This window comes from Halichoerus grypus, chromosome 10 (assembly GCF_964656455.1).
Source record: "Halichoerus grypus chromosome 10, mHalGry1.hap1.1, whole genome shotgun sequence".
In the NCBI taxonomy this organism is placed as follows: Eukaryota; Metazoa; Chordata; class Mammalia; order Carnivora; family Phocidae; genus Halichoerus; species Halichoerus grypus.
In genome coordinates, this window is record NC_135721.1 from 86,807,701 (window position 1) to 86,879,221 (window position 71,521).

The 71,521-nt window shown below is 47.3% G+C and overlaps 1 protein-coding gene and 1 long non-coding RNA gene across 4 annotated transcripts; one reads left to right on the forward strand and one right to left on the reverse strand.

Moving 5' to 3' along the window:
* Window positions 1-15,262: 15,262 nt before the first annotated feature.
* IL1R2 (interleukin 1 receptor type 2) lies at window positions 15,263-48,401 on the reverse strand. 2 transcript variants are annotated; one of them, XM_036087780.2, is made up of 10 exons: window positions 48,247-48,395; window positions 33,639-33,748; window positions 32,480-32,607; window positions 31,448-31,712; window positions 26,004-26,184; window positions 23,440-23,614; window positions 21,266-21,328; window positions 19,278-19,413; window positions 17,425-17,567; window positions 15,263-15,456 (listed from the first exon to the last, which is right to left on the reverse strand). In XM_036087780.2, exons 3-10 carry the CDS (start codon window positions 32,544-32,546, stop codon window positions 15,317-15,319), a joined length of 1,170 nt encoding a protein of 389 aa, XP_035943673.1. In that variant the 5' UTR covers window positions 32,547-32,607; window positions 33,639-33,748; window positions 48,247-48,395; the 3' UTR covers window positions 15,263-15,316. The 2 variants fall into 2 exon arrangements, with proteins under 2 accessions (XP_035943673.1, XP_035943672.1); XM_036087779.2 differs by lacking the exon at window positions 33,639-33,748 and having other exon boundaries at window positions 48,247-48,401.
* On the forward strand, window positions 41,170-53,563 carry LOC118532903 (uncharacterized). 2 transcript variants are annotated; one of them, XR_004915932.2, is made up of 3 exons: window positions 41,170-41,434; window positions 44,607-44,787; window positions 52,922-53,563. It is a non-coding gene; the product is annotated as an uncharacterized LOC118532903 (long non-coding RNA). The 2 variants fall into 2 exon arrangements; XR_013441911.1 differs by lacking the exon at window positions 52,922-53,563 and having other exon boundaries at window positions 44,607-48,148.
* Window positions 53,564-71,521: the final 17,958 nt, after the last annotated feature.

Genomic DNA, 71,521 nt, shown 5'->3' on the forward strand with positions numbered 1-71,521 from the left:
AGCAGGTGATCCCCATAAATCACCCTTTGCATGTTTTTTCCTTACTTCCTGCTTCCCTCTTTGGGCTCCCTCCCTCTTGTTTCCTGGAATCACCTCCCCCATAAACTATCTTCATCCAAGTCTTCCTCCTAGAATTCACCTTCAGGGGAGCCAAAACTAAGGGAATTCTCACTTTGTAGGGTTGTTCTAGCATCACATAAGCTCAGAACATGAGCAATATCTGGCTGGCAAATAGTTGTCCCAATCCTTGCTTATTCTCTACCTTTCTCGGATGTCAGGACCACTCACCCTTCCCCTGAACATGGCCAGCCCTTTCCAGACCTGCTCTCTGCTCAGCCTTCCCTACCTCCACTTGGTGAGACCCCACTCACCCCTATGCATCCAGCTCCGACCTCCCTGAGCCGATGACACCTCCCAGCAGCACACCTCTCTCCTTCCTGCACCTTCCAGTCTTGCACTTTCTCACACTCATTACATTGTCTTTGCTGGTCTTCTTCATGAGACAGCTTTCACAGGGCAGTGGACAAGTCTGTTTTTGCTAGCTAAGGAAGGAAAACAATATTTGTTGAGTGAATGAATAAATGAATGGGTGAACTAAATGTTCTTTCTTCTGTGACACATGCACTATCCTCATCCTCTTCCCACTAGCCTTCTACCAACCTGCACACACAACCACCCTGCAAGTCATTCCCCTTCTACACTCCCACAGCACACTGGCGTGATGTGCATTTACCATGCTCTTCTCCGTAGTAAAAATGAGTGGGGTTTGCTTATTTCCTTCCTCCCTCCCTCCCTTCCTTCCTTCCTTCCTTCTTTCCTTCCTTCTTATTTTTTTCTTCCTATTTTTCCTTCCTTTTCTTTCTTTCTTTTTCTTTTTCTTTTCTTTTCTTTTCTTTTTTCTTTCTTTCATTCCTTCATTCCTTCCTTCCTTCTTCCTACCTTCCTTTTGCGAGAGTCTCATCATAACAGCCTGAACCATGTGCTCATAGGAACCTCAGACGTGTTGGTTTCAGTCACACCTGGATCTCCCCTGCATGAGCTCCCTGGGATTACTGCACTGCGTGTTGAGGCTAACATTCAGCCTTACACCAAGATCCACCCTCTTGCAAATCAAGGAGAACTGGCTGCCCCTCCAAAATAATATTCTTACTGGGGAAAGGAGCTGCCCCAAAGGAAGGGAGGTTGGGCATGGGATCCAGGTGTGGGCATAGCTGCTGAGGGCTGACAGCAAAGGGACATGCTGCACTGCCACACCAGCCCTCTGCCAATCCGGCCCACAGAAATGTGTTGCCAGGATCCTAGGAAACTGGGGCTGTAAACGGTGAGAAAAGAAAGCCTGCTCACAGGCTGTACTGTACAGTAGGAAACTGAATGCACGAGGCTGGGCTATGGCTTTCCCAGACTCCCATGGGGTCGAGAGAGCCCACAGGACAGTTTTGTTCTAGGAGATGTAGCAAAAGCCTGCAGAGAGCTCAGGAAAGAGTTTCCAGATGAAGGTAAAGACAGAACAGAAGTCCCCCTTCTCCTTCTCCCCGCCTTGAATGTAGGCACTATGGCTGGCACTCCAACAGTCATCTTGTGACCATGAGAAAAAGTCAAAAATTCAAGAGTCACTGATCCTGACATCTTCAAGCTACCAAACCTCTATACTTCCAATAATGTGAGAAAAAATAAACACAAATTTTTGTTCAGATCACTCTCTATTGGTTTTTCCATTACTTGCAGCCAAATGCATCCCAACTGATACTGATCTAGACTAGAGAAGACTCTTAGTTGCCACTGTGGCACCCTCACCAGTGGCACCCCCAAGCTGGCGTGGCCTGGAGAAGCAGTTGCAGTTTATGAAATGTCATGCCCGCTCTCGTTCCATGAGCTCCTGGAAAGCAAGGAAATGCTGCAGAAACCATCACCAAGCACAGCATCTCACTCATGCCAGTTATTTAATAGATTTTTGTTTGTTTACCTAATTTGCTTCTAAGCAGGAGAAAACAGAGATTCTTCTTTGGGCTACTGCAGAACAATTGTAATTTAAGAAATATTGGAGTCAGTGCTGTCAGTGAGCATGGGGAGGTCAAGAGGCTCATGGTCCCCTAAATTCCCCCAAATCACCTCACTCCACCACCACATGCTCTGGATTAAGGGGTTGGTGGAATGGAGAAAGGGATACTGAGGGCAACCTCTTCATAAATTTTCTCCCCTGGAAGATTGTAATTTCAAGTGCATTACAGGAATTTTTTTTAAAGATGGTGGGAGTCAGAAGGGGGTGGTGGGCAGGTGGGCAATGATATGCTAAAACAAAAAGCCCTGCTCATGAGATATCATCAGAGTCCTTTCTCTCCAGGAGGTTTCTGAAATCAACCTGGGCTTAGGACTTTGAAGATAAGTCTTCTGAATTTCCTCAGGATGAACACTGCTGAGTAAAAGCTGATTCAAAAAGACATGGCAGACTCAAGTGTTTACCAAGAAAAGTGTACTCAGCACTTGACATAACTCCCGAAGGACTTTATCCTAAAAATATTTTTATTAGAGTCTGAAATAATTTAATCACAGGCTTCTATTAGTCAGAGCTCAACAAGCACCCTGTGCCCAGACTCTCAGACATTTAAACAGGAAACTCTCTAAGTCCAAAGAACAGAAAACATTCTGAACCATGCCAGTGAGTCGGAAAGTGACCCTCCCTGCTCAGATCAAGCTGTCAGCCTCCCCGGCTCCATTGTTGGAAGATAATGTTAAATCTAAATCTCGAAGCCAGGGTGGGACAGTTCTTTTCACAGTGGGATAAAGGAGTTGGCTCAAGACTGAAGACACAGCATCAGATCTTCGAGAAGGAGAACTCTCTGACTGTAGGAGGGAGTGATTCCTGGAATAGGACTCCAATCTTCTCCTTTGGTTACAGAGAAAACCCTCCTTGTTCTCCTCAGAACATCTCACCTCCCATGAACACCAAGAAGCCAGCACGGTTTGTTCATTCATTCATCTGATATCTTGGACATTGGGAAATCTGTAGACCTCTGCCTTCCAAATAATATTTGTAAGGATGGATTCCTCTGGGGCATCCAGGTACACAGCTGGGTAGATAAATGGGCCCTTAGGGGAAGGCCAGTATAGACACTCCAGGAGTAGGTGGTGAGCTTCCTGGATGGACATGGAGGTGGAGGTCAGGGACTCTGTTTTCCTTGTCTGTGTATGCTCAGAACCTTACCAATGTCCTCTGTTCATTCATTCACCGGGTATCTACTGGGGGCTTCACGTGTGCTCTGTCAGGTAATGCTCGCTGAACATAAGACACTGGACAAAGCCAGAGGGTGTAGGGTAGAGACCCTACCCTCAAGGAGCCTATGATCCACTAGAAAAGACAGACAAGGACACAGGCAACTTCAATGCTCTAGAAGACCAAGTTTAGGGACTAAGAATGTGACATCTGGAGCTAGATAACAGGGTTCAAACCCTGCCACTACCCCTTTCTCCCCTTGTAACTGAGGCAAGCTGCTCAAGCCTCAGTTTCCCCCTACATCAAGTAGGGGTATTATTACTAGCTGTCTCATAGGTTTGGGACAATGGATGAGATAGTTTCTGAAAAATTATTTAGATAAAGCCTGGCCTGTTGGATCAATATACGACAACTATCCCAACAGTGAGGGCTTCCTGGTGCCCTGGGGGCACATAAGAGAGATGTCTTTGCCAGGTTTGGGGGGTTGGGAAAGGCTTCCCAGGAAAGACCTGAACAGGAAGGAGGAGTCAGCCCAACTGAACACAATGGGAAGTTTTCCAGACCGGGTAACAGCACATGCCAAGTGTCCGGGACCAGAGACAACAGACCTGAGCAGAAACGAGAGTGGTTCAGTATGGCCGGCCCTGGGCGAGGAGACTGGGAGGGCCTGGCAGGAGGTGAAGGGTCCATCTGTTCACTCGATAAATATTTGAAGTTGCAAACACAGCAGTGAAGAGATACAACCAAGGCCCTCTTGAAGCTTACATTCTAATAAAAGGAGACAGAAGCAGACAAAATAAATGAGATAAGTAAGCCGACTGAGGAAAGCCTCTCAATTTGGACTCCAGCATGCGGCCAATAGGCAGTCATTAAAAAGTTTGAAACGGAGCAGTTACACCATCATGTTTGGGCTTCAGAAAGATGACTCTAGGGGCACCTGGGTGGCTCAATGGGTTAAGCGTCTGATTTCAGCTCAGCTCTTGATATTGGGGTCCTGGGATCGAGCCCCACCTTGGGCTCTGCACTCCATGGGGAGTCTGTTTCCCGCTCTTGCTCTTTCCCCCACTCGTGCTCTCTCTCTCAAATAAATAAGTCAAATCTATCTTTAAGAAAGAAAAGAAAGAAGAAAGAAGAAGAAGAAAGAAAGAAAGAAAGAAAGAAAGAAGAAAGAAAGAAAGAAGAAAGAAAGAAAGAAAGAAAGAAAGAAAGAAAGAAAGAAAGAAAGAAAGAAAGAAAGAAAGAAAGAAAGAAAGAGAGAGACTCTGCTCTGTGGGAGGTGGGCTGCAGCAAGAGGCCAGCCTGGAGGCAGGGGATCATGTCCCACCTTTGAGACTGTGAAGCTGGGCCAAGTGTAAGCCCAGGATGGGACTGCGACCTGAGGAAACTGTGAGGCTGTGGCCCATGTGAAAGTTCCACAGGTGCACATCCCTGCCAAGGCCCCTCGCCCCACACCCCTCCAGAGCCCCCTTGTGGCCAGTCTCTCCGCAGCGGGTTCAGAGTCCCAGGAGAGAATCTGATTGGCTCAGGGGTCTCCTCTGTGTCATGCAGTCCCCCTGGGGCATCTCAGGGCCTGCCCCGTCCTGAGCGGCCTCCTCAGGGCCCTTGCACCTGCCTACTGCGTGCCTTTTGCTCTGTGACCCTTTGAGGGCTGCTTTGGAGAGACAAAGACAAAGTCAAACCCTGAACTTGCTCTCAAATTACTCACGGCCTCATAAGGGAAAAAAGCGAAAAATGTGATTAACAGCATAGAAAGTTGAAAGCACTAAATGCTATAATAAAGGCCCACATAGGATTCAGGACTGGAAGGGATGATGAGTCCTGTGTTTGGTTCGGCTTTGTGGTGGAGGCAGCATTGGGACAGAGCTCTAAGAGGAGAGTAGGGTTTGGAGAGGAAGAAAGTGCATGGGCAAAGCCAGTCGCAGGAAAGCCGATGGTAAATGGGCAAGCTCTTCCTCTGGCCCTGTCCTTTCGGTGCAGAAGCCATTCATCCGTCCATCCATCCAACCATCCATCCATGCAACAAGCACTGATTGATCACCTACTGAGTACCAGACCGGAAGGACCATCCTCGCTTCTGAATGTCTCTTGAACAATTGCTGGACATTTTTTTTTCTTACAAGGGTGAGGCCACATCACACAGGAAACAAAGGCTTGGACAACAGCCTTAGAAAGGCTCCGTCCTGCTCTCTGGATCTGGCCTCCGAGAAGAGACCCCAGGGGTACTCGAACTTTTGACCACAGCCCAGCGACTCTGCCTGTTCTTTCTTCCAGGAAAGAAATTCTTGATAATGAAGAGTCAGACAGGAACAACAAAAGTTGTGGTCCAGTTGCCAGAAATAACCAAGAATTGCTTATTTTTAGGAGGCAATACTGGGTCCCCACTCCTGATCCTTCCTTCATCAGGACCCTCTTGGACCCTGGTCCCCTCCATGCCACCCCGAGGAAGGAGGGGCGAGGGACCCTCCCGTGAGTTTCAGAGAGGAGCCAAGTGTGCCTTGCTCTGTCACGTGCTTCTGTTCCACCTTTACGGGCCAGGCTATCCACAACTCCTGCCAGGCTCCTCCATGTCCTAAATTCTCCCAGGACTGAGTGTCGGAGCCTGTAGCTCAAGCATTCAGAATCAGGAAGCTCCTCTGCCACATATCTACAACGTGCCCCCAGCGCCGGCTCTGTCCGTGATATGGGTAGTGTTCGGTTCCCTCTTCTGCCTACTCTTCCATCCTTCCTCTGAATTGGTTCAGGATGCAGCTGGGGAAAGTAGAAGTGATAAAAAGCGGGATTTGTGGGTAAAATACACACCATGATGGAAACACCCGATGGCAACATCTGATGGCCGGCTCTTCCCTTGGAGGCTTATGGCAGCCTACATAGGACCATGTGGCTGCAGAGCTTCTTCTGCGGAGGGCGGTGGGCCACTGCCAATCCATGTTACGCTTTGCCGCATGGAACCTTCCCTTGGCAACCATTGCAGCTCACAGGTGATTGGTTTGCTTGCTTGCTTGGTAGCCTATGGTTTCATATTGAGGCTGTTTGAAGGAAGACGGGGGCTGAGCAGGGAGGCAGGCCCTGTAGTGACCAAAGCCAAGCCAGAGGCCTTTGGAGACAGAGCCGTACAGCGACCTTGAACTACATTAACTACAAGCGCGTGTGGTGTGATTCCAGGCAAAGCTGAATGAAACTGGAGTGAGCCTCTTCAGTAGGGGCGGCACTGCATCTAAACTGCAAGGCCGCTGAGTTCCCACACTGCTCGTGGGCACCAAGACGTCTAGCCCCGCAAGGTCAGGCCCGGTCCTGAGTTGGCGGAGCCAGATCACACGGCCCAGCTTCCATCTCCGCTGGGGCCAAGGACGGTACTGTGGAGGGACACATTCTACATTCATGTGCCTTGTTCATAACCTAAGAATCTTAAAATGGTCAAAGAATTGCTGAGCAAGTTTCCATGTGACATGATTCTTGCTAGATGGGGTTGCAAGAATTGTTTGTTGAAGGAACATGGCGGAAACTCTACTTCGGGGAGTTTATTAGGACAGTAACAAAGGAAGGCAGAGCACAGACGAGGCAGAGTAAAGAGGCCATTAGGACAGCGGTATTGCATCCGGCCTGCGGTAGATGCTGAACCGGTAGGTAGCATAGAGTGGGATCATCCAGCTTGAGAGAAAAGGTGAGCAGGGGGCTCTGGGAAACCCAAACTTACGGATTTCATAGCTCTTACATAGAAGAGCCAAATGAGACAAAAATCTAGAAAAATGTGCCAGGATGAATGAATGAATGGATGAATCCTGGTCTGGAAGGCAGAGGAAGTTAGAGGCTTTGACTAGACCCACAGGCACTAGAAGACGAAAAAGGCCACCCCAGGAACCAGCTGCAGGACATGGGGACTGCCAGCACCCCGATCACTTCCAGCAGAATCCGTGGAGGCGGGGCCCGACGTCTGCCGCTTTGCTTCAGTCCCTCCCCATGATCCCAGTATGCAGCCAAGGCTGGGACCCTCCCACTTAGCTGGGGCACACACACTCGGAGCCTATCTCTCCACCTCAGAAACTTATTTATGTGGCAGAAATGCTACAAAGGGTCTTGATCATTCAAAAGCTGAGGGAAAACCAAGAACTGAGTTGCACGTAGTGGGAGGATCATCCTCAGGGGACCCCCCCTTCCCGGGGCACAGGCAGGGTCTGCAATCTGCTGAGGGTGATTCTGCAGCTGAAGTGGGGCTGGGAGAGACTCCTGCCCTTGGGAAAGGTGCAGAGGCCTAGAAAGTTCCACAGCAGGAGGCCATGGTCACCGGTGCTCTGGCCCAGGCCTGCACGTGCCTGATGACAACACACCAGGGAAGCTCTGTCACCAGGCAGAGCCTGAAACCCAGGACTCGCCAGGAAAGACTCCATAAGAAGTTCTGAGTGGGGAACCAGTTTGGAAAGAAAGGCACCAAGAAAGACGCGGAGCCTGGGAGAGGGGCTCCCCCTGGAGACATATACATCACTCAAGAAAATATCAGGGATTCAGTTGCTGAGAGAAGATGCAGAGGTGGAATTTTCCAGATAAGGTCACTGTGGTGCTGTGACTAAGGCCTGTGGGGGTAGTTGGCCCAACAGAGTCAACATTCTTGGGTCAAAGATCCTAGATAAACCACAGCATGCCTCTCCGTCACCCCAGGGCACCGCCCCGAGCCTCTCCTCCATCATTTCCAGGGAGTTCCCTGGGATGCCGATGCTGCCAGGCTGGGGTCCACACTCCGAGAACCAGCGGCCTGCACCAGCATTTGTCTGCCCTTCTCCCCAGCACCCCTGGGGCTGCTGTGGTCACTCGGACACCCGGTGCCAGGTGGGAGCAACAGTGGCCTGCGAAATCTGCTCCAGAGGCCAGGGGACAGCTTATCCTAAAATTCGGTGTGAGTGGAGTCAGGGCTGTGCTAATATTGTATTAACACCTGGGACTTTTTAAAGGGGACACGTGAGAGGCCAATGCGATGTGCAAGGCCCAGGAGCCACACCCTTCCTGCAGAAGACAGACCAGACTGCCCAGGCTTTAAGCCCCTCTCCCTGGACAGAGGAACCTTCCTGCTGGGACCCAGAGGGGCGGGATCGGGGAGGAGGAAACTCAGACTGCAATCTCAGCGTTTTTGAGGTTTGGTTTCTTTACCCTCAACTTTACAAGCGCAAATTTAATCTTTGAAATTTTGATGTCTCCTTAGGAACGTGATAATGAAAAAAGAATTGAAAATCAAAGTCGGGCTACGGAAAATTGTTTTACAACCTTTTACTGCTAATGCTTGCCTGGTTTAACGTGACTGCTTTTTTGGCTTGGCTGTGCTTAATAAAGGATATTTGATATTCTTGCAAAAAATAAAATAAAATCGGGAGCATATCTACTTGGTTGGCTCTTTACTTTTGGCCATTTATTTCCTCGCAGAACTGCTGGTGAGCTGTGACGTGAAGCTGGAAATAAGTGTGCTAACCACGCGTTTCTGACACCCAGGCTTTGCTGGCCCTCCCCAGGCTAGCCAATTCCTGGAGCGCACTTTTCAAATGCAAACCAACCAATACAGATCCGCACCCCAAGCACCTCTTTATTCAGTCTCTCTCACACTCGGGGCCACCACCCACCTGCCCTAAGCGAGGCACCAGTGAAAGAAATTATTCAATGAAATTAGTCAAACTAGCCAATCCGAAGCCAGCTCCCCCTGTCTTGTCCATCTTCCACAGAAACAGCAATAAAGGCCATGCTTTCCCCTCACCCCCTCTGCCTCCTGATCCAGCCTGGTGCTTCCCCATGTGGCTCTGCGTGGCGTGGGGTGTCCCCTTCTTCTGGGATCTGTAACAAACTATCTCTTCAATGACAATCATTTCCAAATCTGTTGGCCTCACCATACCTGAATAATAATAAAACCGATATTTTAGGAGCACCTGGGTGGCTCAGTTGCTTAAGCATCCGACTCTTAGTTTCGGCTTAGGTCCTGATCTCAGAGTTGTGGGATCGAGCCCCGCATCAGTCTCCATGCTCAGAGCAGAGTCTGCCTGAGATTCTCTCCCTCTCCCTCTACCCCTCCCCCTACAATAAATCAGTCAATTAAGATAATAATAATAATAATAAAACCTACATTTTAAAACAATTTGGGACAGGAAATCTAATTCACACACGTTCCTAATCATTTCTGAACCTTCTGGGGGCTAAATCTACATTGCCCACCATCAGGCCAGAAAGATCAGAGAAAGTTCACTTCTATTTCCTGGACAAACAGCGTCCAAAAGGTCACGCGGGACTGTGTGGGTGGGCTGCTCAGCCCCACCCTGTGGACACAGGCCGGTTGGAGTCCCATAGGACAAGAGAACCAAAACCTGGGGAATGCTGTAGGGAAGAGGGACACTTGGGTCCCATGCCTGGTGCTTCCTTCCCTGCGTAGGAACCCCCACTAGAATCACTCTTGTCCCCTCACGGATTCCAGATGTGGCTTCAGTGAGTTTGGAGAGGAACCGGACACCTGGATCTCAGCTCTTCTCGATGGCCAGGTTGCCCCCAGGAAAGCGAACACATGCTCTGCTCCCTCTTTCTGTATGCTTACAAAGCACTCAGCACGGCGTGGGGTCAGTGGTTCTGCGGCTGTGCTGAGTCCTGGCAGTCAGCGCTAGGAAAGCCTCCGTGGCTGCCCCGCTAAGCCACACGGTGATGTAATATTGAAACTGAGCCTCCGTGTCCTCACCTCCGAAATGTGGGTTACAGCATTTGCCTTGCCGATTTTTTTGAGGATTAAATTGTGTAGAACGTATAAAATCTTGCACATTGTAAATGGTTGAATGCTGGTTTCCTCTTCTTCAATCTTGCTTTTTTTTCTCCCTCATCTAAGGCTTTCCCTGCCTCGGTCCTCGCAGCTGGCTGAGCCGCTCCTGGCCCCCTGTGGCTTACTCCTGGGCCTTCCCTCCGGGGCCTAGTAACTGCAGACAGGCTGTTTCTGAAGAACCAGGGGCAGCACCTCTAGAAGTTTGTTGGCAGGAGACTTTGTTTTGCTTTGCTTCATCCGAACAAGGAGGAAGTGGTTTCTGCTGGCACGCCAGGGAGGAGGAGGGCATCCTCCTTGGCCGAGCCCTGTGGGAGACGGGCTGCAGGCCCGCAGCACCACTGTGGTTGTCTGGCCGGCCACGTGAGCCACGAAGGGGGAGCTTCTGCAAATGCTCAGGGAGGCTTCTGGTACTGCCGCAGACAGAGGCTGCCGCCCAGCGTGGCCACTGCCCTGCTCGTCCTCTGGACACCCTGGGACACTGCCCTCTGCGGGAGGCCAGACACAGCAATGAGGAGCCCTCGAGGGACGACACGGTCGGCAGATGCCCACGGTGGGGGGGACAAGAACAGGAAAACAACCACAAAACACGAGGCCCATTTAGAGTGTCCAAGTGAGCTATTGGCAGGAGTCATGGAAATAACCAGTGAGAATTTGGGAGTCGGGGCAGGAGCTGGGAAACTCGGAAGAGTCGTGCTGGGTGGGATCACGTTTGTTCACACAGGCGGGCGAGTCCTGGAAAAACCCAAGTAACACACAATTTCTCTGCTCAGCCAGCAGACATTTCTGCAGTGTCTACCTGGTGGTGAGGCCCCGTGCAGGTGCCAGGGATGCTTCTGTCCCTGGAAGGTCCTACGGTAGATATACGATCCTACCCCCTCCGTAAAGCCCCTACACATCCCCCTAGCACAGGAAATCCTGGAGACATCAAATTTAACTTTAGTGCATAAATTATTATTGGTGCCTGGTCCTGGTGTCCACTGCCATCCTCAGTCAGTTCTTGGGGAAGTGGTACTTAGTGACGTAGGGCTTGCTTCCCTACAGGGAGCGCCTGGAAGTGTGAGGCTGTCCGATGCTGGTTACTGCCCTATCCCCCTGATTTTGTAGGGGGAGCTGAGAAAATTCCATTTCAGGAAGTTCGACCAATGGAATGAGCATAAAATAAATGAAGACATCAAGAAAAACACCTTGTTTCTTTTGTTTGTTTAGTTTGGACTCAGAATTAAGCAGAATCCTTAGTTCAAGACACACACTCTTCATTGGTCCATGAGTGACCTGTTTCTTAATCTGTTTGATAATAAACAGTAATAATCCGTGACTCAATGGGAGATCTAGAACTTGATGAAACTGACATCTTTCTAACCCATCCCAGCCCGGGTCCCCCAGCTGTCACCCATTGTGTTCACTCTCCCAAACCTTGGGTTGCTCATCCTCTTGCTTTTTTAAAACACAGACAATTGTAAACCTTTAAAATCATATAGGGCCTGGTAACTGCAGATACATACATCTCCAAATATAGTTAAAATATAGTTTTATCACATATGTGCTCTTAAATATAAATATATATAAAAATATGTATGTATGCAGGTATGCAGAGAGATTTTAGTTTCAGTTGTTCCTCACTTTCACTAAAAAGGGATGGTGCTATAAATAGATGTTTCTGGGACTTATCTTTTTTCCAGATTTTTATTTATTTATTTGAGAGAGACAGAGAGAACAGAGGGAGAGTGGGAGGGAGAAGCAGACTCCCGCAGAGCAGGGAGCCCGATGTGGGGCTCCATCTCAGGACCCTGTGATCATGACCCAAGCTGATGGCAGCCTCTCAACAGACTGAGCCACCCAGGCGCCCCAATGAGACTTATTTTTTACTTAATAATATATTTCTGAGGTGCATCCATTTTGCTGTGTATAGCTATATTTTATTCATTTTCACCACTATAGAAGATTCCACTGTGCTATTACACCTCAGCTTATGGACTCATTCTCTTGTCTAGTGGGTATTTGGTTATTTCTATACTGTTGGTTTTTTCCTCTGTATTATGGAAATTTCTAGACATATGCAAAAAGAGAGAGGATTGTATAAGGAGCCGCCATGCACCCATCACTGACTGGTGTTAACAATTGTCAAAACCCGGTCAGTCAATCGCATTTCATCCATACTCATGCCCCCCTCCCCCGCCCAGTACTGGACCATTCTGACGCAAATCTCAACTATCATCCGTAACTATTTCTGGAAGTCAGTTAGAAATACAACCACTCTTCTTTCAAAACGTAACACAATCCCAATATCATACTTACACCTCGCTATTATCATAAATCTGGTGTCCAAAATTCCCTGGTTGTCTCCTGTTCTTTCTAAGAGCAAGACACCCCCCTCCCTCGTGAACGGCGGATGGAGGAAGTACGTAGATGGTGCAGGCAAGGTGGGGATCTCCAAACTTGTTGGCAGCTCTCTTCTGGCTGCAGTCAGCTTCTTTTCTGGGCCACTGCTGGAGCTGCCAGAACCTGAGGGCAGGAAACTCCGGGGAGCCCTGGAGGAGGGGCCCCAGGAAGGAAGAGGACGAGAGCCGCACGGCGCCCCAGCCTGAGGATCCAGAACGGGCAGAAGCACCCAGAGCAGCCCTCTGCTTGCATCTCAAACCTTGTGTCCACTTCGTTCACGGTCAAAGTTCCGAATTCGAGGCCAAAAGGCCTCTGCCTGCTCCTTCTCATTTCCTTCTGCTTCCTTCCATGCTTACAGGCAAGGAAGGAAAGAGAAGAGAACAGCAGGGAAACACAAAAGTCAGGCTCGAAAACTGCCTGTAAATGTCCTTGGTCTAAACCGGCGGTCAGCGCGCTTTCCCTGTACAGCGCCAGATAACAAACAGTCCGGACTGTTTGCGACGCCACCGCCTTCAGAGAGCAAAAGGAGCCTTAGGTGATCCATGAACAAAACGACTGTGTGCTCACAAAACTTGATCTACAGAAACAAAGGGCAGGCTGCATTTGGCCAGAAGGCTGCAGTTTGTCCACCTTTGGCCTAAACAGTACAACTATTTTGTTCCTGTCTATACATATACTCCTATGTTTTTGATTATTAAATATAGCACTCTAGGATAGTTCCTGTTCTTAGCCCTATTTTCAGATCAGAAGACTGACACACAGCCTGGCTAAAGGCCTCGACTAGGATCAGAGAGTGAATTGAACCCAAGAAGTTTGTCTTCAAAACCCTTGAGTTTTTCCCCTTTTTTTAGCTACCAACGAATTTTAATACTGTCTTAACCATATAAATTGCATAAACGCTATTCAATTTTTCCTTAACGTTACAAATATTTCAGTCTTGCATTCTTGATTAATTATAGCTTACAATTGATGCATAATTGTTCATCATCAGGGTAATAAGTTTCACTGAAATATTTCATACATCTATTTATCTTCTATTGTTGAATTAGTCTAAGATGAATTCCCAGGAGCAGCATTCCCGGGCATCTCTAGGACCAGGGAGCAGTGTGCTGGGGAAGGAGGCCTGTGGTATTTGCCAGTTTCTATGGTGTCAATACTCCCACGACGGTGGATTTTAAGCTTCTAACATGACATCACTGAACAGAGCTGGGAAGAGATGCCACACTTGGCTCTTGCAAGGAGCAAGCAGCACCCAGCACCCCCCTGGCTTGATACAAATTGCCTTTCTACTTCCCAGTACCAAGTTATAAATGGAATTACAGGATGTGGGAGTTATTATCTGGAAATGACCTTGATGTTGCCTTTTAAAACTGGATAGTGTGTGAGGGCCTGGGTATCTCAATGTTGTTTTAATTTATATCTCTATTACTGAAACAGATCATTTTTCCATGGTCCCCTTATGTGTGTTTCTTCCACAAATTCCCTATTCATGTTCCCCCATCCATGAGGGGTAGGATGCCTTTCTTTAAGTCCTCAATAACTCTATATGCTGTCATTATTAATTCCTTGAGCTCGCCTGACATAATTTCCTTTATGTTCTGCTTTTATTCTTTTGTTATGCAGGAATTGTAATATAATCAAGCCTGTCCACCTGTACTCTGGTGATTCTTTTATTGGTAGTGAATGCAAGAAAATCCATCCTATTTTCATCTAGTCCACAAACATGTATTAAACGTTCAGTATGTGGCAGGCATGATTCCAGGTATTAGGGATACAGCCGTGACCAAAATAACATCTCTGTCCTCGTGCCATTCCCGTGGGGAAAACTGAAAATAAACAAGTACATATGTAATGGAAGGTCTGGTGGTGATAAGATCTATAACAACACAAAGCAGAGGGAGAAACAGAGAAGGATGGAAAGAGGTGCCATTCAGAAGTGCCTCTGGGAAGGTCACTTGAACAAAGAGTTGAACTCAAGTGAAGGAGTGAGTCACGCTAATTTTTCTGCAATCTGATTTTTTAAAATTGAATTTATTAAGTTAACTTTAAGGGATTGGGGGGGGGAGAGGGGAATGGGTATATGACAAAAAAGAGGTTCTGATTATTTTTTTTTCCAATGTATATGCAATTATCCCAATACCTTTCCGTCCTCCTTATTTTCAGAAGCTTTGTTATAAAGCTGAGTCTATTTCTCAGTTCACTAAAATGTCTTAACATGTATCTTTCTCACAGTCTACTTTAATTGCTATTTTTTGGCACTTCTTTTTGAAAAAATTCACCAATTTTTGCTGATGCTCTTTCTTTAGTATTTCTGAATCCCTATTTCTAGTCTCAAAATGAAATTCCATCTTCCCCAAAAGGCAACCGACATCTTCTCTTTGTATCTATTAACACCTTCCACGGAATAGGGCCAACATAGCTTTTTAATACATTTTTTTTTTTTAAGATTTTATTTATTTATTGGAGACAGAGAGAATGAGAGAGAGCGAGTACATGAGAGGGGGGAGGGTCAGAGGGAGAAGCAGACTCCCTGCCGAGCAGGGAGCCCAATGTGGGACTCGATCCAGGGACTCCGGGATCATGACCTGAGCCGAAGGCAGTCGCTTAACCAACTGAGCCACCCAGGCGCCCTTTAATACATTTTTGTTAAATGATGAATGAATGAACTATAAAACTCTTTAGATGTTTTCGACTCCACCTCACTCTTCTAAATAGGTCACAGGTGTCCAAGAGCTACTCTCCCACCCACATGCACGCTTGCTCCTGTCATTCAGTTTCAGAATAAACATCCCATTCATACTTCAGTCCTTTACCATAAACACAGCAGCTCGTTAAACCAACGGAGGAAGAGCAGAATCCTCACAAAGGCCAAATCACTTCCATAAAAAAGGATACCGTTTATCTCTTAATCGTTTTATTGTCTTTATTTTACTTGAGTAAGATTGAAAATCTTAATGGCCAGTCTTTAATGTGGTCAAACCATGTGCTTTTCCAGTTCTGTGTTTACACCGTCTGCGCATCCATATTCCCACCAAAACCAAGCAGACCAGGGAGAGGGGGGCCAGCACGGTCCCCCAGGAGAATGTGGTAGCTGTAGGAAGAACAGAGTCACGTTATGGGTGGAAGGAACATTCTCTCACTGCCAAGCAGGACAGTGCAGTGCGTGTTTATAGAGAAGACAGGAACCGGAGTTCATTTTTTCTAATAATTATGCACTGATTTTTCAGAAAGCATGCCCCTCGCATCAGATCAAGGATATTTGAGAAGGACATCTGCGGTATTAGGGAAACAAGCAAGGTAGAACGAACATCCATCAGAGAGAAAGAGCAGAGTGGGGCGAGGTGGCGAGGGTCTCTGTTCCACCTGTTGAATAGCGTGCAATAAGACATTATCTGTTCAAATCTCAACCAGCCAACTGGGACATGGCCAAGGTCCAGCGTGTCCTCTTCCAATGAGCGTGCATGTCAGGAGGATGATATAAACTAACACAGGACGAGAAAACCAACTTTGAATAAAGGAGCTTTAGGTGTCAAGATTATTGCTTGGACCCAGCTATTTTATATTCTACTCCTTTGCATCTGTGTGTCACGAGAATGTGGAAAGAGAGTACGAATAAAGACGTAACAAGCAAACACAAGAACATGAGTGTTCCTGGACTCACTGATGATGAGGCCAGAGTTCCACATTTTAAAGCTACTATTTATCATCGTCTAGGCCTCCGGGAATCAACACAACCTCAGACTATTTCTCCAGATGATTCTTCTACCTTAACATCCCACAAGGCTTAGAAATGTGTCAAGCTTTAATTTGCTGAGCAGCCATCCGGACGCACCTCTCCATGCTGAGGACAGGCTTTTAGCTGTGCCCTCGGCCATGAGTCACGGCCAACCCAGCAAAGGACATGCCGGGAGACAGCTCATGTTATAGAAGTGTTTAAAGGTTCCCAGCTCCGGGCCCGGACAAACCACAGGTTCCTTTGGGTCACAATCTGAACCCCAGAAGTGGGCCCTGCTTTCTGTGGGACCCTTCCTTTCCAAGTCTGGACAACTACTGACTCTTTCATGGGAATGATCTAAAGCATCAGCCTTTGCATATATGTCCTAGGACAGTGGTTCTCAAACTTGAATAGGAAAGGAGCCTGCTAAATTACCATCTTTGGCCTTACCCTGGAAGAATCTGGGTAGATCTGGGGTGAGCCCAGGGCTCTGTGTTTTCAACTAGTGGCCCAAGTGGGAGATGCTGACGGTGCTCAGACCACAACTGGAGAAAAGTTGTATGTGTCATGCTCTGACCGAGGCTTAACCAAATCCTCAGCTTTTCAATTACAAGTACGTCTGCAGCTGCTTTCCCAGCAAACACAGAGAATGTGGAGCAATTCGTTGGATTGTTACAGACTGCCCAGAAGGCATAAGAAGACTGCCACTGGCAATCACTTTGGCTTCTGCCTTGTCCCCTCTGGCTGTCAACGGCCTCTGCATTACCTGCGTTTCGCTGTCCCGCTCCGCGCTTAAACGCTGGGAAGAAATCAGTTTGGTCCAAATGATAGCATGGGTTTCTCTTTTCTTCTTAAATGGGCACTGGGTTGATCTGACTAGAGTCTTGTGCTTTATTTCCTGGGGACTGATGACTTCAACCCTAAAGCTGCCCTGAGCCCTGCAGATCTGCCAGTCCCCAGCTCTTGGAGAAGGGAGTTCCTCAGTTTCGGGCTAAAGACCACCCCATCCTCCTCAAGGTGTCAGGAGAAAACAGCTAGTCCTGCGGATCAAGGGGCAGAACCACACGAGGACACAGGGTTTTTTTAAGTTTATCGCAGAACCGCCTTATCTTTTTTCCAAAAGTCAGCTTGCTACTTAAATTTTTCCTTGAACATAATCTCCCAAAGCCAGCTCCCACCCGACAAAAAACAAATCATAAAAAAATGAGAGCTCTGCTTTGGGTGCTCCACTAACAGAAAACGGAGGACCCCCTAAGCAATCATCTGGAGAACTAGTAGCTTTGTCCTGCATCCACAGAATACTGGCCATGCTGCTTTCCCCTGGAATGTTCCCCAAATACATACCTTCTTTGACCGTGGTACGGAGCGTCTGAAAACTCAGTGTGTTACGGACAAGGCATTTAAAATCCGTGTTCAAATCCTCTCTTATGACTGGATCAAAAACCAGTGGCACTTCGATGTAGTTCTCATTGTTCTCTGAGTATTCCCTGAGGGAGAAAATATTTACTTAAACGTGATGTATCGAATGCAAGCCCATCTTTACAATGGAGACGCCCAAACGTTCTCAGTGAGAAGGATCGGCTGTGCTTAAATTGGTCTCAGGATTCATAAAGTCAGGAGCACTTGCCAGGATATTGGTTCCCTATTTGGGAGACTTTCTAGGCTGAAGGTGGGAGTGACACTGAAGATGTTGGTCCCTGTAACAGGACGCTTGTCACAAGGAGAACTTAACAGGAGCCAGTTTCGTTTGGATAATGGAAAAATTCATTTTTTAAGGCCATTGACGAACAAAGAGGCAGTAGTAGGAATAGAAATGTCTGCCTTGGAGAAACTTGGCTGTAAGGCCAATAAATCATTTGCATACTGAGAAGGAGGGATTTTCTGGGAACCCTGGCCTCCACCGTGTTTCCGCCTCTCATCTCCATTGCCAGCTGTCGTTCTGGGAACTCAAGCTCAGGGCCGAGGGCTGCAGATGGGCCAGGCCAGGGAATGGTTCTAGCCAGCATTGCTGCCATTTATAATATGATCATACTCTGAAGATGCTTCCCTGCCACCTAGAAGCATGAATACAAATATCACTGATGCGGATTTGCTAGGATTTTTTTTTTTTTTAAATCCTTGGGAAATTAGGCTCCTTTAAGCATGCAGATAGTATGAGTAAACTGACATGGGGCATGTGAGTGATGCCAAGCTTTTCCCAACAAGGACTTTGCAAGCAAGCAGTTGTGCTAACCACATATAATTTTGATCCACTACAGTGCATCCAGAAAGACTTTTTTGATAGGTCTTTGAAAAAAGACAAAAACTGGCAAGCAGAAGTTGAGGCTAATTCATTGTACTGGAACTTGAATTTTAAAAATCCTTGATAATTTGGAACATCAAATGGTCTCCTTTCCTCAAATACAAATGGCTCACATTTACAAGGTCTGACTGTTCTACTTTTGGGGTGAGAAAACATTTTCCAGAGATGAATGCTTATGAGAACAGAATTCTTCCTTTCTTTTAACATTAACCTTCCTTAGCACCTGTGGCCACCCTCAGATACTGTAGTTAACTTTCAGACTCTTTTGAAGGGTTTGCGAAAATGTTTGACACTCAGGTTCAGGGTGCAGCATGGAAATGTATGAACTCCAAAGTATTTTTTTTTTTTTTTGGAAAACTTCAAAAATCAAGAAACAAATGTTTAAGGAAACAGCTAGAAAATGCAACATCAATGCCAAGTAGTCGACTGTAGCCCAGCTCCTGTAGGAAGTTTGATTCTCAAGAACAACTGGTAAAACTTAGCAAAACTCAATTTTTAACATTCTAAAAATCTGCGGCGCCTGGGTGGCTCAGTCAGTTAAGTGTCCGACTCTTGATTTCAGCTCGGGTTATGAGCTCAGGGTCGTGGGATGGAGCCCTGCATTGGGCTCTGTGCTCAGCATAGAGTCTGCTGGAGATTCTCTCTCCCTCTTTCTCCATCCCTCTCCTGGCTCGTGCTCTCTTTCTCTCTCTCTCTAAAATGAACAAATCAATCTTTAAAAAAAATAAAATAAAATTCTAAAAATCCAACAGTTTACAATTAAAAAAATTATTTTTAACGGAGTGTGGGTGTCATACGAATAGGTCTGGTATGACATTGTCTCTAAAAGGAAGAGCAAAGACCTCGTAAGCCCCATAAGATGCTTCTCAGGTGACAAAGATCTTCACCCACTTACTGGCGCTGCCCCTCGGCCACGCGGCCTCCCTGGTAGGCATTCTCTATTCTGGTGTTGTTGGCCATCCACCAGAGCAGGGTGGTCGACTGTGTCCCGGCTCCCAGAAACACCTTACACGGGATTGTCAGTCTTGATCCTGTGCAGGGCAAGATACCGCACATCAAAGGTCAGAACCCAGCCAGGGAAAAGGGGTCACGCCAGCCCCCGTGTCCACCAGCAAATCCAAGTGGTGGACCCTTCCCCACCTTCTCAAACACCCCTCGCCAGCCAATTCTTTCCTCAGAAGGAAACTCAGTTCCCTCAAATGATTCCATTTACATAGGACACCAGTATTTATCAACTGTCTCCAGTTCCCTCAACTGGTCTTCGTGAGAGACGAAAACCCTGAGGGCACATGGCTTCCCCAAGGCCACTCAGCTCCTACAGGGCCTTCTGAATTCATGGATGCCTTCTCCCACACTTTATTCTAGGTACCTCAAAAAGTCAGATGAACGTTTGGATTCTTTCTCTCTGTCCATTGCTGGTCTCAGCCCTCATGTTTCCCCCAAGAACCCCCCGGTTGCACATCATGCTCTTTTGGGATTAACTCTTTAAAAAAAGCCACTGAATTTTATATGCATGGTGCCTTCTGCAATTGTTCTGGGTCCTCCTCCTCAGTCACTAGAAGTTATATATTTTTTTAAATCACCAAAAGGGAGGAAAGGGGAAAAAATGAACAAATCCTACCCATTTGTTTCTTCCTCATGGGTGATATGCCTCCATGTGGTGGGTCTTTTAATGTATGGCCCCCCTTCAGGCTCTTCTCCCTCCCTCACTGCCTCTTACAACCTTCAGATTTCTTGGCCAAAAGCAACCCATTAAATCTGGCCTCATGTCATTCTGCCACGCACATGAATGCCTTCAAAGCAACAGGGTGGGGAACTCAGCTCTACTCGGCTGGGGAGCGCCCGGGAGCCAGGGTGCTGGAATCCCAGGCAGCACCCACCCTTGTCCCCACTTCCTCAGGTTTCCAGGTGGTTGTTCCAAGGGCCGAGGCAGCCTGTGTGAGGCAGCAATCCCAGCATTTGCACAAAGGTCCCCCTTCTCTATGGCCACCAACTAAAGTTTAAAATATAAGCCCAACACCGAACAGAAGAGAGATCTGGATGGATGGATGGGAAGGAAGGAAGGAAGGAAGGAAGGAAGGAAGGAAGGAAGGAAGGAAGGAAGGAAGGAAGGAAGGGATGGAGGGAGGATTAGGCCTACAAAACCATTATAGGGAAACAAACACCAAAATGGCACAGGCTTCACGGACACACAGACCTGTCCGAAGCCCAGCCTGACTCGAGTGTGGCTTTTGACCTTCAGTGAGCCACACTGACACCCTGAGCAGCTTTTCCTTCTACGGAAGGACCCCTACGGGGTCGGTGTTGGCACTGAGTGGCATCCCGTGAGACACGGTGACAGTCAACAGGGAAGTGGGCGCTGGCCAGGACAGCCCAAGCCACAGCCACAAACGGGGTGAAGAATACAAAACCCTCAGTCACTCTCATCATCTACCTTGACCCGCTGAGCAGCCATTCTGGCAACAAGAGACCATCTCTGTGGGGCCAGCCGTGACAGGGTCAGCCTCACGTTACAAATGGACTCTTAGGGAAATGCTACACATCAGCCAAGTTTTGGTAGAGGGACTTATTGAAAACATGCCGCAGGTGCTGGCCACACAAGGGAATCATGCTGTTAATCCTTTCACACGTTGCTAACTGCCACCGGAACACTGGGATTTTTACATTTAGATTTTTGCAGGGCAGGTGTTCATGGAACAAAGTATATCTATTTTCACACAATGCCATTTCTAACATCTGACAGAAGGAAAGATGTTGTTTCTGCCTCTCACGCCGGGGTGCCAGGGTCCCACCCAGGCACACTGCACACCCCAGGGACAGGGGACCCCGGGGCTTTGGGACTGCAGGCATCCCTGTGGGTGACACAGTCCTCGTAGGCCTTACCCAGTGAAGCTAATATGGTCTGGTGGGGGGAGATAATCACAGGAATTGTCTCCTCTTCTTTTTCTGAGAAGGATATGAGGAAAAGAGATTCAATTAGGGAAGCCATCATTTCAAGCTGAGACTCAAGTTCCATTGTTTAGCTAATTAACAGAGTTATCTCTACAGTATGGCCAGCCATTGTAAGATTTGACCTTTGTCTGGCAAAGGAAACAAGCTCTCCACAAAATTGAGCATCTTTGGCCAATGCCTTTCCCAGAAGAGATATTACTGGAAGAGACCACAGTTAAATACACATTCCACTAACAGATGTTCTTTGCTCTGTGATAAATAATTAACCATTCCCCTCCCCAGCTTCCTGAATGAATTCTTAATAGTAATGTTCACAATTCCCACAAGATAGGCTTTACCCCAACGTCTATTTGCCCTAAAATCTTCCCCTCTTCTCCATTCCTGCTTCCCCAAGTGCCTGACACAGAATACTGCAGAATCACTTCAAAAACATAAACAGAGACACAGGAATTTGGGAACCACCTGTTTATACTGCGAATCCCACACTGAGTGATAAAGAGCATAACCCAGCATTGGCTACTATGTCTTGTTAATGGAGAACATAAACTGCTTTGGGAGGCAGATAGAGGTGGACCTCTGAATAGGAACCCAGCTCCCCAAGACGCAGGTCTCCCAACAGCTTGAAGAAAGCAGGCACCTGAATTGGAGCAAAAAGCATGGCTGGGGGTGGGCAAAGGGCTGCCCATCTCCACAACTGCTTGCTCCATCCTTACGTCTTCCCTGCAGAGCATTTTGAAATCCTAACATGAGTAAGCATTAGGCAGCGTCACTCACAGTGAAGGGGCACATGGCTTCTGGACCAAGACCAGGAGCCTCCCCGGAATCACCGCCCCCACCAACACACATAATCACATGCCTGCCGCACAGAGGCTGGGACAACGGAGAGGCGAGGAAAAAAAGCCTCAGGGGCTAAATACCTCTGTGCCTCTCAAATCTGAGGGTGGGCATCAGCATCACGGTAGTGGGGGGGGGGGGTGTTAAACAGAGATTGCTGTGGTCCCTTTTCTAACCCAGTAGGTCTGGATGGAGACTGAGATTCTGCAAGTCTAGTGAGCACCCAAGTGCTAGACCACCCTTTGAGAAGCCCTGAGAAACAGTGTGATCACAAGCTGGGGTAATATGTGGGCTGGTCGCCCCCTAGTGTTCCTGTGCAGTATCACATGAACAGGATAATTCTGAACCCTTTCAAAGTCACCGCAAGTTTCCATGATTCCCCCGCGGGGCAACAAGGAGTTGATATGAATGAATCCTCACAAGACTATGTAATCTAGAGATTTCAGCTCATAGGAGACACAATTTTCCCTGTGGTAAAACTGAATCTCTGGATTTTCTCTGGGAGGGGCAAAAAAGTTAAACTTCTCCCTTCATAGACCGATTATTTAACCTATTATTTCCAAAAGCCCTCTGAAATGCCCTAAAAGACTCCAATTGTGTATTCAGTATATAAAATAAAGAAAAGCAGCATACTCTCTAGGGCAGAGTCCAGGACTCAAACACTTTTCTGTTCCTTGCATTAAACTTGATGTCCAGCATGTAGGCAGTAAATGTTAAGCAATTTTAAATACTCATCAACACTGTTCACAACATTATTTTCAAGTAGAACTCATTTAAGCCAATGAGAGCACTCACTCCTTGAAATTCTGGTTTCAAGGGCCACGTGCCTTGGGGAAGCCCGAGAAAGGGGAATTTCCACTGACTATGCCAATGCATAGCCTTCTAACTGAAAAATCCAATAAAATCTTAATATCCTAGAATTATACCTAAAGTTATGACAACCGTGTTCTGATGGCTGGCCCTGGAGGTGCAAGCCTTCCAAAGAGACCTTCCCAGTGAACCACTGTTTGATCCCCTCTGCTGGTGTGTTTTAGCCACACTTGGAACCCTATCAACTACCCAGCGATTCACCTTTCCTCATAAAAACACCCCATTTTCTATCTTTCAAAGCTTCACACACATGTCTCATTAGCCTGATGCTTTAGGCAAATTGATAGGTCTGTTTTCCTTTCATACCAAAGACATTCAAGGAATTCCACGTGAATCCTCATCTGTTCTTTGCATGCTTGTTATTGACAGGGTGGGGAGATCCCTCAGTGGCAAGTACTCACTGTTGACACGTAGTTCAATATTCCTAGTCACGTTGTACGGCATGCCTTCATGGGTGAATGTCATGGCACAAGTGTAATAACCTGCATCCTCCACAGACACATTTTGGATGAGTAAGCGAGAGGTTCCCCTCACACTTAGAAACTTCTCGTTGTCTTGATCCAAAAGGACAGAATCCTTAAGGGAAAATACTTTTCAGAGTTATGCTATGTACTAATTTATATCTCAAAAGCTATATATGAATATCACACATATTATCAATCAATGTTGAATAAGCAACCCAAGAATTGCCCTGGTACTTACTTGGCGAATGGACTTTGGACATACCACTAACTGTATTCTTTAACAGAGGGAATTTGTTAACAGATAAAACGAAATTGTAGGATTTGTTTAATCACAATGTTTATAGCACATCTGTGTAAGCACAACGGGAAAAAAAAGAAACTATCTCTTATTTGATAAAGCCATGACAAACCACCTTGGGAAACATGGAGGGAAGAGTAGTAGTATGTCATCAGGGTGACTGTAATACTCAGAAGTAATATTCAGGAAAAATGAAGAAATGATGTTAGAGTAATGATTTTGAAAATCATTTCAATTTTAGGAGTTAGTAAAGACAGAGGAAAATGTGTAAGAAAAAACTAAGCGTGAGGAACAAGGGCACACTTTCCATATGGACAAAAGATTCTGTGGGTCCTGCACCACAGAACTCTCAAGAGCAAGGCCTCCAATAACAGAAAACACTGAATGGGATTCGAGTAAACATCCCAATGAGCACAACGTGTTCTCAGGAACCTATCTTTCAAAACCATGATCGAAAGCTTGCGACAGTCAAACATAACCTTGAGTCATCTCTGAATCTTGCTCTGAATGGGAGCACAGATATAACTGGAATAGTTTGTCAGCTAGTGGCTCATAAAGTATTATTTTACAATATATTTAATTAAAAAGAGAGATTTTATTGTCCCTAACATGAGTCCCCAAACATGAAAAAAAGCCAAACGGGGCTCAGCACCCCAGTTCTTCCAAGGCCCCTAGACCCCCAGGGCTCCCTGCGTGGCAGTGGTGTGTGGAGCCTGGCCTCCCGTGCTGGAGTTCTGGCTTCCCTATCTACCAGCTGTGTGACCTTGGGCAAGTCCCTTACATTTCTGTCTCTCTGCTTCCTAACCTGTAAAATGGAGACATTAACAATCCCTACTTTGTTAGGTTATATACCAGGGAACCTAGAGCAGAATTATACACAGTATCTGCTCAGTAATGATTAGCACTGCTATCCTGTATGTATCTTGTAGCTATAATACCAGTCAACTGGTTGACCATTTCTTGATTAAAGGATTCATTTCTATCAAATTTTAAACAAGTAACTGTACGTTTCAGTATCAATCTATGGTCTGTCTATATCAGGGGCCTGCAAATTTTTCCTGTTAAGGGCCAGACAGTAAATATTTCAGGCCTACAGTCCATATGGCCTCTGTCCTCTGCTAAGTTTGAAGAGCTACTCAATTTGGCCCTTGCAGTACAAGACCACAGAAACAGCATGGCCACGCCCCAGTAAAACTGTATTTATGGACACTGAAATTTGAATTTTATATCCTTTTCACATATCATGAAATACTAGTCTTCTTTTAATTTTTTTTTAAGATTTTATTTATTTATTTATTTGACAGAGAGAGAGAACAGGCAGGGGGAGAAGCAGGCTTCCCGTCGAGCAGGGAGCCCTCAGGGCTCGATCCCAGGACGCTGGGATCATGACCTGAGCCGAGGGTAGACGCTTAACTGACTGAGCCACCCAGGCGCCCCTAAATTTTTTTAAAGATTTATTTCTTTCAGAGAGAGGGAGAGAGAGAGAGCAAGCGTGCGCTCAGGGAGGAGGGACAGAGGGAGAGAAACTTCAAACAGACTCCCTGCTGGGCGCAGAGCCCAGCGTGGACCTCGATCTCATGACCTGAGCCAAAACCAAGAGTCAGACGCTCAACCGACTGACCCAAGGCGCCCCTCTTTTAATTTTTTTTTAACCATTTAAAAAAGTGAAAACTATCCTGAGCTGTCAGGCAAGTGGCAGGTCAGTTTGGCCACGTGTTATAGCTATAGTTTGCCCACACCTGCTCTACACAAGTGATCTAGGGTAGCATTTATTCAACCAGCCAAGAAAACAAATTGTTTATATTTACTCCTTTAGCCCAAAAGTTAATTATCATGTGCTTTAAAAAAGCTTCATTAAAATGTGTACACAGTTGTTAACTAAACCAATAGTTTTCTCTACATTTCTTTTTTCCTACATTTCTATAGACAAATGACAGTGTAAAAAGCTATTTTCTTCAGCTGTCACTTACCCTGCATTCATTTTGAATTCTGGTTTCTCAAAGTTCTACTCTGAGGACCCTTACCCCAACCACACACAGATGAATAGACCATATTAATCATGCCCCTTTTTAAAATAACTAGTTGAAAAAAAAAAACCAGAAATATAAAAGTGAATGTGTTGCTTTCATAATGGGTATTTTATATCTTTCCTGTGGCTAGTAAGACACGTTTTAATTAAAGTAGCAATTTTTTAAAGATGTACCTTGTACCACTGAATCTTCATGTCCATTTTGTTATGGGTGAATTCACTCAGCTCAGGGCAAACTAAGAACCCAGAAGTTGACAAGGTTAGAATTTGCGGGTACGATATGAAAGGCAGGGAAGCTTCTGTCTTCTCGAAAACCCGGAGCTCAATGGACATTTCATCACAGTAAGAGGCATTTCTGAAGTCAAGGGAAAAAAGCATAATAAATGATAAGGCAAAATAACAGCAACGCTAAATGAAATTGAGAATAATTTCCCCAATCCCATTAAATTCTGGGAATCATCTATCAACTGAAGTCAAATTTCAGAAAACTGCAGAGAACTTTGGGTAAGCTCTAAAATATTTTTGCAATACTGCATGGGGGAAATGAACTTGGCAAGTTTGTTTTTAATTTGGGGGGTTTTTTTTGGTTCGCCTAACTCTAACCTCAATATCATAATTCTATCAAGACCTTAGAACTGGGGAAAGGGCAGAGGCATAACACTGATAGAAACATGGGGAAAAAACATAAAAACATAAAAATATAGTTATCTCAGCTAAGTAAGTTCCTGGCTACATAATCAACAGAAACCATGAGAATGTGCTGTATAAGGAGGGGCGGGGGAGGGGGGGGGGCGGGAAGGGCCTGCACAGCAAAAGGTAAAACAGTCTATATCTAAAGAACAAAGAAAATGTGACAAATATACGTGAGAGAAGTAAGTGACAAAAGCTTGCCACCTGAAAGTAAAAAGAATTAATTCAAATAGATAAAACCATTATCTAATATTATATTTCATGTCTGGTTAAAAAAAAAGAAAAAGCTGAACAAACATTTTAGGCACAAAGAAATGCAGAAAGCTATCACCTTGAAAAGTACATAATCTCGCTGTAAGTCAAAGAAAGGCAAATGAGGACAAGTCTAAAGAACGGCGCACACCTGAAAAGAGTCACTTTACCAGCAGGAGGAGGCCTGTACTAGGTGCTCTACATATGTTATTTTATTTATTCTCCAACCCTACAAGGTAGGAATTATTATTATATCATTTTTAGGTGAGGAAAATTAGGTATGCAGAAATGAAGTCATTTCCTAAGGTTGTAGAGCTACTAAGAGGTCAAACCAAGGTTAGAAGCCAAGGAAGGCTCTGGGAAAACCCGTCAATTCGGGCAATATCTCCGGAAACCAAACTTACGACACATATCGAGAGTTCCAAACCTGTTCACATTATTGATCTGGTAATTCCCCGTGGGCAAGACAGTCCGTGAAAATAACTCAAAAGACTAATGGGTGGGGAATAACTTGATCACCACTCACATTCTCCGTGTGGTGTGGCATCCCCACATGGTGGGGTGGTGGTCATTAGTGCTGTTCACCGAGTGTGTCCAGTTCCCCCCCTCTGAGCAAATGGTGGAATTACACATCATGGTCCCACTGTGGGTGGGTGCAGTTATAGGACTTTTTCTAGTCCATGGGATGTATATGTGTCTCTTGTACACCAAAGTTTCAATATCCAAGCGAGACACTCTAAAACATGTCTTCTTCTGGTACGACAACCAACACTTGAGATAATGTCTGTTCCTTCAGTCTGGGTTCCTGATTGTCTGCCAAACCATCATGGGCTTGTAGGCTTGTTGCATGTGTGATAAATAAACCTTTGTGGTTTTAAGCCACCGAGATTTGGGGGCTGTTTGATTTAGCAGCATAACTTGCCCACCCTGGTTGACAGTGTGTTCTAGATCAGAAGATTATAAAAATCACAGGAACACAGCTGTGTTAATAACTGCCAAGGGTTATTAGGGCAACCGTTGGTGATTCTCACTCTGCTGGAACCCCAATCTTAGAGCTGGAAGAGAGTTCTAAAGACCAGCCAGGGAGACTCTCTCACATGCTAAGAAACCTTGACCCTGGGATTTCTTCTGCTCCCCCTCAATCTCAGATCTCTCTTTTTCTACAAGAACAGAGAATAAAGGGCTGCCTGTGTGGCTCAGTCAGTTGACTGACTCTTGATTTCAGCTCAAGTCATGATCACAGCGTGGTGAGATCGAGCCCCATATCAGGCTCTGCACTCAGCCGCGTGTCTGCTCAAGATTCTCTTTCTCTCCCCCTCCTTCTGCCCAACCCCCTCTAAAATAAATAAATAAATCTTTAAAAAAAAAAGAACAGAAAATAAAATAAGGGTATTAGATACAATTTTTTAAATCGAGTATAAAAACAAACTTTAAGACAAACACGACTCAGCTCACATCTCCCTGATTTTTGCATATTATCACTTCAGTAATCAATAAGTATTGCCTTTGGGAAAGAAAAGGCATTTTGATGTATATATGGACAATCTTCTATGATGCTCCCCATAACTAGATGCTTCGCATGCTGTGATTTCAAAGGACTCTCCCAACAAACCCCTTTACAGAGGAGAAAACTGAGATCCATAAATGCCAAGTAAGAAGACCAAGGTCCTACTGGCTAGAAAATGAGAGGGCTAGGATTTACACTCATACCATTCCAACTCCGAATTCCATTCTTTTTCTACCACACTATTAAGTTTTCCTAATAGTGCTCCTTAGGAAAACGTTAGAATTTTCTCTATTAAAAGGAAAGAAAAACTATGCGTTTATAGCTATTGTAAAATCAGATATCCACATTGCCCTGATATGGAAATAAGAGACTGCCTACCTATTTCCTAGGCAGGGTTCACTGACAGGACTGAACACACTCACCCATCCACCCGCATACACACCACACACACACACACACACACACCATCTAGGACTGACTAGGGCTGATATTGTCTGAAATTCTCCCATTCACCAGTAATTCCCTTGTGCTATGAATGCACTTTCTTTGGTTCTCTTTCTAAATGAAAATACTCGTAGGTACAGTTTCTCCTTAAATCAAGCAGGTTTATGAGATGTGCAGAGACTCTAAAGTTGGCTGGTAGAAGGAGTGGGCAGAGCCTGGGGGCAAGATACAGGCAGCAGCTGAAGAGAGAAGACCAGGGACACTACTTCCCAGTCTGCCCTAATCCTTTCTGGAGAACTTAGCCAGGCAAGGTTTAAAATCACCAACACTAACTACACCTACAGCTTTCTCCTGCATGAAGCAGCAAGCTTTGCCAAGACCACTGAATGGGGAATGGACAGTCTTTTCAATAAAAGGTGTTAGGAAAAGTGGATAGCCACTTGCAAAAGAATGAAGTCAGACCATTACCTTATGCCATGTATAAATGTTAACTCAAAATGGATCAAAGACCTAAACATAAGAGCTAAAACTATAAAAATTCTTAGATGAAAACACAGGGTAAATCTTTACAACATTAGATATAGCAATGATTTCTTAGATAGGACATCAAAAGCACAGGCCACCAAAGAAAAAACAGATAAATTGAACTTTATCAAAATTAAAAACCTTTGTGCAACAAAGAACATTATCAAAAGAGTAAAAAGGCAACCCGTGGCATGGGAGAAAACAATTGTAAATCATATATGTGGGAAGGGATTGAGAGCCAGAATACATAAAGAATTCCTACAATTCAAAAACAAATAACTTGATTAAAGAATGGATAAAGAAGATGTGATACACACACACACACACACACACACACACACGGGAATATGACTCAGCTATAAAAAAGAATGAAATCTTGCCATTTGCAATGACATGGATGGATCTAGATGGAATAACGCTAAGTGAAATAAATCAGTCAGAGAAAGACAAATACCATATGATTTCACTCACAGGTAGAATCTAAGAAACAAAACAGATGAACAAAGAACAAAAGATACAAACAAACAAAAAGATTCTTAAATACGGAGAAAAAACTAGTGGTTGTCAGAGATGGGTGGTGGGATGGGAGAAATAGATGAAGGGAATTAAAAGTATACTCAGTGATGAGCACTGAGAAATGTACAGAACTGCTGAATCATTATACTCTGTACCTGAAACTAACATAACACTGCATGTTAATTATATTTCAATTTTTAAAAGAAATGTAAAATAATAAGACAACAAAAACATTTTAAAGTTACAAATGGGCAAAGGACTTGAATAGACTTCCGGCCAATAAAGGACATGGAAAGATGCTCAGCATTGCTAGTCATTAGGGAAATGCAAATCAAAAGCATAATAATCTATCACTTCATGCCCAGTAGGATGGCTATTATCCCTCTCCAAGAAAAACCCAGAAAATAATAAGTGTTGGTGAAGATGTAGAGACACTGGGACCCGTGTGCACTGCTGGTGGGAATGTAAAAATGGAGCAGCTACTGTGGCAAACGATATGATGGTTCCTCAAAAAATTAAACATAGAATGACCAATTCTCTCCTGGGTTTGTACTCAAGAGAAGTAAAAGGGACTCAAAGAGATCTCTGTACACCTATGATCAGAGCAGCATTACTCACAATAGCCAAAAGGCAGGTACAGTGTCCACTGACAGATAAACAGGTAACCAAAATATGGTATATTTATGCAATGGAATATTATTCAGTCTTAAAAAGGAAAGGAATTCGGACGCATGCTGCAGTATGCATGACCCTTGAAGACACTGTGCTCAGTGAGATAAGCCAGTCACCAAAGGACAAATACTGCTTGACTCCACTCCTATGAGGTATTTAGAGCAGTCAAATTCGTGGACAGACAATAGATGGGGGCTGCCAGGAGCTGGGGGAGGGGGAAGGAGGAGTTCGTGGTTAATAGGCACAGAGCCACAGTGTGAGAAGATGAAGAGTTCTGGAGATGGACGGTGGTGATGGTTGCACAACAATGTGAATGTGCTTAACACGCGGAATTGTACATGTAAAAAGGGATAAGATGATAACTTTTATGTTATGCATATGTTACCACAATTAAAAAAAAAAAAGCAACAGGACAAAGAGGAAGGGGGCTACACCCCACATCAGGGGCTGTGGGTTCCAGTCTCAGCTCCACACCTACCACCTGGGAACACTTTATGAGTGAGCTTGGTCCCCTCACACGTACAATAAGCAGTTGGAAGAACTCATTCCTAAAGTCGCATCCAGTGTTCTACATCGATTTCTTCTGTCCATGTGGACACAGGCATGAACAAAATGGAACAAGTCCCTGTCGATCTAGAGTTTACATTCTAATGGGGTATAGACAACGTTAAATACGTAAACACATGAGTGTGTCAGGTAAGGAAAGAAACACCAGCAGGGGAAAGAGAGAGTGTGTCAGGAGTACTGGTTTAGGTAAAGTAGCTAGGGAAGTCCTCTCCAAAGAGGTGACATTTGAGCAAAGACTTCAGTGAAGAGAGAGAAAGAGCCATGAAGACATCTGGGGAAGGTTCTCGGGTAGGAGGTATTCAGGAACAGTGAAGAGGACAAAAGGTAGCTTCTCACCTATGCACTGGATTTTGAAATCCAGGTCATCACTGAAGAACCATGCAGAAGCCCATTCTGGAAGGAGACCCATTCCTACCCTAGTCCCAGGGGGTTGGGGGGGGCTTACCTGATAGTGCAGATGTAAGTGCCAGAGTCCTCTTGCAAGGCTGGCAAGATCCAGAGAGCACCATCCTGGATCCACATTCGCGTCTCTTCTTCCCCAGGGACCTTTCTAGTAGAATCGTTTTTACGCCACGTCACGTTGACATAGGGGCTGACAGACGCCCACAACCAGAGCTGCGCCTGGGGGCACCTCAGGACCACAGGCTCCCCTTCTACCCTGAAGTCGGTTTTGAAATGCTTGCCAAGAAATTTGCAGTTTTCTGCAGCCACTAAAGGACAGGGAGACCACAGTCAAGCTTTGGGTCCAAAACCTCCTTTGATGGGCACATCTGAAGAAGCCGAGTGCCCCTAACAAGTGACCTACACCCTGGGGGCCCCATTAGCCCCTCCTGTTATAATGACTTCAAAACTCCCAAAAACAACTTTAGGGCTTCTGTCCATTCCAATTTAAATTTTGTGGGAAAAGTTAAATCCGGTTCACAGGATGACAAAAAATGATTAAAAAGTTGGGTCATATTCTTCACTTGTTGACTCCTTAACATTAAAAGCAGATCTTGGCTGAGTTCAGACAGAAAAAGAGCTTAGTTGTGACAAGACATGTGGTTAAAATCTAAAAGCATCTTTTATTGAGGGCAAAAGCACCACTTCCTTGGCTCACTCTTCGGCAGGAATGACTGATGCCCACAGCAAGCTCCGTGCAACAGAGGAGACGGGCAGGAGGAAGGATCTGTCCCACCTTGCTCTTTGAAAACAACCAACTTCACTAGATAAACAACTATTTTCCCCAGAGAAGCTGCAGGCAAGCTCTCTTCAGCTGATAGACTCATTTTTTTAAAACATTATTTATTCATCTGAGACACAGAGATAGAGAGAGCATGAGCAGAGGGAGAGGCAGAGGGAGAGGGAGAAGCAGGCTCCCCGCTGAGCCAGGAGCCCAGTGTGGGGCTCCATCCCAGGGCCCCAAGATCATGACTTGAGCCGAAGGCAGACGCTTAACCATCTGGGCCACCCAGGTGCCCCAAGACTCATTTCTTACCTGCGTGTTCCTCAGGCTGAATGGTGAAGGCTGAAACACTCATTACCAACATGTAAAAGATGAACATTGTTTCTGGCAACTTCTGGAGGACACAGGAGGTGGAGATCTCAGGTCCAGCACTCCGCAGCCTATAGGAGGAGACAGACGGGTCACCAGGAGCCACACACAGCCAGAGAGAGAACACCTTGAAGACGGTCCCAGAAGCAGGTTCTAGAGGCTTCACCTGATGATGGAAATTTTTGCCTAGACTTTAGACTTTTTAACAAGAAAAATGCCCAAGTTTTGGAGTTGCTCCTCAATAGCTATATTCACTGAGCACACCTAACATCAAATCCCCAGAGTACTTACAAGGTGCCTTGGAATAGATGTTCCATATCCTAAGTGTCTCTCCTGAAGTGTGCCTTAGCATTCCCTGCCCTGCGCTGAGATGCTCTTTCCTCAGCTATGGCCACCGCTCAGGTTCTCTCCTCGTTCAGGTCTCTACTCAAGCATCACTCATGGTGAGGTCTTCCCTGACATTCCTGTGTAAAACTGCACCACCCTTCTGCCTCAATGCTCCACATTTTTCTTTCCTACACTATTGCTCTCTGTGGCATTCATCATCAACCGTGTCTCCTCCCTCTGGAATGCCAGCTCATGGGCTCAAAGATCTTACTTTATTTTACTCACAGATACATCCCTAACTTCTATTTGTTGAATGAATGAATGAGTGAATTAATCACTAGAAGTCAAAAGGTCCTCATATTTTACTTGGAGAACTTTTCCTATTGTCTTTATGGATTAGCTCTTACTTCACATACAATTCCGACATACACTGTTGGATTATATATATTATATATACCACTAACTCTCTGGTCTAGAGCATGACGGGGTGGGGGGGAGAGAAATAAGGTCCAAAGAGTGAATAAGTTATGTGTAATGAAGTTCATGAAGCACTCCTGGCCACATACCTCCCCGAGACCAGAGCACCAGGTGCCTCTTTATCTCCCTGCAGTTCTCACACCGTATCGTAATTACCTGTTGTATTAGCTCCCCAGTGTCCCAACAATACTGCCAGCAATCCACCTCAACACTCAACACTGAAATGCCTAAAACAATCACCAAGGCGATCACGCCAATGGTGTAAAACGATTCTGGCTCAGAAGTCTGTGGATCTGACCTAGATCAGGCTGGGTTAGGCTTGGCTCCAGGCTTTGGGTGGGCTATAAGTCGGTTCCATGTGTCTCTCATCCTCCCTGGACCTTTGACTGCCTGGGAGATGATCCTCTCCTGCAATGGCAAAAACACAAGCAATGTGGGCAAGAGCACTCAAGGCCTTGCCCAGAACTAGCTCACTCCCGTCTGCCCCACATTCCATTGGCCAAAGAAAGTCACGTGGCCAGAGCTGCCATCAGTGGGGCGGGGAAATTACCCCCACCTCTAGTGGGAGGAGTTCCAAGTTACCCCGGGAGGGGAAACACGTGGGAGCAACCAGGACGCCTACCATGACTGTTTCTTGTCTGGCTCCCCATGGCTGGGGGCAGCCTTGAGAAGAGAGGCCTGGTCTTGTTCATAGCCCTCAAGGCCTACAAGATACCCAGTCCCAAAAATACCAGGGAATATTTATGATCAGAACCCTAGCAGGGAATTGGAAGTGATGAGTGAGTCCAGGAAAAAAAAATTCCCTCCCACCACCCCTCCCCCATTTCCTTAAAGTTTAACTTGTTCCCTGTTCCTGGAACAGATACCATTCTGAATGTCTCACAGTAAACCCAGATGGCCGTTAAGTGGCCAGGGCAGGGTTGGCAAACTGAGGAAGTAACCCTTGCATGCTAGAAGCCCTCGCTCATCAGAAGACATGAGCTCAGAGTTGCAGTCTGAACTCCCCCTCTGGTGATGAGGAGCCGGAGCGGGTAGTGAATGACCTGAGATTTTCCCCTTAGCTGGGTGTCTGCCCCAGGGCTGTTTCCCCTAAACTCTTCCTGCTTCTGCATGGTCCTATCCTTCACATGTTTCTGAAACACAAATATATCCTGTAACTTTAACCACTAACCCCAGCCTCAGGTTAACCAGGCCACTTGATTAGCATAAACATCACATCGACATTGACTAAGTTGCTTTGTCCTCTGCACCCACATTAGCTTCTCACGTCCCCAACTGTACTGGTCCCAGCCAGACTCACTGGTTCTCTAGGAAGTATGTGAAAGAAGTTGGAATCAAATACACATGTATAACCAATACCACATATCCGAATAAGTGAATGAAGTCAAAGATGGGGACATAGGCACACATGTAACAGTGACAGCTACTGAGCTGAATACTGAGCATCTGTTCTCTCATTTTACCCCCGTGTTGTGAATATCATGCCAATTTGACAGATCATATAATAGAAGAGATTAAGGAGGTTATGTAGCTTGACTAATATCTTACAGCTTGTAAGCAGGAATTGAAGTTTAAACCCAGGACTACTGATTCCAAAGCCCTTATTCTTCAAAAATATAGTTTCTATGACACATGCTGCTAGTTTCCTCCTCTAATATCCACTCTGGATATGAGAGGACGGATTATAGAACCCAGTTATAGAAGCCCTGACTCAACGCAGCACATCACTAGCCCACACAAAGACTACATTTCCCATCCCCCTCTGCAACTAGAAGTGGCCACGTGACAGAATTTAGGCCAATAAAACGTAGGTGGAAAAGTAGGCTCCTCCTGGGAAGTTGACTTAAAAGTCTCCTCAAAAGACTTCAAAGTCTCCACTGGTCTTCCTTTCTGCTGGCTCAGTATGGATGTGGTGGGTGGATTGCAGCCACCATGTTGGGCCACAAGGCACAGGCCACTTGCTGACAGTGCTGGGGCGACAAGACAGGAGCACGAGTCCTCGGTGGCTTGGCTTTGTGGAACTGCTCTCCCACCCTAGACTATCTTTTTTTTTTTTTTTTTTTACATGTTTAGGCTTCCTGCCGTACACAGCCAAACCTAATCCCAATATGCAAACTTTCCAAAGTTTATGAAAAGGACCCCAGGGAAGGAGCCCTGCCAGGTAGGGCTGTCACCAGTCCGCTTTCTGATACTCAACAGTTTCAAGCAGTTCTGAAGATTGACGCTAAGAAGTCATTTCAACTCAAAGGCAGGGGGAGCTGAGCAGCCTCCCTTCGGAGGGGAGCTCCCCGCAAGACAGGTGCAGGCTTTGCCTTGAATTATGTGGTTTGTAACCAAGTTTAAAATTATTTTGACAGCAAAGTCAGGCTGTGTCCATGCAGGGGTGGTGGTTAGCTGAGGCTTCACAGAGCTACCGAGCAGAAGGGGTCCTAGAGAAATCTAGGCCCCTCACTTTCTTTTCCAGGTGTTGAAAGTGCCTTGGACATTAACGCTCTTCTCAAAATGGCACGTGTGGTCAGGGTGAGAAGTAGAGATGTTTCAACAAGGACCCTGTTCCAGCGGAACGAAATCCTAAAATGTCCTCCTCAAGCAACGGCCATTCCCCAGCCCCTCTTGGCCCTCCTCCAACCCCCCCACCTCGGGAACCCCTGCAGCCAAGGGAATTGTGTTGGTTTCCCTCTGAGGACTTTGGCAAAACAGCCGCTTCACTGTGACCTCTTCAGGAAGTGGCTTCAGACAATTAAACCACAAACACAGATCACTTTCAATCATCAAAACCCCAGGAAAAGGTTGGAACCAAAATTGCCATAGTGTGGGAAGTAGTAAGTCTTCGGCAGGCCCGAAGGAAAGAGAATTTGTTCTGCCGAGGCTTGCAGCAAAACTTGCCTCTCCTGCCCTACTTTCTTTTGATGTATCTTTAAATTACAGACAATTTGAATTTCTGCTTGAATCTCAGTTGACCTTCTTACTGGAAGAAAGAAATTTTAAAAGCAGCCGGTTCCAAGAATTTGAGTGACTTTTTTTGTGTGTGTGTGGTCACACAACCATGTTTTACTACACCCAGTGTTTGAAAACCGACGAATGAGACGAAAAGCAGGTCCAGGCATAAGGAAAGGACCAACAATGTGTGAAGAGTTCGAGAAGGAGAAAGAACACAGTAAGGTGGAAAGAGCTGTTAGCACCACACTGAGCCCAGCTCTCCGGGCTCAGCCTCCTGATCACAGATGGGACACAGGGCCTAAGAGTATCTAGCTGTTTGCTTCACCTTGAGAATGGTAAAACACCAGTATGTATTTCACCTCGATTCACCAATTATTAACATTTTGCTTTATTCCCTTTCTCTGTCTCTCCCTCTCTGTCCTCTCTCTCTCTCTCTCTCTCTCTCTATATATATATATATATATCTACACACACACTCACATACATATATGTATATATATACACATACATATTTTTCCCCTGAACACAGGGAAGTTGCAGACATCCTCACACTTTACCCCTAAAGACTTTAGAATGCATGGAGGAACACATTTTTAGCAGACTGAAAACAAATTAGTAAGTAAATGATAGAATGATAGTTCCAGAGATAAATCTTCAGGCATTTAAAGTGATTCAACATCTTACTCTACAGTCTACTTTAATATATCTCTTAATTCACTGAGATTAAACTTTATTTCCATGTTCACCTTGTTACCGGATGTTTGTAGGCAACTGTCCATCTCTGAGTCAGGAGGTACAGTCATCCACGAAAGCAAAACAAAGGTGACAGATCTTGAATATTAATGAAGTCAAATAGTTATCAGGCCTGACGCATACCATTCGTCAACTCCAGTTTGTAAAATAAATCCCTAAAAACCGACACATGTTGTGGCAGGCGTGTGTTATAAAACCTTTTGACACCCATGGGAAAATAAATATTTGCATCAAAGTGAAGCTCGGAAATTTTTTAAAATTCAAAGCAGAAGCAAAATAAGAAGTATTGGGAACTCAGTCTCTGGAAAACACAGGACATGAAGAGTTTGGGGAATAAGGAAATATAAATAAATATAAATAAATTAATAATGGAGAGGCAGAGAAATATAGGACCAGGTTTGAGGCAGCTTTTTTTGAAAATACACTGGCTCAAAGCAGAACCCTTGACGGATTGCCCACAGATTATTTTTGTTTCTACAGAAAAGAGAGAAACTAGTTTCCCACCACACACATCCCCTCCCTCAGAACTGAGGGAATTCAGTGCAGCATAATGGGACTGTTTCTGGTCTGCATGGCCGTGTCAGAATGAAAGCACCTCAATGTCCTTGACCCTGGTGGGGCCTGGGGAGACAGGATTGTTTCCTGGGAGCCATGGCACAGGAAGACCCATCTTTGGGCCACAATGGGCTGAATCTCAAAGGGAAAACTTAGAGAAGCTAACTAAGACCTGGCTCCATTAAGCGCTACAGGCTCTTTTTATATTTTACTTTCTGCCAACAAGTATCCCTTCTCTCTAAAAGTACCCTTTCCCTGTCAAACCTATTGGACTTGGCCAATTTCTGCCCCAAGAAACATTTACTAAGAGATTCGGTAAATCAATCCAACTCATCTCCCCACTCATTCGAATCCTCTGGTCACACTTTGCATTCCCAGTAAGGCTGAATCATTCAGAGCCCCCAGCAGACTGGACCATCAACCAAAGACACTTCCTTCACCTTCTTCCTGCATCAGGCCCTCTCACAGGCTAGCCCCTGACAAGACCACTCCTCTAGCTCAGAATAATTGCCATCCTCCTGCAAAATGACTGATGTGGAACTCCATCCACGAGGCCCTTGACACCCACAGTATGAGTCCACCAGGCTTCAAGTCCTCCCAGCCTGATATTTGTGTAAGAGGAATTTTCTACTCTGAGCAATTCCAGAGAGCACCACTCATGAGCCTCGTAGACTGCATCATCCCCATTATAAACATGAAGCAATGGAAATAGACTCAGATACATTAAGTAACTTACCCGAGGCCACAGAGCTAATGCAATGATAAAGTGGAATGCAAACCTGAGTCAACACAATCTTCAGCCTTAGTACTCCTTCTCTGCTCTGTAGAAGCACCAGAACCCAGAGCTAGAGGGGGCTCCAGAAGCCATTAAGCTTAGCAGCCCACCCTAGCAGTCTTCCCAAAGCAGGCATCCTCCATGGGTGGCCAAGTTTACCCCTCAATTGGATGAACACTTCCAGTCTTGGGAAGTACACATGATCAGAAACTTCTGTCAATTCAGAACGCAAATTTGCCTTCACCTAAACTCCACTCTTTGGTCAGATTCTACCCCACGAGGCAGCTCAGAAGTCTAGCTGCATCTCGCAGCAGTCCTGAGAGTTAGGGAGTCCGTACAGGACAGCACTGTAGGAAGCACATGAGAGACCTGAGAGTCTGGTAGAGCAAATGTGAGTCCTGCCTCCCTTGTGAGCCAGCTGGATGGTTCGGTGCCAGGGGTAGATCATACCGCCTCTGAGAGACTCGGTCTGCTCATCTGTAAAATGGCTGCAGCCTGGCATGTAGCACAGGAGGGTCGGATGGCGTGTGATACGTACGGAGGTCGGCGCAGCACTGGCAAAGAGAAAGCACTCGACAAGGGGTAGCATTTTACAGAAGCGGACCCCAAAGTTCAGGAGGTGAGTAACTTTCTCAGGAGCACGCAACTGACAGAACTGAGGGAGAAGTCAGAGCTCCCCTGTCTGCATTCTTACTAAGTCCTGCTGAAGGTCCATCCCACGGCCTGAGAACTTTGGGTACCATAGTCAATAACTTACCTAACACCAGCTACTACTTAGAAAGGTGTTCAACTTTACCTAGTGGTATCAATAAGCCTGATGCCTAAATCCATGTCATAGAAGTGTGTTTAACACGGAAACACACAATCATAAGTACATGCACACATGTGGTCAACGCCTGCCATGGCATTCTGATGCCTTCATCCAGACAGACATGTTAGCGGTAGAGCATTTAAGCACCCAGAGCAGGAGATTGAAGATTCCTGGAAGCTGGATTCACTCTACCATTATTAACTAGCTATGTGAGCTTAGGCAAGCCGCTAGCAATTTACCCAATCTGGGTCACAGTTTCTTCATCTCTAAAATAAATACAAGGGCTGAGCTGCTGAGAGCTCCCAGGTCCCTCCCAGCAGCTAGAAGTCCTGAAGGTTCCAAATCAGTCTGGATTTGCACTTAGGCTTCAGCCCGGGGCACAGCTCCCATTTCTGAAGCACCAAGTCAGGGGCCTCAATCAGATAACCACCAAATCTCATCAACTCACTTGTATAAGTCTCAAAGCCAGCAAATAGCAGAGCCAGGACTCAAGACTTCTGAGTTCTCCTGGGGATGGGGGTCCTAGCTCCGTTAGGCTACGCTCTGGTTAACGTTAGTCAGGAACCAGACACACTGTGCTGTTATGGGACAGGACGCACACCCTCTAAGCTGAAGGTGGCTTTCACCCTCCTATGATCTGAGTGTATGTAGTAAACACCTCAGATATTTGAATTATCAGTCATCCAGAAAACTTGTCCACCTGAAATATAACTCAGACAGAGGAAACAAGGACAGAACGACCTGAACAGCTAAAAGAGAGCCAATAAGATCCTGGCACAAAGGCACGGATATTTTACTCACAGAAGCAGCTTGGCAGCTCTCTTGCAGCACCTCTTTCTCTGTGTCTACGAGTGTCGCTTCTCAGAGTGGCGATTATACTTTCTAAGGATGGCCACAACAGTATCTCCCATCATACGTGGTCTTCTGCGATGTGACTGGGCCACTCTGCCATCAAAATGTGGAGTCCAACTCACCTCCCTTGAATGTGGGCCAGCCTGTGACTGGTATCTAACCAACAGAATGATGCTGGGTGAACGCTTCCATCTGGCATCCATGGGATGCTTGCTCTGGGGAAAGCCAGCCACCATGTAAGCTGTCCAACTACCGTGAGACCACCTCGTAGGGGAGGCCACATGTCGAGGGTCTGATTCATCGTTCCACCTATGTCTGGCCTCACAGGAATCCCCTCAAAGGCACCAGCCGTGTGAGTAAAGCCATCTTAGACTCCCCAGAAGAGTCTATTCACTAGCCGAGTTTCACTGCTTGAACTCAATCAAACCACATGGAACAGAAGAATCACCTGGCTGTGCCCCTCTCAAATTCATGACCTACAGAACATATGAGTTATAATAAAATGTTTGTTGTAAGCTGCTAAATTCTGGGGCACTCTGTTATGCAGCAGTACACGACCAGAACGCTTAATCAAAAGCAGATTAGAGGTAGCAAATTAGAAAGAGGGAGTGGGCTGGCGGAAGAGAGCACCCAGGGAAGAGAGAGGCAGCTGATGGCCCAATAACACAGGAGACAGAAACACATTAAGATAGATGCGATGTGGGGCGGGGGGAGAAAAGATAAACATTAAGACAGTGCAAGAACCAAAAAGCACAGCAATCAGGAGCCATTAAGAGCAGACACCAGCGGTCCCCTCCACCTCCCCGTGCCTGACTGAGGGTATCAGGGTGTCACAGCACAAAACGGTTGATGTTCGTGAGGATTTCCCTGAATCATGAAGAACAGTTAAATTTTGTTCAGAATCCTCTTTCTCTAAGTTGGAGCAGTGCATAACGTATGTGATGAGGATAATAGTTTAATTACCTTCCAATGTATTTCTCTTACTATCTCCAATTCTTCTGCCACTATGGCCCAAAGAAAAGGGAAGAGCAAAGCCCTCCTCAGAAAGGAGGGAAGGAAGTGCATGTGACATATTCCTCCCTGGTAGGAAGGGGAAGTAGAAGAAAAGGCTTTGGGGGGCTCCAGGGTAAAAGGAAGGAAACCACAAGAGGAAGTAGGCATATTGGCCGGCTCCCGACTCTGAGTTCAAAACCCGAATGCAAAGAGACAGAAAGCCTGCTAGCCTCAGTTTCTCACTGATGGGGAAGAAATCCGGATATTTCTCTGTGCTTCCTGTAGGGAAGGGGAGGTAAACTGAGATCTGGGCTAATTTGGGGCTGCCGTGATGAAGGACAAGGTGACCTGGAGCTGGATATTCAGTCCATAAGGAGCAGTGTGGCCAAATATGGAAACATGTCTCCACCAGTTGGTAAGTATCACTTACTTAAGCCCTAAGCTCTCTGCCCTCTGCTACCATGCCTTTCTTGGGGCTCCTCGGAGATCCTCATGGTCTAGCAACAGATACTGTAGCATCTGTTCTGATTGGTTGGTGCTCGTCCCCTGCTGGTTGTCAAATATTTTGAGTATCACCCGCATAAGTAGTCAATCGAAGCCAGGGGAGAAACGTGGCCATGGCCGTGGCCAAGACACAGAGAGCCTGTGGAGCCAGTGAGGGGCACAGTGGGCCCAAGTTGGCCATTGTGGTGGCTCTGACCCAGCTGCAAGATCAGACCGAGGGTTTTCCCAGATGCAGACCTCAGCAGTAGATTCAGCAGGACACCCCATGACCAGCCAGGTTCAGGGACATCTCCTTGGAAACCAGTGAAGGCCCCAGGCCATCAGGTGTGGACTGCCACCTTCCCCATCATGCCCTGGGGACATGGCTTCCCTACTCTCAGACTCCTTCCTGGCTAGAAGAAAGCAATAGATGAGAAACTCTGAAAGCCTGAGCATTTACCCCCAAAGAGACTGAATAAATCTAAGAGAGGCAGATGTGAGCCAGCAAGATGGAGATGACATGGTGCTAGTAGGTTTAATTCCCCTTTCCTAATGAAAAGGGACCTCGAACACCAAATGAGACTCTTGTTAGAAAAGTTATGAAAGGTATATTTTTTGGCATCAGTTTGCAATGAGTATAAATTTTCACCATGCTATGTATATTTTAGAAATATTTCCTTCCAGGGACGCCTGGGTGGCTTAGTCGGTTAAGCGTCTGCCTTCAGTTCAGGTCATGATCTCAGGATCCTGGGATCAATTCCCACATCCAGCTCCCTGCTCAGCTGGGAGTCTGCTTCTACCTCGGCCTGCCCCTCCCCCTGCTTGTGCTCTCTCTCTCTCTCATAAATAAATAGAATATTTAAAAAAAAAAAAAAAAAGAAATATTTCCTTCCAAAATTAAGTTGTCAAAAAAAGGGGGGATCTTCTCTTTATGCATTGAAAGATCATCTTCCATCTCTAGAAAATGTGCCCACCCAGAATGGCTTATCCTCTGAGGGTCACAAAAGGTGGCAGCTTACCCCAGCCCTGTGTTCAGCATGTCCATACGAGCAGATAAAAGTCAAGCAAAAACAAACAATTGAAAACCCAAACAATTTTTATCTCTACTGTGTGGGGAAATCCCTTGCCACAAGAAAGCTCACTATTTAGCTTGAAGACAGCCCAGACTGACTGGGTTTTCCACAGACCCAAAAAGTCCCCAGAAGCCCTTGGCCCTCCTCTGTGGAGGAAGTGGCTGGGAATGAGCGTTCCATTCACACACAGAGCCCCTCTGGCTACTCTCAGCGTTTCGACACCCGACCACCTCGCCCCAGTGCCAAGAAGAGATCTGTGAAGCTGAACCGTCTGAGATCCTGCCTCCTCCCCTGCCACTCCCACCTAACTGAGCAACATGCCATGATAGACAGACTCACGCCAACCAGTATCTGGTACTTTTCTACTTTGGGGTACACATAGGATGCCACGTCTCTGTACCTTAAAGTGAGGCATGGCCACATGACTGGTTATAGCCATGAAAAGTAAACGCGAGGGACATGGGTCACTTCCAAGCCTATGCATTTCATTTCTGGTGCCCTACCCTCCAATACCCTTTTCTCTGAGCCCTTGTTTATTGATGGTGGCCACATAGGATTATCAGGTCGTCCCAATAGGAGGCTGAGGTCTACTTCCATCCACGGATCCACTCCATTGTGTCTCCATGTCTGTTTCTCCTTCTGTTAAGTAGGAGAAACACCTATTTCCAACCCTGGCACCCATGTCAAAACAATCCAACAGATGGTCTCCATGAGTTCTCTTTTGAAAATGTCCTCAAGTGGCTATGACACACTGTTGTGGTCTGACACAGCTGACCAATGACACTGATACAGCATGAGCCAGAGAAACTTGTGTCATATTAACCTACTGAGATGTTTTAGGTTGTCTATACCTTGGACTGATAGGTACAGCAATCAAAGAGAAGAATTAGGACATCGTATTCATTTTCTATTGCTGTGTAGAAATCCCACAAACTCAGTGACTTAAAATAACAACCATTCATTAGTCATTCTGTCGCGGGTCGGATGTCTGGTCTCAATTTGGATGAAGTCTCTGCTGAGTGTGTAACAGACTATCAAAGCCCAAGGTTCTGTTCCATGTGTCTATTGGTAGAAGTCAGTTCCTTGTGATTGTATAAACTGGGGTCCCCACTTTCTTGCTGGCTGTCAGCCAAGGCCACTCTCAGCAGCTGGAGGCTGCCCACTGTTTCCTGCCCTGTGGCCATTTCCACAACAAGACTGTTTTTTTTTCAAGGCCAATAGAGCAGCATCAGATGTTGCTTCGTGTCTCTATGACCTCTAGACCTTTTTTTTTAAAGAGCCCACCTGGTTGTGTCAGGCACACTCAGGAAAATTCCTTTTGATTAACTTCAACTCAACTTGTCAGGGTCCTAAATTATACCTGCAATTGTGGTATAAGGCGAATCTAATCATGAGGGTGATATCCCATCACATTCATATAGTGCACCCTCATTCGGGGGAGGGAGAGTTATACAAGGACATGGGTAGTGGGGGTCATCTTAGAATTCTGCCTACCACAGACATTTAAAAAAAAACAGTCTGATGAATATTAGCTCTACAAAATCCAGGACCCTTCCAACGCTTTACATTCACTTCTTGCTTGCTCCCAAGTAAGAAAACCTTAGCCCAAATATTCTGAAGCCTTGCTACTCAAAGTGTGGTCCATGGACCAGCAACATCACTTGTGAAGAAAGGCAAAATCTCAGCCTCCACCTCAGACTTAGGCATTGGAATTACGGACAGATCCACAAGATTTCTAGGCAGTTGAGAAGCTCTGGTCTTTAGATTGGCTTATTCTTAAACAGAGTAGGCAGATGCCTACATGGAATGAGAGCAGAGATTATATTAAATCCCTGTGCCCTGATCACTGCAGCCCTTCAGTGTGGTTTCTGAAATTTTGCTGTCAGAATTGTATAATCTGATGATGGTGATATTGAAGATGGTGATGTTAGCTAACATTTACTGAACATCAATAAATGCCAGGCAGTAGGCAAAAGTTTCCTTTAATTTCCCCAACATTGAGTGAACTATGTATTATTATTTTCATTTCAGAGATGAAGACATTGGGGCTTACAGGAGTTAAGTAACTCCTCTAAGGAAATACAAATAAAAGTGGGGGGAGGGCCAGTTTTTGCCCTTCATCCCTTTCACTCAGAGGGTATGTGATCATATTGTCAGAAGCTGTCAAAGCCAGTCCGCAAATCACGAACTAGGACCTGGGCCAGTTCAGCTTGTGAGTATGCATTATTCTGCCAGAATGTTAATGTTGGTCTTCACTGAATGTCTTTCCCAAGAGACAAGCTCATTCTAGCTGGCCACTGGCCTCATCACTCAGAGCCTCACAGGTTTGACCTACTGCGTGGTCCCTGAGTACACTCAAGTTTGAAATCCCCACTGAAGTCCACGTATTCTTAAATTTCCCCTTGACGTTTCATGAAAACTTTGGGTGGTATGAACACTTTCCAGAGATCCTTAACAATAGCAAAGAACCTCTGCTCCCTACCCTATCCCTGTCATCTGATGAGTGAAACCAACATCCAGAAGCTAAGTTACTGGTTTTAAGATAATTGGTTTTAAGTTGGACTCTTTTTTTTTTTTAAAGATTTTATTTATTTATTTGACAGAGAGAGAGACAGTGAGAGAGGGAACACAAGCAGGGTGAGTGGGAGAGGGAGAAGCAGGCTTCCCACTGAGCAGGGAGCCCGATGCGGGGCTCGATCCCAGGACCCTGGGATCATGACCTGAGCCGAAGGCAGATGCTTAATGCCTGAGCCACCCACGTGCCCCAAGTTGGACTCTTTTGGCCCACAATCAAATGCCATAATCATTCACCTCCTTGTGTTTAAGAAATTATTTATGCTTAATATGAAACAGAGGTTCTTAACCAAAGTATGTTTCAGAAACGTTTGCAAGGAGTTTAATACAGATTCTCAGACTTCTGTTCACGCTACTGGTGACTAAAATGCCCATTTATCTGAAATTCATCAGATAAATTACAGGTTCAGAACACAGGGTTTGAAGGAAGAAAGAAGGAGTCCCTGAAGAGTTAATAAAAGGTGGGACAGTAAGGAGTGTAAGAGATGGAATAGTGCAGTGGATCTCAGCCTTGGTTATACATCAGAACTGCCTGGAAGGCTTTAAACACTACTAAAGCCCAGGTCCCAGCCCCCAACATTAATGATGTAATTGGTTCCAGGTACAGGGATTTTTAAGAGCTCCCCAGGTGATGGTAACACTCAGCCAGGGCTGAGAACCACTGGAGCAGGGACTCTGAGATGCTAGAGGATCAACAACTCTATCACTGTTTCTCTTGTGGCCCCGCTGGATTTGGCCCATCAGCCGGGCACAGAAGCTTCCATATTCCCTTCATCTTTTTGCTGCCCTTTGCCGCCTTCTTCCCTCCTATGTTAAGCACTGTTCCTTCATAAGTGGAGAACAAAACTGGTAGGAGCCTGAGGTCAAGTTCCAGACACTGAGATACTTATTATTCCCACTGTGCCTGTTTGTCCATCTGTTAAATAGAACTCTCCTATTTAAGACCTCCAGCCTCTAGCCCTCATGTCAAACCCGGCAGGTCCCTGTGAGTTCTGTTTTGAAAATGGCCTCAAAACGTTCTTGTCCTGAAACAACTCCCTGGTCAGTTTGCCACTGGATGTAAAACCTCTTGTTATCGCCTAAGGAAGTGGCTCTCAAAGTGTGGTCCCCAGACCAGCCGCGTCAGCATCACCTGGGACCTTCTACCTCGGACACCCTGCACGCAAGTACTGAATCAAAATCTGAGTGGATCCAACAGTCCGTTTACTAAGCCTCAGGGGTGCTAATGCACCCTCAAGGTTGAAAAGCACTGGCCAAAGCCACTGTCATGACCATGTGCCCCTGTCCAGACACCTGGTAATGGTAACAGAAAAAGACAACTCGAGCTTTGTCAGTTGCGTTTGCATGTGACACTGATTCTGTTAGCCTGGGGGAGGGGAGGGGGTACGGGGTCTGAGGGTCTTGATCACACAGGGGTTTGTTGTGTAACAGCTGGGGTGTGAAGTCCGGCGGGAGTCAGAAGGTTGAGGGGACACCTGCTGGTAGGGCCTGGGAGGTGCTCCCAGGCAGCTGGGAACAAATGGGGCAGAGACTGTCCTCCCAGCCCCTCTGACCTTATCCAAGCTTCCTGCTGGCCTTTTAGGGTAACCAAAGAGGCTAAAACACTGGAAATGCAATGGAACCAGACAAAACTAATGAGATATGAGAGAAGGTGCTCTTTCTGTTTTGCATGTGGGGATATCGCCCTGAGCCGGTAGGAAGGGGCCCACTGCCCTCTTGGGATGGCAGAGCTCAGAGAGACGGGCCAGGGCAAGAGTGAGCTTGGTGGGGTGGGGTGAACTGCAGAGACGGAAGCCGGCAGCATCCCACTGCAGGCCCCCACACAGCTAGGAGGGCCTTGCAAGATCAAGTCACTCAACTGCCTATTTACAGAAGAGGAAACCCAGACAGAGAGGAGCCTTGACCTGGATCACAGCACATCAGTGGCAGAGCTGGGGGCCACGAGGTAGGGGGCTCCTGAGGGAGCTGGGGTTCCACGAGGAGCAAAGGACTTCCAAGGAGGGATTCGAGAGAGAGTGCCAAAGAGTGAGAGCCAACATTTCGGCTGCACCCACGGTATGCCAAGCTACTCCAAGTGCCTTACATGATTCATACTCATTTACTTTTCCCACCACCTTATGATCCTCCCCATTGAGTTCACTATTTTACAGATGGGGACACTGAGACGTTAAAAATAAATTGTGCAATTTATTTAATTATAATTGAGGATAAAAAGCAACTTTATTTTAAAAAACTGTACCCAGTGTTATTATTTCACAAGAGCGAAGCAAGGGATGAAGGTAAGCTTAATGCTTCCTGGCTTTCGATTACTGGCAAGCTGCTGGCCACTGGGTAGATGATCTCTATTCAGATGGTACCCCTTATTCACTAGAGTATAGAATTTTTTAAGGACAGTTATGATATGGACACACACGTGACATCATACAGCTAGGAAGAGGCAAAGTCAGAACTTGAACACAGACCCTTCAGTCCCACGGCTCACACTTTCGCACCATGATCCACTTGCTACTCCTCCAAGACAACCCGGAGCACTGGCGCTCAGCCAGCTCTGAAAGCTCGAGTGTGAGAAAAGTTACACCTACTTTTAAAAAGAAAACATGCCATACCAGAAAACCCCCTGACCTTCCAAAGAAGAAAGCCTCTAAATTCAGGGTAAGCCTCGTAGGCACAGCCTCTCCCAAGGTGACCTGTCGGCAGCTATGAATCTCCTTTAACTGGATCCCACAGCATTTTTGCCTGTCACTTCGAATCATAGAAGATCCTCAGAAATCCTCTGATCCAGCTCGTTTTTGACAGAGACACTGAAGCCCAAGAAGGTCAGGGTCACCTTCCGAAAAACAAAGGTTGAAGAGATGAGGAATGCCACCCAGCGAAGGCACCCAAGGTCCAGAGACATCAGGAAAGCCACCTGAAGCTCCATCCTGAAATGGAACCCAAGGGTCCTAACCCCCAGATTTCTCTCCCTCTCTCTCTCTCCCCCTCATTCTGTAATTCCCTCTCTCATTCCCTCTCTCATTCTCTCTCTCTCTCATTCTCTCTCTCTCTCTCTCATTCCCTCTCTCTCCCATTCTCTCTCTCTCTCTCAAAAGCCTCTTACCTGCAGCCCTGCATTCTTCGACCTTGTTGCTTCTCGCCTGGGGAAGGCTGCCAGGCCCGACTTTTACCTTCAGTGGAAACTCAGCAATCCAGGCCGGGATTTATATCCCCGTCCTCTAGGGATTTCCTAATAGGGCTTGTGTCACTCTCTCTGACTGAGTGGCTGCGGACACACCTTTTCCCTCCTCATAGGGGAGCACCCTCCGGGGGACGGCACTGGGTGCATGATCACTCAGATGGGGAAGTGGCCAAGGAAACTGTGCGTAAGTTTCCCTATTTTTTCTGTGACTCGCTAAAACTTACATACTTCAGCTGAGAGGTGGTTTTAAAGTGATGTCTATTTCGCTGGCCCTGGCCCCATCAAAGAGGAAAGGAGGTCTTGGGGTCTTTAGCCAGTGGGACGGTTGATGTTCGCCCCCACGGAACATCCCTTCGGAGATAGGAGGGAAGTTAAGCTTTGAGTCCCCCGGTTTCCAGTCTTATATGATGTTTAATTGTTAAGTGAAGGAAGGGGGTGACTCTCCAAGTCTTTATTACCACTTGTGGGATTTGCCGAACTGAAGAGTTTGTCCTCTGGAAATGGAACTTCGGTCCTAGGTCATGTCGGTACGAAACAAATGTCTCCTCACTCCCCCTGAGAGGCCCAGAGGTTATGTTGATGTCTCCTCTGTCCCCCTCAGCAGTCACCAGGTGGCCAGGCGTTAGAGAGGAGGGAGCCGAGGGGGTGAGCCTGACCCGAGGCTGCCGCAGGAGCTTGCCCAGAGCCCACTGGGACCCCATGCAAGTCCTCAGATGCACAGGGCCAACGGCAGCCCTCCCCCGACTGGATTCCCTGCCCTTGCTGTCCGCCCAGACAGGCTTGACTGGACCCCTAGGTCCAGTGCCCTCCTTGATATGAACAGGGAGCCAAGTGGGAGAGGGTAAGAACTTGACCAGGACCAGGGCATGCGACTGTGACGTGAACCCTCTGGGTCCCCGTGTCCTCTTGTTGGGCCATTGCATAGTGTGGGCAGAGGTGTATATGTATCCCCCTGTTGGTGGATGGAAAAGAACACTCATCCAAATGTCCTTTAAAATCCATGTTGCTAACCTTAATGACGCTTGCCGTCTAATTGACTCAGATACTGGGGTCCTTACAGGTGAAAAGGGAGAGAAATGTTTAGAGACAAGTCTTAGGACTTTCATATCCAAAACAAATGGCTCAAAGTTGAAAGAGCCCACGGGCCCTAGCTTTATCCTTTTGCTAACAAGGAAGAGAGCTCCCAGGGAATCATAGCTCAGATTGGGTAAACAAAATCTGAGAAAAATACAATGTTGGACCTAGATGGAAACTTAGAGGCAGGCACAAATTGAGGTCCAAGTACTTAGGGGGACCACAAGTGAGGAAGCTGTATTGACTTATGTAACTTCATGGTGGAAGCTGTAATACCCCCAAAGTGGTGTTTGTTGGCCAAAGGGTAAATGTTACACTGTATCCATGTTTATTCTTTCTCCGAGGACCAGTTGAAGGGGGAATATCTGGTTTTGTTCCAAAATTTTGACATGGTTTGATTGAAGTTCGAGCTATAAATTTTGGGTCAAGCTAAGTAATGTCAAGGGTGTAAATTCACCCCCAAATACCTCATCATCCCAGGATGAGGGTTATGCAAATAATTGAGTCCTGTCCTCGCTCTCTCTGTGGTCAACCAAACACACCAGACCTAGATAACCTTCCCTTGGCTGGGATGTGTTCGCTAGATAGCACAAGGAAGCCCACAGCTTAATATAGCCAAAGAGAGGAAGTGAAACCATGCGGTCTGCTGTTGGCCATATTGAAGTATAACTGCTGATCTTGTGATCCATAAAGAGGAATTTACAGAACCTCACGTCTTCAATGGGAAAATGTGATCATGAAGCCACAAGAATTGTTTGAATAGCCCTTTCAAGAACTAATGCCTCAGACCCCAACCGTCACCAAAAGTCCTCATGGAACAATGGCTGCCCTCCCCGCATTCCTCCATGTCCCCTCCATCTCCACTGTCTCCACTGTCCTCTCCTCACTATCACCAGAGTGTTTGGTTCAATTTCTCCACCAACTGATGGGAAATGGACAAGGCACAGAATGTTCTGAAGTATCTCGAAATCCTCTGAGGTTTGAGGTGAAAGTAACCCAGGATGTTTATTGCAAGGATTGAAGCAATGAGTATTCATTTTTTGAACCCAGGCCTTTCCCAAGTCTATTTTGGGTCAGAAATCAACAGCATCTTCTGAAAACCTCTCTGTGGCAAGGTTCCAACCCCCTTTCCTCCCCTATGATGTGGAGGGTAAGGAACCGTGAGAAGGGAGCTTGGAAGAGCAAAGAGCCTGTGTTGACCACTACATCATGGTTTATAACAGACTGTTTGTCCCTGGTTTGCTGGGACAGCCTCTGTCAAATTATCCGGCTAAATTCACTCATTCCTATCAGGTGAGAGTCCTTCATGTGGATTCAAGAAAATATGGTTATCAAACCCATAGGATCAATTTATCAATCAGACCCCATAAAATTAAAATCCCAAGGCCTGTTCTGGTCAGCTGGCCAATAAGAGAAAAAAACTCTCATGTCTTATTCATAGAGGCAGGGGAAACATCACCCCGTCCCCATACATAATTAACAAATTCACAAACTACACATGAAAATATTGACTGCCCATGGGCTTAGGTCTCATCTCTGAGAAGAGAGAGCTGAGGTAAATGAGGTCTGTATCAGTTTCCTGTTGCTTCTGTCACAAATTACCTCAAATAGTGGCTTCATCCAACACCCACTAATTCGCTTACAGTTCTGGAAGAACTGACATGGGTCCAACGTTGGTCTCCGTGGCCTGAAATCAAGATGTTAGCAATGCCGAGCTCCTTCTGAAGGCTCCCAGGGAAAATGCACTTCTAGAGGTTGTCCTCATTTGTTCACTGTGGCCTCCAGCACATCCCCTTTCTCCCTCTGCTCCCATCATCACGTGACCTTCTTCTTCCTTTGAGCTCCTTGCTCCCTCTTACGAGGATGCTGGTGGTTATATTCGGGGCCCACCCAAATAAGCTAGGATAATCTCCCCACCTGAAAATTCTTACCTGAATCACATCTGTAAAACCCCTTGTGCCATAGAAGGTCACATAATCGTAGGCGCCAGGAATTCGGACAGGGGCACAGTCAGGGGACCCTTGTTCAGCGGCACATGAGTTCAGAGATCGCTTCCAGTTTTCAAAGTCTGTGCTCTATGATTGACACCGAAGCCTAGAAAAGCACTCTACATGACCGTGGATTGGAACACCACCATTTCCTTCACACAAAGGGCTGAGCAGTCCTAGCAAGTGTAGGCAGAGTCTGCAGAGAGCTTTTGAGATCTACAGGAGAGGTCGTACTTTGCAGTTCAATTCAGAGAAAATCCAACCTTCGTTTTGGAAAGGCTTTTTCTTGCCAGCCGCCCCTTCTGCTTCCTTCTCCCCGCCTTGCTTTCCAGAGAGACCCTTGCAAGGGACGAGAATGTGCCCACTCTCCCTGCAACCTGCTCGCAGGGCCCAGAGCATGGGGGGAGGGGAGCCGGACACCAGTCCCATTTCAGGCTAACTCTCTTTTTCAATGATGCCCAGGCCCAATCCAGAGCCCTCCAGCCCCCCACTCCCCTGTTCCTGCAGCCACACAGCCAAGCCCTGCCCTGCGGTGAGGTTCCAGAGGCACCAGGCAGGCCCCACCTGCTCTGACTTGAGGCCCAGTGTCTCCCCTGCATTTAATGGATGCCCCTGCTTCCTGCCTTGCCCTTCCACCTTCTGGGCCCAAGACACACCAGGGCCGGGGACGTGGCCTGCCCAGGAGGAAAACCTAGAAGCCCTCCATCCAGAGCACTGACGGGCTCCTCACAGAGGGGGAGCCATATTCTCCGCTCTATGGGAGGGGTGAACAAAAATTTATTTTCCTTAGAACCAGAAAGAGGGACAATTTCCTTATGATATCCAATCTCTATAAAAAGCCATGCAATGCTCATCCATGTGCGAGAGTCAGCTCAAGGCCCCCCAACAAGAGTAGGCAGGACTTGGCCTGCCAGTGGTCCAGGTTGTTTTCTGATCAGGTCTAGACGGAAAGAGAAGAACCCAAGTCGTGATCCCACAGACACGACCAGGCACAACATCGTCCTGACGCACCTGGGGCAGAGAGACACTGCCCTCCTGGACACCTGGTGTGCTGCTTTTCTGCCCCTTGCCAAAGCAGGGCTCCAGACCGAAGCCTTCAAGGCACGGCCAGCTGCTGGGCTCACCAGGACGAGAGCTGGTGTGGATTTACCCCCACCGGGCTTAGAAGCAGGGGGCGGTGGAAAAACCATCAGACAGCAACTTTGGGATCCCAACCAGAACCTACCACCAGAGCCCACCCTCAGCGGTCCACCCACCTCTCGGGGGCCACCCCAGCACCACCTCCTCATCTTTCCTGCCTCCAGGCCTCCCACTGCCCACTGACCCCAGAAGCTTACTCTTCTCCTCATTGACTCCCTCCACTCCTGTTACAAGACTTACCAAATCGACTTTACATTCACAAGAAAGGTGGTTTAAAAATGGTCTCTATGCTAGGACTTTTAGGTGTGTGTGTGTGTGTGTGTGTGTGTTTGTGTGTGTGTGTTGGGTTTGCGGGGTTGGGGTTCTCTTTAATGAAGCACAACCCTTTATCCTAGCTTCCCCAGGGCCAGGCCAGCCTCCCACAGCCCGGCGTAACCAATAATCACTACTTCTGGTGCCTGGCCCGGCTCCAGCGGGCAAGGAGAGAGACCCCGCAACAAATCTGAAAAACTTCAAAAGAAGCTCTCAGTATATTAAAGCTCAAAGATCCAGGCCCAAACTGAGTAACAGGCATCATCAGTATGTATGAAGTGTTTACATTTTTAAAATAAGTGCTGGAGGACTCACACAAACCTCAAAGGCAATATATGGAACTCACTGGGAGACACAACTTCCACGTCACCCTCCCTGGCCTTAGGTGACTGCGAGTCTTGGGTCACACGGCCTTTCTGGTCACTCACACCCCCGCAGCCCCGAACCACCTGCCGAAATATCACCCCAGCTGCCCTAATAGCTGCCAGTTTCTGGGCAGCTCTTGTCATGAATCAGGAGACCTCTCTCTGCCTTCTAATCAGCTCTCAGTAACCTATCGAACGAACATTTTGCTTTGTTCAGCTGACAGCCAAGCCCCACACTTCTGGAAAGCAGTGACGGGGACTGACTCACCCTGCTGGGCTCCAAATGCACCCATGACCTTCTCATCTGCGTATCACGTTATATAACGCATAGCCTCACAGTAACCACCCCCCCCCCCCCCCCCCCCGCCCCGCCGGTGACACCCAGCCCTCTGACACTCCTGGCCCCCGGGGCAGGGGGTCACGAGCAGGCTCAGCGCTTGCGCTCGCTCAGCAGGCTTGGGCGGCTGCAGCGAGGGCCTCAACTGAAGTTCATCACAACGGAGAATCCACGTTCATCCGAGTCCTGTCACAGGCTGGCCCTCCGGCTTCCCCAGGAAATGACACGCAGAGTGGTCACACGTGGTCCTGCTTCGCCCGGCGCTTCCGAGGCCACTGCCTCTGCCCCGTGGGCCTGTGGCAGTGACGTCACGCAGCTGCAGCTAGCCTGGGGCCACAACCTGCGGCCGAGGGAGACGCCGGACAGGGACGGGGGTGCCGGCCACACGCCCTAACCTGGTCTACGAGAGGCTGGCGGAGCGAGAGGCTACGGGCAGTTACACGCCGAGGTGACTTTTATGCACTAGACTGTGTTTTTAGAGTCACTTCAACACGAATCCGCAGGGAACCCCATTGCTCTGTCTGCCCAGCTCAGGGCCAACAATTGCCCTGTATTAACCGTGACTTTTATTAGCCATGGCTGTACTCTGAGGCTCCGACGCCCAGGCCTTGCTGACCCCTCAAGGGCTCGCCCATTCCTAGAGGTAGCACCGGACTCAGCCGCAAGCACGCCTCCCCGGAACGCCCCGCCCCATCCAGAGCCCGCAGCCCAACCCCCTCTGAATGTGTCCGCTTCCAGGCACTTGGTCCCCATGCAGGGCGCTCCAGGTCCCCCTCAGATCAAACGCCTTTCCAAGCATGCCAATCTCCTTTGGGTTGAAAAGAGTAGATTTTTTTTTTTTAATTGTTTTCTGCACCCTGTCCGCAAAGGGCAGGCCAGTGCGGCGGGCCGAGCGAGTGCCGCGGCTGGAGGGAGGAAGCACCGGCCCGGCTCGGGCGGGAAGCGGGAAGCTCTGCGTCGGGGAGAATCAGGGGCGGCCGGGCCACAGTCCCGGGGCAGCCGTTCTCGAAGTGTGGCCCAGGCTGACAGCAGCAGCACATCCAGGGGGCCTGGCAGAAAACGCACGTTCTGAACCATCACCTCAGACTAGAAATCAGAACCTAGGGGGGCGCCTGGGGGGGCTCAGTCAGTTAAGCGTCTGCCTTCGGCTCAGGTCATGATCCCAGGATCCTGGGATCGAGTCCCGCATCGGGCTCCCTCTGCCTTCCTCTCCCCCTGCTTGTGCTCTCTCTCTCTCTGACAAATAAATAAATAAAACCTTTAAAAAAAAAAAAAAGAACCTAGGGAGAGACCCAACAACAGGTGCCTAACAGCCCCCCAGATGATTCTGATCCTCACAATGTCTTCTCTTTTCTTTCAATTTTTAATTGACGTATAGTTGACATACAATATCGTATTAGTTTCAGGTGTACAACATAGTGATTCGATATTTACATACTTTATGAAATGCTCACCATGGTAAGTACGGTCACCATCTATCACCATACAAAGTTATTACAATATCATTGACTGTATTTCCTATGCTGTTCTTTTCATCCCTGTGACTTAGTAATTTTATAACTTTGGGCCTCTTAATCCCCTTCACCTATTTTGTCTATCCCCCCACCCTTTCCCCTCTAGCAACCACCAGTTTGTTCTCTGTATTTATGAGTCTGTTTCTGTTTTGTCTGTCTTGTTTTTTATTTTAGATTTCACATATAAATGAAATCATATGGCACTTGTCTTCCTCTGTCTAACTTATCTCACTTAGCATAGTTATCCCTAAGTTCATCCATGATGATGGCAATGGCAAGATCTCATTCTCTTTTTATGGCTGAGTGATAGTCCATTGTGTATAGATACCACATCTTTTTTCTAAAGATTTATTTATTTGAGAGAGAGAAAGAGAAAGAGATCGCTTGGTGGGGGGCAGAAGGAGAGGGAGAGAATCTCAAGCAGATTCCCCGATGAGCATGGAGCCCGACATGGGGCTTGATCCCATGACCCCCAGATCATGACCTGAGCCAAAATCCAGAGTTGGACGCTTCACTGACTGAGCCAAGCAGGCGCCCCTATACCACATTTTCTTTATCCATTCATCTCTCGATGGACACTTGGGTTGCTTCCCTACCTTGGCTATCGTAATGCTGCAATAAACATAGGGGTGCACATATCTTTTCAAATGAGCATTTTTGTTTTCTTCGGGTGAATACCTAGAAGTGGAATTACTGGGTCATATGGTATTTCTAACTTTCTGAGGAACCTCCATACTGTTCTCCACAGTGGCTGCACCAGTGTGCATTCCCACCAACAGGGCACGAGGGTTCCCCCTTTCTCCACATCCTCGCCAACACTGATTTCTTGTCTTTTTAATACTAGCCATTCTGACAGGTGTGAGGTAATATCTCATTTGGTGTTGATTTGCATTTCCCTGACGATGAGTGATGTTCAGTATCTTTTCATGTGTCTGTTGGCCACCCGGATGTTTGATACCAACATAATTTCAAGAAGCGCCACTCCAGCGGTTCTCAATTCTGGCTGCACAGGAGACGTCTTTAACAAATACTGCTGCCCAGACCCACCCTCATACCAATTGGACCTTGAAAGGGGTGGAGATGGGCTAGTCAATACCTTTTAAGCTCCCCCAGTTATTCTCATGTGCTGCCTGACAGGATTGAGAGCCACTACCTGAGGAGCTGAACTGCTCATGCTCTCCAGGGCTGTGGCCTTTGCCTCCTGCAGGAAGAAAAAGTAAGCGGGGGAAATTCCCAGGCTGACTCATAGAGGGTAGTTCATAAGAAAGACAAAGGTGAAACTGGGCTAGATCAGAAGAGCTGAGCTTCCAGTTTCTGCCCTGGAATCAGGTCCGTCATAGGGATCAGACTCCAATTCACATTAAACTAAACTCAGAAAAAAGACCAAGGTTTGGAGCAGCATCCCCATTCATTTGTTCATTCATTCATTTTGCTAATTCAATTTTGAGCCCCTTCTGCAAGCCCAGCATTGTGCTCGGCCCTGAGACTTCATGCTCTAGTGGAGGAAATGACAACAATAAAGACATAAACAAATGAATGTCAATTTATAACAGGTGAGATGCTGGCCAGCCAATAACCAATACTAGGGTAGTTCAGATGTCATTTCTCACCGGGTTTGGTCTCAGCAACTGGCATCATCTGTTCTCACCCATCGAGTGTGTAGTGCATCACCCCCTCACCTTTGGGATGTCTATAAGCCTGATCTGATGACACTAATCTAGTAAAAATAGGGGCGTCAATAATGCTGACAGTTTGGGAAATAGGTCTAGAGTGAAATTTACTCTGATTCCATCTGTATTGAAAAGGGTTGCTGGGAGGCCTGGGTGGCTCAGTCGGTTAAGCGTCTGCCTTCGGCTCAGGTTATGATCCCGGGGTCCTGGAATCGAGTCCTGCATCAGGCTCCTTGCTCCTCGGGGAGCCTGCTTCTCCCTCTGCCTGCTGCTCTCCCGGCTTGTGCTTGTTCTCTCTCTCTCTCTGACAAATAAATAAATAAAATTTAAATTAAAATAAACGGTTGCTAATTAAAAAAAACAACCAAAATTATAGTGAGTACACATTACATTCTTAGGAAAAATAGTCACACACTATAAAGTGATGATGCATTGATAACAAATCATAATTATTTGTTCTAGGCATCTCTGTTCAGAACACTCTGTTAGCCTGGATCCATTTACAGAGTGTACTTGACAGATTTCCAACTGCATATATATATATTCCCCAGTAATTCAAACTAATCTGCTTCTCAAAACAATGAAAGTCAAATAAGGTAGTAAATGGTCTCTTATCTGAAATCATGGGTTCATGCCTTTTCTCCCAACTTCTGCAGGCAGAAATAAAAGCCCCTACCCTAATGCTAATCTTGTCACCTCCATCAATGCCTCAGGAGGATGAATGGCCCCATGGTCATCCTGGCCACTCTCCGAGTGACTCAGGTGATCAAGAAGGCAATGTGAGGATCACACATGAGCAGACATGCCCACCTGACTTGCCCTCCTGGGCCTGTACCCAAAGGAGTTCTATCTCCAGACTTTATCATAGCCTTGGTTGAGGGGCGGAGAGGAATCTGCCAGCTAGCTCTAGGATTCAGTCAATCCAATATGAATCCTCTGCGGATTTAGAACCCCAAGCGCTCCCTGGCCCCAGGCTCTGGCTCCTTTGGATCCTGAAAGACAGAAGGAGCCAGCTGGGCCCACTCTAACAAGCCCCAAAGAGCTTTGGGCCCATTTGAGGCTAAATACTAGTGGAATTAAGGAAATGATTACAGGAGCTTACACCATCATGTGTTTGGTTCTCATACTTGGAGATCCACAGATGCACCGATTGTCAGAGTAAGAAGAGGCTCAGGGCCACGCCGGGCCACCCTCTCCCTTCGTAGATGAGGAAGGGATTTATGATAGGATGTCACCCAAGCTGAAGACTGAGGGCAGAAGCCATCCCCTACCAACAGCCCCCCCCCCCGCCCCCATGGGTACTTGAGTGCTGCTGGAGCCTTGCTGCCTTAGACTACAATGCTTTAAAAAAGGAGATGGAGAAAACATTTTCCAGACTAGGCTCTGTGCTCTCTGGGTGCAGTTGGCTTCCTTCCTTTGGTGGCAAGGGCCACCCAGCAGAATGCTGGTCTCGGGGGGCCGATCCCAGAGACATCTCTGGTTCCGGCAGACTTAGGTTCATCACCCAGCCTCAGACCCCCGGCAAGCATGCTAACCTCCAGGGTCTGCATTTCCACAACTTTAAGAAGAGAGCCCCGGTAACAGATGCTCTGACTCACAGAGCAGTCACTAAGGGCCTGCCTCGGTCCCAAGCACTTTATTCCCATATCCACTTCCGTCATCACCCCAACAGCCCGAGGAGGTAAGTATTAGCAGCCCCATTTTGCAAATAAAGAAACTGAGGCATACAGACATTAGTAACTTGTCAAAGGTAACACAGTGTTATGGGGGGAATGTGTCTCCCTACAACAACAAAAGAAGGTATGCTGGGGTTCCAACCCCCAGGACATCAGAATGTTACCTTAGTTGAAAATCAGGTCTTTACAGAGGCAATCAAGTTAAAATGAGGTTGTTGGGGTGGGCCCTCTCCAATATGATTGGTGTCCTTATAAAAAGGAGAAATCTGGACACAGAGACACACACAAGGAGAAGACAGCCGTGTGATGCATCTACAAGCCAAGTGACCTTAATGATGGCTGGCAGCAGCAGAAGCCGGAAAATGCAAGGAAGGACCCTCCCCTAAAGCCATCAGAGGTAGTGTGGCCCTGCCAACACCTTGATCTGGGACTTCTAGCATCCAGAACCGGGACAATAAATAGCTGTTATTCTAAACTACCCAGTTGGCGGTAACTGATACACCCCAGGGGTTGGTGCTGGAGCTGAGATGCCAACTCAGAGCTCTGGTCCCAGAGCCTTGCTCCCATCACCATCCCATGGGGTGCTGTGGGGGGGACAGTTGCCAGCTCAGGGCCGGGACACGATGTAGATCGTGGCGGTGGTGGAGGAGGCGAGCTAAGAACCTCACAAAGACGAAATAGGCAGCATTTCCTGGTTGGCCAGCCACATTCTCCGAAGATGAAAAGATACGATGGAGGTGGCAAACATCTCCAAGACTGAAACTGTCCCCAGCATGTAGCAACAGGATGGTTCAATCCAGAATGTCACGTACCCAGCAGAGATGAGATTGGTGTTTACCAGTTTCTTTTTCCAGCTGATATTACACTCTGGGGAGTTGAACCTATCACATTCCATCAAGAAGTTAATTACTGGGCTACTACCACCAAGTGTTTGATTCCAGAGGCAAAATGCCTTCCCAGGTGGGGCAGGCGAGAGGCCCTCTCCAAAGCCACTCCCTTCAAGCCTGGCCACACCTCGGGGTCAGCAATGGGTCTCAGACCAGGCACCGGAGGGGGGAAGCGGGGGCCGACTCGGGGTGCCCGACAGAGGCAGAGCCCTCACCCTGCCCAAGGGTACAGTCGGCACCACTGATCTTGAACAGCCACCCCAAAACAAATGCACTGGTGAGCAAGAGTGGGAGCACTATCAGTCACTACCAGACATTTATTAAGCACCTGCTGAGTTCAAGGAGTTGACTTGCAAAGGTGAGCCTGACTGTCTCCTAGTTAGTGGCCCTGGGCACGATTCTTAACCTCTCTGTGTCTCTGCATTGTCCTCTGTATACTGGAGACAATAATTGTCTATCTAGGGTTGTTTGACCTTAAACCAGCACAAAGAAAAGTGCTCTACACAAAGTAAAACACTCAGGAAACGTCAGCAACTGCGACAAAACTAACACCAACTCATTAATGCCCTGGACATGAAGACCCGGTCCGAAGCGTAACGCCACGAGGCACCCAGAAAGTCTGGAAGGTGAAATCCTCCTAGAAACAGCTCCCTGTTTATCCAAGGGCTGAGCAAGGACCTGCCCTGCTCCCCGCCCTGACTGCCGGGGCTCTTGGCACAGCTCATGAGCACAGCCCCACCTTAGGCGCTGGGACCAGCCTACTGCAGTCAGAAGGAATTTAGGGAGCCCCGGGCTACTGGCTCAGTTTCGAGTCAGCCTTGCCAGGCCATTGACCTTCTTCCTGCCAGACCCCTCTCCCCAGGCAGGCCAGGACCTGCAGGAGCTGCTGTGCATCGGCATCTAGGGCCAGCGCCTGGGGGGAAGAGAGGTCAGAGGCCAAGAAACTCGTCCAGGTGCTTGGAAGGCAGGGACACCTGTGGAAGGCAAAGGTGAGTAAGGTGGGAAATAGGTGGGTGGGGAAAGAAGGGAAGTCCAGTAAGATGGACCCATTCCCCTTCCAGAGGTATTCCTGGATCCTGATTCCTTGTGGCTGCCTGGCCTTGGGGGAATGGCCCCTAAGGAAGCAGGCGGTCCCCCCCTCCAGATTCCTGGTTCTGATGGCGGAGCTCTAGACTTCTTTCTCAAGATCAGCTTCACCGTGCACCCCAGTTCACGTGGAAGGAGACAAAGGGAGCTGATGTTTATGAAGCCTATCTGTGCTCCAGGAACTGGGTTCGATACACAACGGGCATCACTCCATTTCAAGTCACTATGTGGCATCAGCTCACTTTACCAAGGACCAGGAAACAGCAGGGCAGCGAGCCCACCTCACACAGCCGGTAAGGAAGAGAGCCGAAGCGCCAATCCAGGGGTGCTTCTGAACACCAAACCCTGCTCCCTGATCTTAATCCTGGGGAGAGCATGTGCTCCTCTCTGCCAGACCTGCCCCGGAAGCCCCCTGCCCCGCTCCCTGGTGTGGACTGGGATGGAGGCCCTTTGCCTGGCCTCTGTCTGCTGACCATTTCTAGAACAACTGAAGATGGATGGCAGGTCCATCTCTGAGTGACACCTCTCCCAGTCCGGTCACTTCTGCATTCCTCTGAGCCCTGGTTCTCACAGGATTGAGCTTTTAATAACTGGATGCTCACACTGGGTCAACAGAGCTGAGATATCTAAGCACTAGGGCTCCTACGAATTCCTAGGCTCAGTGTAAGCTCACACACACACAGCAAGATGGGGTCTCTACACTCTGTGCATAGTCAAGGATTCAGAGCAGCCCTTTGTGGTTCCGGAGAAGGTCTTGGCTGCTTGAGGCTCCCTGAATGTACTCAGTTACCCAGCGCATGACCAGGGTCACACCAGAACTCGGTCCCAGTCTGCTAGTGAGAGAGGTCCATGGCAGTCTCTTCAGTGGGCAAAATCAGGATATGGCCTGGTGGCAACAGGACACAGGCCCAGCCACAGGGCTGCCACTCTCCACCATCAGCCTGCTGGCCTCAGTTGTCCTGTCCATTTACCACAGGCCCAGACCTTCAGGCAAGGTCCTCATCCTGCAGACACCCACCCCTCCCCGGCCAACACTAGGCCCCCTGCTCCCCAAGCTGGGTTGTCCCCCTCCCTCCCTCTCCCAAGTGGTGGCCTCTTCAAACAAAGTCCCCTCCAGGTCAACCACTCACAGTGAACTTACTCTCCCAAATGAGTCCCAAAGTGGCTTTTGTCCCTGAAACGTAAAAGAGAGCCAGAACTTAAACACCAATGCCTGCTGACCTCCCTTAACAAGTGAAGGGAGACACTACTTTGTTTGCTCCTTCAGTCCCTCCTATCGGCCTAAGAATCAGACAGGAAGCAATAGCTCAACAGCCTGTCCTTGGAAAATAATTTGACCAGCATGGAGACGTTAGTTCTCCTCCCATTGCCCCAAGGGAGGAGGGCTGAGTGTACTACGGCCCCTCACGTGTGTGAGGACAAATTTGGCCAACCACCCCCCTCACCCCACCTCATCCTGCCCCCCCCCAAATCTCCAACCAGGCCTTCCTTGTCAGAGCTTTTCCTCCCTCCACATTCATACCTAGACCTTTCCAAGATGCCAAGAGAAGAACAGGAGGAGGTACCCCAAAGTGATCGGGGCAGTGGGGTGGCATGCATGGCATCCCCAGCTCCCCAGCTGGCCTGGCGTCCACCCCCAGAAGGACATTCCAGTCTCCCCCTGGCCCCCTTGTGGGTCCTGCTGTCTGAGGTGGCAGGAAGATAGGTCCCAGACGTCTAATCTCCTGTGGGACCCCGGGATTCTTCCTCCAGCTCTTCTCAACCCAGACCACACCTGATCATCACCTGGGAGCTTTAAAATATCTGATGCCCAGACCACACTTCGGGCCTGTGAAATCAGAATGCCCCTGGTTGTGGCCTGGGCATCAGATATTTAAACGATGCCCAAGGGAATTGCAATGTTTGGCTGAGTTGAAGAATCACCTCTCTATGCTCTGAGCAGGACTCGATTTCTTATCACTGTGTGTTCGGTTTGCAAATGCAGGATGGCATCCAAACTTTCTGCATGACAAGTTAAAAAGGGGCTCTTGGCTTTCTTCAACACTCAGTGAGAGTACTGAAGGCCTTTCCCTCACTTGCAAACAGACCTGAGAGAGAACATTAGCTGGGAAAGTCTGAAGCTGGTGATTCCACTCCATAGTCTTGCCACCACATTATGCAGAAAGTGAGGCTAAAACCAACTTTTGCCTAATACACGGAGACATTTTTTAACTGAAAATGTTTACTAGCGAGAAAGGACAAAAAAAGAAATGTTTATCTACCTTATTGGGGAGGCTCAAAAAGTTCTAGTTTTCCATTTGTATAGGTACTCCAACCACCAGTTGGCATGAAATAGTCCTTCAAGCCAAAAGCCAAGCCAGCATTAGGCCACAGGATCCACCAGGGACCTGGACAGGAGACAGGATGACAGGACCTCATCCCTAAGGGGGCTTTTTTATGGCCTGTTTATGCAAGAATGGAAAAAGGCTCTCTGCAATATCTTAGTCATGCATCTCAAATACCTTTAATCTCAGAGATGAGAATTGGTTTCTAAATTGCACCATGCACATTAGCTGGTCACTGTTCTCACCAAAAAAAAAAAAAAAAAGACCATTCTGACCATCAGGTGTTGATGGAGACAGAGGTGACGGGAAGCCTCCTCTGGGGGATGTGCTGACCTTCAGGCTGAGCTCTCCTGACCGGATGCCGCAGCACCTGGGCATGGCTTGATCTCAGAACCACACATGAAGGCACATGGAAGTGCCTATGTGGTTTCAAGGTCAGTTGTCTGAGGCACTGAGAGGAGAGGAGCTCAGCCTCACCCGGACATCCCCACCAAAGGTGCACAGCCTGAATCCAGTCACAAGCGAATACCAGACAGAAAGCAAGGGACCTTCTACAGAATCCAGACTCTTCTTCAAAAGCATCAACATTGTGAAATGCTCAGGGAGACTGTAACCTCCTCCGGATTACAGGAGACTAAAGAGAGGGCATCCAGAAGCCACAAATGATCTTGGATTCCCTTTCTTTCTCAAGGACATTATTAGAACAAGTCGAGAAATCTATTTAAGGTCATTAATTTAGATAATGATATCGTGGGAATGACCCAATTCTGATCCTTGTGCTGTGGTTATATAAGAGAACTTCTTATCTTCAAGAAACGCACCCCTACATATTTAGGAATAAAGAGACATGCCTACAACTTACTCTTTATTGATTCAGGAAAAAATAATATACATATACACGCACACACACACACACACACGCATGTGGGAGACAGTGGAAAACGAAGTCAATATAATATGTTAACATTTGGGGAATCTGGGTGAACAATGTGAACATTCTTTTTTACTATTTTTGCCACTTTTCTCTAAATGCAAAATATACCAAAGTGATTTTTTAAGTTAAAAAACCTGGCATACCTGGCCGGTATTCTCATCTGCTCATGGGCTTGGGTGTCCGCCTCGCAGGCGCAGACCTTCGGAACACACCCAAGCCTACCCACTGAGGGCAGCCACACATGCCTGTTTGCCAAGGTACAGGGACCCCTTGACTCAGCAGCTGGCTTTTAGGGGGACCCTGCTCTGAAATTCCCAGGAGCCTTACGCACCACTCAGGACCCCCACTCTTATGAAACTTCCTCCTGTCTCCCGGCCATCAGGCCTAGGAGGAAGCCCCTACAAATGTTCCCCAAGCCTTGTTCTCCATGCCCCCTCAACCTTGCTCCAGGAATTCAGGGAATTGGGAGGACGGCTGGGTCAGGAGCCAGCCCTACCCACTTTGGGTTAGGATTCTTCATGGGTCAGACCCAGGCTTTTGTAGAAATACATGAAGACCACTCATATGAGAACGAGCAAAGGCTGTTTATTCAGAGCTGGCTATAGCAAGGGTGGTTATATTCAGCCACCATGGCTCGGTTTGGGGAAAGCTTTATAATGGACAAAAGGGAGTGCCCCGGCCGGAGGCTGTTGGCTGAAGAAGCCGTAGGCCCAGTAATCGGGAGCCGGGCATCCTGTGTGTTGGGTGAGGGGTGCCGAGTTGGCTGTCCCAGGCTGTTACAGGGTTACTGCTTGGCTTCCTGCACTGCTTGCCAGAGGAGGACTCTGCCCTCCTACCGGGCTGCCTTGGAGATAGCAGGCTGGCTTCCTGGGCTGGTTACTGCAGACTGTGGCTCAGAGTTCTGTTTTTACTTATTTTCTGGCCATTGTCCATTGATATATTCAGTCTCCCCATTTCCAAGACCGAAGACCTTCTGCCCGTACCCAGTGATCTCAAGTCCCAACCATCAACCCAGACCTGGAAGGTTGTTTTCAGCAGCTAGAACCAGTCCTCGGCTAGGTGCCCCCAGGTGTGTGTTGGTGTGTGTCTGAGTCCTCAGTCATCCAGCCAAAGTCACAGGGCGCACGGAGAGCCCTGGGGCCTTTCCTCAGCCCCAGCACAACTGGGCCTCCGAGAGCTGCCGACACCCCCGGGGCTCCGCTGAGCTGAGGTTCCGGCCTGCCTCTGCAAGGGTGGCTCGTCCTTCCAGAAATCCCCCTGAGCGTCTGGGAGCTCACTGTTTGCAGCAGCAGCACAAGGGGCCCTACCCCCCGCCCCCCACATCTCAGGAGTCAGGCCCAGGCTTGGCAGGACCGTATCACCACATCCCCAGCCTCACTCCTCACACCCTCACCCCCTGCACACCCCATTTCTGGTATGCAGAATTGCATTGTTTTTATTTAGGGAAGCTTTTGTGGTGAGACTGTTGTAGCTGCCACTTGGCATCAGTCTGCAATAAGATCCTTAACATCACTTTCCATGCCCCTTACGCAAACCTGCCTTCTCCAAAACCTGCCTTCTCTCTGGCAAAAGGAAGGCCACAGGCCCAAGGTGGAATCACTTGCCCCCAAGACAGCAAACCTAGACTTAATCATAGTTTCAACCTCTCAAGGAGTGAAAGCTTAAGCCAATCGGTCTGGAATTTTCTGGTCAGTACCACAGAGGCTACCTGGGCCTCTGCGACACAGTCAGGAGCCTCTCTAGCTCTCAAAGGAGGTTGAGGTGATCCACTTAAGAAGACCTCCTGCCCTCCCCCTAAGGGAAGGTGACCTCGCCTGAAACAACCTTCTTTTCCTACCCTCCTTCCAATAAACAGCTTCTATTTTGTACTGCTTGGTTCTCCCCTCTACTTGCCAGATGGGAGGCTGCCCTATGCATGAATTGCTTAATAAAGCCAAGTCGACCTTCAGATGGATTTGGTTGAAGTGTGTTATTTAACACTCCAATCAACTGGAGCTGGAGTGAGTTTGTGGTGCAGATACAAGCTGCACAAATTCTCTCCGAAAGCCCAGACTAACCTCCAAGATCAAGCAGCCAAGATATTTGCCTCATCATGATGGGTTTGAAGTAAGATTCGGGAGCCAAGGGCCAAGAAAGAATTCTTGAGACCTTTTGGTGCAACAAAAAAAAAAAAAAGGAAGAGTTTACAAATATCTTAATGATTTACAAGGAAAAAGCATTCTTATCAATAGCCTAACTTCCAGAGACCCATAGACTCAATTTCCTGGAGCGCTAACATCACCCACCCATCCATAGTGATGTGGGAAACAAAGGTAGAAGGAAATGTAAATAAAATAAAATGTCCTTATAACCTGCAGCCCATTGACAAGGACTTGAGGCAGGCAGAGTATAACCTCCCTCCAGGAAGCTTCCAACTGTCTTAAGGTTAACGCTTTGCTAGAGGGTATCCTGTGAGTCTTCTTCAGCATATGAAAACCCTTTGGAACTTCCCTTACCTTTCTTTCCCCAACCCCAAAGTATATAATCAGTTGCTCCTCACAATCCCAGGGCAGCAGCTCTTTCTGCCCACAGGTCCTGTCCTGGTGCTTTAATAAAATCACCCTTTTTGCACCAAAGACATCTCAAGAATTCTTCCTTGGCTGTCGGCTCTGGACCTTACCAACATTCCAAAACTACATCAGAGACACAATTGGTTTTTCCAAGGGGGTATGGGGAAGCCAATTAAATCTCAACTAGATAGGACACAATTTCCATGTCTATGAGCTCCAAGTGGCAGAATGGCTCCTAGGTGGTGAACTTGGCTAGACTCTGATAACCCAACCCTGAAGGCTATAAAACAGTGAAGAAGTTTTCTGTTGAAACACATTGTTCTCTCTCTTTTTTAAAAATGATTTTATTTATTTATTTATTTATTTATTTATTTATTTATTTGACGGGGAGAGAGTGCACAAGCGGGGGGGGCGGCAGGCAGAGGGAGAAGCAGGCTCCCCTCGGAGCAGGGAGCCCGATGCAGGGCTCCATCCCAGGACCCTGAGATCTTGACCTGAGCCAAAGGCAGATACTTAACTGACTGAGCCACCCAAGTGCCCCAACATTGTTTTCTTCAACACAAGTCTCACTGAGCTCTACCCTTGCTCTCCCATCCCACCCTCATCTGGGTCAATCTAGGCTAGTCCTGCAATGGGCCCAAATCCCCTGGAGGGGGACAGAAGTGAGAAACTGAATATACACACAATAGCCAGACATATAGGGCCAGGACTTGATTCGTAACTGACAGTTGCCCTAATATCTGTCCCCTTCTCCCAAGCCCTTCTAGTTTAAGACCAGCCAGAGAAAACCAAATGCACACAAATCACATAGGATGCCCGGCTTCTAATAAATTCGCCTTCAGCTTCCCCACGCCAAATATCTACAATCAGGGCACACCCAAAACCTCTGCTGTTTCCACCATAAAGCTTTGCCTCTCGTCCGCCTTCCTTCCAGTCTCTGCGAAAATCAGTGATGGTGGTTGACTCCCTAGAGCCAGCTCTGAATACATAGCTTCTGCTGTTCTCATTTGGGTAGTTTTCGCTTATTTTCACGAGGTCATGTCCTGCACAACAGGATATAAAATATTTGTTTACCTGCTACAACAGGAGAGGCTAGAATTCAAAATCCAAAAACTTAGTCTGCCTACCTGTACACAAGAGAAGATAAATCTTACCTTGCTCATTCTCTACAGAGGCAAGAATAAGACAGTCACACTTAACGCACCATCCCATCTGGTAGGAAGGGTGTGTGGAGCATGGGTGATCAGCAGTGTCACCTGGTCACTGAAGGCTGTGGAAGGCAAAAACTGGAAAAAAAAAAAAAAAAAACTTCTTTAAAAAGCATTTGAGGGGCACCTGGGTGGCTCAGTCAGTTAGACGTCTAACTCTTAATTTCAGCTCAGGTCTTGATCTCAGAGTCATGAATTCGAGCCCTGTGTTGGGCTCCATGCTAGCCATGGAGCCTACTTAAATAAAAATTAAAATTAAAATTAAAATTCAATTAAATTAAATAACAAGCATTTGAATACCTCAGTCCCTCCCAAGCCTTCCTGCACCCTACACAAAGTCCTATCATCTAGACCTTTTCTCCTAGTATATCAGGCAGAGGACCATCTATCCAAACCCCATCTTATCCCTGCTCTGGGTCATTGCAGCAGCTCCATCTGATGCTGATTCCCACTGCCGAACTTGCCCTTCAGGTAAGATAGACAGCAACAGAGGCTCTATTCTGAAAGATCTTTCTCCAGGGTGACCCACAGAAGGCCCTATTCCCAGCACCTTGGTAGGTGGCCTTGAAATGAGTCTTCCTCTGAAGTTTTCTTTACAAACTTGGGAGGAGGGGTGTAGGCGAGAGGTGGGCAGGGAGGAGAATGAGGAAAATGGGAATTGCAAGAGGTCCTAAAATCCTTAGGCGTTATCAGGAGAGTAAATTAATTATATTCTTATGTTCATAAGTTCCATTCACCAAGGGTATGGAGATTCTGTTGTTGATCCATAAAATAAAAATTCATTGAAAGCATTGGTGAATCCATTGTGGCTTTTGTATTTACGTCTTTTATCAATTAATAAATACTCCAAACACCATTATTGTTATCAAGTAGGAGACTAAAGTTTTTTGCTACCAGCCGCTGAGCCCCCAACCCAAGACCTTGAGACCACACAGGTCCACCCAAGCTCAACCCCCCTCTTGCAAGAGGAGCTCTGGCTCCCTTTGAGTTCACTGGGACCGGAGTGAGCAGCATCCCGTTCCAGCCCCAATCCTCTCACTTCCTAGTCCATGGTCTTTGGGCAAATCACTTGGATTTGCTGAGCCTCCTTCCTCAAAGAAGATGCAGCCTGAACAGCTCACCAGGCTGACATGGGGATCAAATCCCATGGAGTTAGTGAATGTTCTTCAAAAATGGTTTAAAAAAATAAACCCCAAATAAATAAAACCGAAGACGCACACAGAAGGCACTATTGCTTACGAAGCGCCACCTTCCTTCTTCCCGTAATTCTTCTGCAGAGGCTTAGGGGTGAGGATAGCAGCCATTACTGTACAGCATTTGCATCTTATCAAGGACTATTTATTAGTTCAGGGGGAAGAGAATCAGGGAAAGGGACTGACTTGCATTTGATCCAGTCAGCAGTAAGACCCCCTTGTAGAGAGCAAGATGGAGTCACTCACGTCAGGCAGTGACTCATGTGAAGGAGTAACCTAAGCAGCCAAGGGCAGTACAGCTAAGACCAGATATCGCCCAAACCAGCACAGGCTAAAGACACCCAGAACTGATAACCAACAAAACCAGAGGAGACCTGCAGAGGCCCAAGACTGATTAAATACCCCTTAAAAGAGAGGACTTTTGCAGCAAACTGTCAGACTCTCCAGATGCTGACCCTTGCACGTCTGACCACATCAAAAGGCAGCTGCCACCGAAGGCTCTGCCTGACTAATCTCTGAACATAACAGATCCTCCACGGCTTGAACAGGATAAGCAGTCAGCGCTGAGAGCTGGCCCGGACCAGACCCAGTCCTCATCTCAACTGTGCGCCCAGGGACTGACTTGGAGCTGGGTTTGTTAACTTCTGCCCCCTCGTTGTATCTTGCTTGTGGTGTGACTTGGTATTGTGCTTCACTTTGTGTGACGTGTAGAAGCCATGTTAAACGTGTAGTGAAATGTCATTGAGTTTGGAATCCTGAACCTGCTTTACAATTGTGTTAACCTTCCTAAATAAAGCTGACATTGTGGAAAGACACAATTCGCGTGTGAGTCTTCATAACGTGCTTGCAAACACCCGTTGACCTCCCAAACTGAGGAAACTCCTAGAAGCTTCTGCCTGTCAGTTTCATCTTTTAGAAACTAACTAATGAATTGCTGGAACAGGAAAAGAAGCATTTGAGGACAACTGTGCCAGAACATTGAATCAGAAAATGCTTACAGTTACCTCAGCTTCATTATAATGTTAAAATTCCCCTCTGAGGGCACCTGGGTGGCTCAGTTGGTTGGGCGACTGCCTTCAGCTCAGGTCATGATCCTGGAGTCCCTGGATCGAGTCCCGCATCGGGCTCCCTGCTCAGCAGGGAGTCTGCTTCTCCCTCTGACCCTCCTCCCTCTCATGCTCTCTGTCTCTCATTCTCTCTCTCTCAAATAAATAAATAAAATCTTTTAAAAAAAAACTCCCCTCTGAATATTCATCCCAAGCCCTAATAAAAAGAACCTGCTTACCAGCTTTAGAAACTCCTCCCTGTGATCTCCTTATTTGCTACAAATAAAGATGACCTTGTGAGGCAGCTCCACCTGGTGTCGTCACCAAGGAGCAGACCCACTTTGGTTGGGTAAAAATGCCAGCCCCTTTACTGACAGTTGTGTGACTTTGGCCACTTGATTTAGCAGCTATGAGCTTCCATTGCCTCATCAGTAGATTAAGAGGTGAAAGTACCTGCTTACAAACTCTTGGGAGGACTAAAGGAGATAATTCATAGATAACCCACTTGGCTTTGGTGTCTGATTGTAGTAAGTACTTATAGTAAATTCTTAGTAATTTTTAAAATTATTAAAAATTAATTTTACTAGATCCCCACAGGGCCAGATCTGAAAAACCAGGGTGCTAAAAACTCAGCCCAAGCGTGTCTGTGTGGCACAGTCGGTTGAGCGTCAGACTCTTGGTTTCAGCTCAGGTTCTGATCTCAGAGCCTTGAGATCGAGCCCCACGTTGGGCTCTGTGCTCAGCATGGAGTCTGCTGAAGACTCTCTCCCTCTCCTTCTGCCCTGCCCCCGTCGCACTCTCTCTCTCTCTCTCTCAAATAAATAGATCTTATAAATAAATAAAAATAAATAAAAAACTCTTCAACCCAGCAAGAATTATTAAGTGTCAATTTAGCATTCTGCCAAGTCTTAATAGAAATGACAATATTCAACCCAGCCTCCTGACCTCAAGTCTAGAATCCCACTGGGAAGGTCAGCATATCCTTGATGCAGGACCCATGAGTGTGTGGTCCTGTATTTTACTTCCTCGTGTTATGTAAATTGCTCATTTGGACAATTTAATGTGCAAATAAGACCCTGGGGAACATGGGTAGCAGAGCCAGAGGAGTCTGGGTACTGAGGCCTCGGTGGCGCCCCTAGTAGAGGAAGCAGACAGGACTCCTTCCTACGTGGACAAAGTGTCGAAGACGTCACCGAGCAGCTCAGGATGGAGCACGCACAGACTAGGAGGAGGGGGTTTGCTGGTGCACTTTGCCAAGCAGCACAGGTTGGTCCTGCAATTCCTTTTGAAGTCTCCTCCGAACATCTTTAGAAGGAAGACTTGGCAGTGGACCCAACCAGTAGGACAAGAGAGTCTGATGCTGTAGAGAACTCAGTGTTTTGCAAACCTGAGGATGCTTAAAGGCCGGGGACATTCCCAAGTAATAACAGTACCCTACTCTACTGCTGCTGGCCCTTTGCGGTTTGAAGACCTTTTATATCTACATTTTCTCATGTAACTCTCCCCACACTGCTATGCAGTGTTGTCTCTCTCTGACAGAGGGAGGTTAGGTAGTTTGCCCAAGGTCACCCACACAGGGAGTGGCAGTCCTGCCTTTCTGATTCAAAGGACAGCGCCCTTGTCCAGGGCAGGCTGTCCCTGGAGGAGGTCCTTCCTCAAGCTCCTGCAGGGTAAGAAGCACAGGGGAGGCTGGTGAGAAATGCAGATTCCTGGGCTGAGCCCAACCCCCAGAGTTTCCAGTTCTGGAAGTGCACGGGGTCTGAGAATCTGTATTTTTGACCTGCCCAGGTGAGTCTGATGTAGATCTAGAACCAGATGTGAGAAAAAATAGACTGTCCTGGAGCCACAGAAAAGTACTGAGTCAGCCTCAGGCTCTCACTCCCCGTGTGTGTGT

Coding starts and splice junctions, on each gene's coding strand:
- IL1R2 (XM_036087779.2), bottom strand. Junction 19,414..21,265: donor GACCATATTAGCTTCACTGG/GTAAGGCCTACG, acceptor TGCCCTGCACAG/GATCAAGACTGACAATCCCG. Junction 17,568..19,277: donor GTGGCCGAGGGGCAGCGCCA/GTAAGTGGGTGA, acceptor TTTCTCCCTCAG/GGAATACTCAGAGAACAATG.